This window comes from Cupressus sempervirens, chromosome 1 (assembly GCF_028749045.1).
Source record: "Cupressus sempervirens isolate cs-2001-9-10 chromosome 1, ASM2874904v1, whole genome shotgun sequence".
Lineage (NCBI taxonomy): Eukaryota > Viridiplantae > Streptophyta > Pinopsida > Cupressales > Cupressaceae > Cupressus > Cupressus sempervirens.
The window spans coordinates 569,281,277-569,353,365 of NC_143118.1; positions in this window are offsets into that span (position 1 = coordinate 569,281,277).

Here is a 72,089-nt window from a genome sequence, read left to right on the forward strand (position 1 = left end):
AGGAATCCATTACACAATTCCTCTCTTAAAAAGCTAATCTTTTGGGGATAACCTCCAAGGTTCAATATTTGTCTTGCGATGTACCAAATTCCACTCAGTTGAAGATAAATGTGATTGTTCATGAGGAGGCCTTTGCTGGTTCTATTATGATCTCAGAATGAAGTAAATTTTTTTGTTGTCTCAAAATAATACACAAAAGAACAATGTTTTTTGTATTTTTTGGTTTTTCAATGAATGCAATCTAACAATGCAACTAAAATGAGTTCCTATTCAAGCAAGGGGTTAGCAAAGAAAATAACAAAACTAAAAGAAAATAATGTGAAACTTAAATAACAAGGAAATTGAAATCCTAATGGACATAAGCTACAAAAAACAACAAGATACGAGTTAAACTTTCAAAGAAATTGGTAGGAAACTAATGAAAACAAGAGCAGTGCTTCCAAAAATCCAGTGATGTAATTGTCGGTGAGAAACTTTAATAGTCATATGATATTTCACCTTTCATCAAATTGCAAGGCCACATAAAGTGTGCTCATGCAAGACAAAAAGCTATGCAGGCACAATTTGAAGATCTCTTCTCAAGCTCATTACATAAGTGGAATTTGTAAATTTGTAGAAAACACCATAACTAAAAGATTGCACAACCAGAAACAACGCAATAAACCTTTGGCTCAATCATGATTTCATGAACAAAATTCACAAAACAATGACACATTTAGGCAAGAATCACTACACTCCAAATGGGAGCACCAAAAGCATAATTTTATTGCATAATAATGACAGACCTTGTTACATTTTACAATGGGTTATTTATAAGAAATCATCTCCTCAATTTGTGTTTAGAGTGAGATATATTCTTTATGCAATAAAATGCTTTTAACTAATAAAACAAACTAAATATATATAGACTAACAATTAATCTGGTGCTTAGAGGGATTCCATCCATATTTTATTCGTTAATTGGATGCATGAGCCCTTTACATGTCAAAAACATAGAAAAAATGAGAGAGAAAGTAGGGGGAAACCTTTAGTTGAAGTAGGAGCATCTAGAGGTGCCAAAAATAGAAGTTGGTCCTTTACTAAGTGTGTGTTGAAGTTAAACTGCCATTAGAATGCATTCTGAATGCATGGAAAGCACTATTTTTGGAACAAACAGTTAACTATTGGCGCTCCTCTGAATTATAGAGCTACGGACCTATGTACCTATGTACTTGTAGACCTATGAAGCTATGGACCTTGATTGGGTCAAAATCTCAAAATTTTACTAAGTGTCAAAATTGAAATTCTGGCATCTGGGTTTTGTTCTTCTTCATGCCAAAGCTATGTTTGGATGTTTGCCCTTGAATTTCTCTATCATCTCAACAATCCTAGCTACATATGGATGATCTAAAGCCTAATACTTATCTTTTACCTTTTGTTTGTAATTTCCTACCTCAATCTAGGTGTCAGCAAAATTGCTGAGTTTAGTATCCAATTCTAACAAGGCTTCTTCTATCCTAAAGGCTTGTCGAATGTCCTTATCATCAAAAAACTCCATAAAAATATTCTTGAAATTTTCCACTACTGTCTCTATAGCTAACAACTTTTCTTGTTGCTCATCTTCAAAAATATCCAAGCATGCATCACTGTAGTATCTCTCTGCTTCCAAAATTCACTCTTAGATTTGGTCCTTGAGCCGATGAATCTCCCCATGTAATGTCTCCATTACCTTATTACTATTTTCTATGTTTTCTATCCAATCATTGATCATATCTAATTCTTCTTTGATATATACATCAATCAAAACCCTATATCTTTGGCCCTTTATGGCTTATAGAGTCTACAAATCCTTACTCTAGGCACATACCTCATCCATGATACCAAAGTCCTGCTTCAAAATTGCTATGGTCTTATTCACATTCTCCTACATAGCATGTAGTAACTTCAAATTCCCTACGATAATTGTAACACCCTTCTCCTCAAAAATTTCTCACCACTCTAGATAAGCCTTCAAAAATGGGTCAAGTTGCACACCTCCCCCTTCTCTAAGTATGGTATTTAGAGATTGCTCGAGGTGCTCAAGATCAAGAGGACCAACAACCTTGGCTAGACATCCTTTTAGGATATCAACTTGCCTTCAAAGTGCTTGGAGTTCAATCTCATCTTGCTCCATGTGCTTAAGAACCTCTTTGATTCTCATAGTCATCATTTGTCAGGCTAAATCCTATGTAGGCCTTCCCAACATAACATCCTTTAATTCATAATCCTTAAGGCTAAGGCCTTTTGCATCTGTGCCTTTAGGAGGGAGAGCCACTTGTGCAAATAAATCCCGGTTCCTTATGCTGGTAACAAATCCCAATGGCATTGCCTTGTGTGATGGAGACTTAGGTTTATTAAAAATATCTACAATATCATAAATGTCTTCCTTTGAAACACAAAATTGAGGCTTATTAATCCTCATTATTTCCTTTTGGATCCATCTTGGGATGCATCCTACTGAGGACCGAGCTCTTGATGATGAAGGAGTATGTTCTGCAACTTCCTAACCTTTGTTGCTCCTACTAGGAGTTGTATCCTATTATAAGGGCTCCCCTTCTATATCCTCACTCTCAGTAGATCTTGTAGCTTGAATCTTAGTGTCTTGGGAAGGTGGTTAAGAATATTCCACCATTTGTACCTCCTTTGATACTTCATTGGACACCCTTTGTTCTAGGCTCTCCTCTAATGATGGTTCCTTCTAAACCTTGAGGTGGAGAAGTCACCGAGCCCTATTCTACCACTATAACTTGTGGTGGAGATTGAGGAGTAAGATCAAGACCTTGTGTATCTAGCAACATTTGTGTCCAATCTTCCTATTGAGGTTCACCTATAGTGCTTTCCCTGATCTTATCCCTAATCAATTATGTACCTACGAGCATGAAATAAAAATCTAACATTGAGAAGACATCATCACTCTCTTCACTCTACTCATCCACCCAATGTTGTACTTGATTGGATGGTGGGGTACCTGTGGCACTCTTTCTCCTTTGCAACTCTATGGCTCTAGCTAGTCGAGTTCTTCCCTATAGGGGCACTTGCTCCTCTTCATCTTCTAATTCTTCTTCTTCCTCCTTTTCATCTCCTTTTGGAATTCTTTCAGGAATAGATGGATTAGGCATTAATATTCTATTGATCCTTTTCCTTTTCTTCATCTGAATCTTAATTCTTTTCCTCTATTTCTTGGAAGTAGAAGGAGAAGTTGGCTCATCTTTCATAGGAGGAATGGAGACTTGTGGAATCTCTCCCTCTTCTGATTGACTAGACACAACAAGAGGCAATTGTAGTTCATCTTGGACTTGGGTAGCTCCAGTATCATCAAACCCTTGTGCACTTTGTTCTTGCTATTGGGGAGGTGTTTGTTTTGTCTGAATCCTCTGAGGAGACATTCTCTTTCTTCTATTCTTTCCTTTCCTTTCAAGAGGGTGATAATATCCAAATGGGTGATCAAGCTAGTACACTATTTCTAGCCTAATAGGAGACTGAGCTACAGAGGTAAGAATTGTTACTTTCTTTCCTCTACCTATTTCTAGGCGAGCATGTGCATAGAAGATCAGTATGTAAGGAATTGGATCAAGTGGAAAAGGTTTCTTGATCCAATCCTTGGTCATTCTGATGACATGTCTTGCTCGATGATTAATATCATCAACCTCCTCCCATTTAACCTCAACATTCATAATGGTTCTTTCACTAGTTTTGTCTATGTTGAATAGGGGGTTTAGTAACTCCTTAGAATCCTATTGCTTTACCTCCTCTGGGATGTTCAACTAGAGAGCCTTTTCTGCTAGATACAAAGTCATCCTACAATAGTCCCTAATGTGGAAATTGTAGTCATTTGTGGCATTCATCTAGTCATCTTCAATAGCATCCTCATGATGGAAGTCCTTTCCTGCTAGACTCTCCACTCTCCCAACATTATCAAAATTGGGCTTGGGATGGTTATATTCTTCAAAGGGATAATTCTCCCACTCCCACTCAAATGATGGAATATCTTGCTTTCATTTCACCTGGTATGGTCCAATGACCAATGGCCATGCCTAGCAAGGTCTTCCTTGTCTCTTTATCTTCTCATAGGTTGACTCAATTTGCCTAAAAATCTCTAATAGCACCAATTTGTCACTTGGATATCTTGGGAGCTTCTTAGGATTGATGGAGGCACTAGCTACCTATAGATAGGTGAATGTTTTGAATTGGATGAAGTAAGCTCCAAGAGTTGTGACTTGTGCTTTGGCTTCATCAGAGAACCTCTTCCCATAGTCTCCCTCAATGAATTGAATGATTGAAAAAATAAATGCATCATTCACAATTATGTACTTGTTTCTCTACCCTAAGAGCTTCTTCTTCACCACCTGAGGGTAGACTATATATGGCTAGGCATTAGGGTCCTGCATACTACCTCTTCTGAACAAATTGGGATAGTTTGTCACCCTTGCTACAAGCAAGTATACCATGTAAGAAGTTATGTAAAACTTCTTCTTGTCCTTTACTGTCCACAGTTGCTCACACAAGTTTTCACTTAGTGTGATGGCCTAGTCTAGTGGTATCTTTGCTTGTGTAATGGTCTCAATGAAATTGACCATGAAGGTGCTGAGGTGACCCACTATGGGTAAGCCCATGACTCTGGTCAAGAGAATGATAGAGTATCAAATGTCTTGATTCATATATCCCTGAGTCATATCCACTTTTCCTGTTATCCTTCTCTAAGGAGGCTTCTCAATGAGGTATGAAGATTGTATGATATAAATTGCCTCCTACTGGTGTTCCCTGTACCATCTCTCAGCTCCTTCATGTGAGAGCCTAATGAATTTTTGCACTCTCAAAAGATGGAAGACCCTTTCAATGTTGTTGGGTCGTAGATCCAAAACTACCTCTCCGATGACACTCTTGACAATTCTCTCTTCACAAAAAAAATGTTGTGATAGGGCCATGATTAGTTTAGTTGATTGTACTGACATGGGGTGAGATGCTGCATTTACCAATCTAGAATGGATCAACATGGATACGAAAGCTGATCTCTTTATTGGCTTGTTGCAAATTCTCAAGAATTCTCTTAGATCCATGTGTTTGAGGTCGGTATCTCTGAGTTTACCGTAATCATCGTGGAATCTCAACTTTGAAGGCACATCTTAGAATTTGAAGACTACGGGTTTGGGTGCTACTCCGAAAGTGGACGCCATTTGATCACCTACACATTGTGAGAAAAAATTTTATTAGCACAAAAATAAAACATAAAAACTAACTATGAATTAAAATGAGCATAAAGGAAAAAAATGCCCAATTTGGGTATTTTGTAATTTTTATCTTTTATTTATTTATTTTCTCACTTCTTTTTTTCATTATTATTATTTTAAAAAAATTAATTATTTTTTAAAACCATTTTTTATTTGTTTTTTGAAATTTTATCATTTTTATTTATTTTTTGAAATTTAAATCAATTAAAAAAAAAAGGTGTGGGGGCATTGAAGAGTGTGCCACGACCCAAAGGCTGTGGGGGCGGAAAGTGTCATCGTGAGCACAGTTTCATTTTAGCATCACAAGTGCAATTTCATTTTAATGTCACGGGCACGGTGAAGTGGTGATATGGGCAGATCTTACTGGTGGTGCTGTAGGCACCGCACACAATACATCGTGGGCATTAAGTTAATACCTTGTGTGAAATTTTGAAGAGCACCAAACTTGATGCAAACATGAAAATAATGAAGTGTGAAATGCTTGGGGAGCTTTTATAACCCCTCCACGCCAGGCTAGGTGTGCGGTGCACCTCGACACATGCACCGATACACAACGCGCACTCTGCCCACGCATGCGCTTATGCATGATGATTTTTTTTATTTTATTTATTTTTTTAACTTTTCAAATTTTCTTAATGTTTGTGTTTTTCATTTTTTTTGATTTTTTTGTGTTTTTCTAATTTAGATGACTCTAGAACTTTAAATACTTTCTCCCGACTCTCAAACTATGAGTGCGGGAGTTTGAAAAAAAGTAAGGGGTCCCCATTCCTAGTGAGGAATGGGGCATGTGTTGTGGACACCACAACAAATAACCCCGAAAATAGGAAGAAATGACCAAGGCATTTCTTCATTACCAAACATTCCTCCAATGTGTGTCAAACACCAACCAAACTTTGAACATCTCGAGCATCTTTCAAATGACTTTACAATCAAAATCTTAGAATTCAAAACCTTCAAACTTAGTGTGTGCATTGTGTATTCATTCTCTTTGATGCCTCAGGATGCAAACTATCAAAGCTTTTTGGCAACTCAAAAACAATCTTCCACTCCTCCCAACTCATTCATTTGGAATCTCCATGAAGGCTTTTCATCAATCAATAGCTTGACCAAATGAGAGAATTAGTTTGAATGTTCTTGGAAGGATGCCACATTTTTTTAATTTTCTAGCCATTTGAATAATTGCTCCATGTTGTTCAAAATGTTACTTTTGATGAAGAAATAGTTTGAATATAAGATACTCTATTTTGAGAACGTATCTTTTTCCATTTTAGATCTTTAGAATCCTTCAATCTTAACATTGTATTTTCTCTTTTTCCTTTTTTAATTATTTTTTTATATCCTGACTATGCTTAGACTATGTAGTCAGGACATTGGTGTCGTTTCTTGGATTCGATCTCTTGTGAACACCCCTTGCATTCCTCTTTTAGAACTTTTAGAAACTCTCATGCCAAATAATGATCTTAGCAACCTTTCAAGGGGACCCCTCCTATTTGAACTAGTCAAAGCTTAGATCGTCCCTCGTCACCTTTGACTTCAATTCAACAACACCTAAAACAATTAAATTTTAAAATTTGCAAAGTGTTGAGAACTTGTTTGTCTAGGCTTCTAATTTCTAGACTGAAAATCCACTATTTCCACAAGAAATATCGGTTGCTTGGTTGGTAAAAGACACACAATCATCCAAATGTTTTGACAAAGAAATACCTCTTCTTGAAATTGAAACCAAAGAATGGTTAGTAGAATTTTGAGAGAAAATCTCAAGTACACCTTACCCCCTAGGACTGACACAACTTTGAAAGGAAACACATGACTAAAAGCAAACATGCAACATAAAAGCAAATACACTTGCATAAATAAACACACTTGCAGGAATACAAATCTACGCTAAATGCATAAATAAAATCTAACTAATTTTTTTTGTTTTCTCCTTTAGGCTTCAAAATAATGCTTCAAAAAATACCCATTTATGGGCAAGGGAAGAAATTCCCCCTATAAGGTATTGAGCCTAAAAGTGTTTTCTCCAAGAATTTTTGCGATCTGATAAGGGCCTATCGACAAGCATTGAAACTTAGTATGGCTACCCGGCTTTTCTTTCACCTTATCCTAGAGTAGAACAAGGTTAGAAATTTTGAATGACTTTATCATGGCTCTCTTGTCAAACCATCTTTTGAAAACAACTTGATGTTTAGCCATGTGCTCTAATGTAGGTATTCATTTATCATCCATCTCTAAAAGATTCATTAATTTGATTTTTACTTTGTTAGCATCTTCAACATACCCACTCATGAACTTCAAAATAGGGATTTTGAGGTTGAGAAAAAATACTAGCTCTTGTTGATAAACAAGCAAGTAGGGAGAGGTTCCCAAAGTGTTTTTGACTCTCACTCGATCTATCCATAAGGCATATTTGAGTTGTGTATGCCAATCCCTAGGATTCTCCTTTAACAATTGTCTTATCACTATGATCAAGTTCTTTTTTGTAGATTTTGCTACCCTATTTCCTTGTGGGTAGTAATTTGAAGAAAAATTGATAATGACTTTATTTTCAAATGCCCATTGGGTCAGGAATGCAGATGTGAAGGCAGACCCATTATCACACACAAGGGCAAATAACATTCTGAACCTAGTAACAATGTGTTCTTCCAAGAAGTTTGTTACCACCTTAGTAGTGCAATTTCTAAATGTTTCTGCCTCTGTCCATCGTGTACAATAATTCGTAGCTATGAGAATAAATGCATGTCCAGTTAAAGATGATGGGTTGACCAAATCAATGAAATCTAGCCCCCACTTTGTGAAGGGGCATATCTCATACACAGGCTGCAAGGGCATTGCCAAATTCCTTTCTTTGTTAGCACTAGTTTGACAGATATGGCAAGAACACACATGTTCAAAAGTATCCTTGAATATTGAGGGCAAAAAATAACCCGATCTTAAAATCATGTGAGCTATTGCTTTTGCTGAACCATATCTTGTAACATACTTATCATGAAAGTGTTCCAAGACTTCTTTTGCTTCCTCATAGCCTAAACACTTCAGATAAATCCCTTCATAGTTTCTCTTGTACAACTTGTTGCCATGTAACATGTAGGACTCACATTTCATTTTAAGTTCACTACATTGTGAACTATTCATCCATTTAGAGCATTGGTCTTATAGGAGATAATAAATAATGTCTTGATACCAAATGTCTGTCACCACTCCCTAATTAATGTCAACTTGTGACACAACCATCTTCTTCTGATCATCTTCATTTGTTTCATCATCAAATTTGAATTCCCTTTTGTTTCCATCTTGGTTATTAGCTACCATCCTTGACAATCATTGACCTATGACTAATCTCATACATTGAATTTCAAGATCGAATTCTTAAAATATAGCCATCCACTTTCCTCTTCTTTCACCAAGTTCATTCTGCATCAAAAGCGTCTTTACTATTGGATCAAGTACAATTGCATACACCTTACTTCTTAGGATGTTGTGACGAAACTTCTTTACTGCCTTGATTAACTCAAAGGATTGTTTTATGAAGGTTTGAATAATTCAACTCTGCATTCTTTAAAGGACAACTCATAAAAGAAATGGGTCTTTCATCTTCCTTTTCCCTTTTTGTGTTAGGATCCCTACATAAGAATGTTTGGAAGCAAAGGAATAGATCTTAAAAGGCAACTCATAATCAGGGCTCACCAAAACTAGGGCCGTAGAGATGGCAACCTTGATATCTTCAAATGAATTCTTTATCTTAGGCACCCATTCTATCTTAGGCCCCTTTTTGAGTAAATCATTAAGGGGATGAACTATCTCTGCAAATCCACTTATGAATTTTCATACAAAATTTATCTTCTTGAAGAAAGACTTCAATTCTTTTTGACTGTGTGGAGGTGCCAACTTTAGAATGGCTTCAACTTTGTTAGGATCAATGGAGATTCTGGCTTCAAAAATGACATGTCTTAGGAGCTTCTCTTTAGTAACACCAAATGTGCATTTCTTGGGATTGAAAGATATGCCATATTTATGACACCTATTGAATACTTGTCTCAAATCAGCAATGTGGGTACTTTGATCTTTTGAAAAGACAGTCAAGTCATCCATGCAAGTGACTATACAACTATTAATCAATCCTTTGAAAGCTTCATCCATCATCTGTTGAAATGTAGCTATTGCATTGAGTAGTCCAAAGGGCATTCTTCTATAGGCAAAAGTTTCCCACTTCGTTGTGAAAGCCATCTTTAGTCTATCTTCTTCATCAACCATCACCTAATTATATCTTGAATATCCATCCAAGAATGACATATTTTTGAACCATTTACAATTTTTTGAACCTTATCAAGTGAGGGTAGAGGATAATCGTCTTTCTGAGATACTAGATTTAAATTACAAAAGTCAACACAAAGATGAATCTCTCTAGTCTTCTTTCACATAGGAACCAAATTTGCCACCCATGTGGAATGACGGATAGGAAATATGATCTTTGCATCTAGCAACTTCTTTACTTCTCTCATGATTAGTGGTTTAATGATAGGATTTACTGGTCTTTGTCTTTGTCAGAATGGTTTGGCATTTGGTTTCAGCAGGATGTCATGTGTGATAATCTTAGGATCATAAGTCTTAGCTCTTCATAGCTCCAAGCAATGGCATTCTTATACTCGGTGAGTAATTTGAGCATGTCTTCCCTTTCTTGTGAGTTGCACGCTTTTCCTATCTGTACCATTTTTGGTTCTTCATCAGTAACCAAATTGTATGAGTCACATTCTTCGATTCCCTTTTCTTGAGTTTCTCTTCTATTGAGTGCTGATTCATCAGGATCAAAGATACGTTCAAGTTCAACCATTCCATTTGGAATAGTGTTGGTCTTTAGATTAAGAATCCCATCTTCATCTTCAAGCCCATCATCTTTAGGTTTTTCATTTGGTGTATCATCAATTTCTTGTCCTTCAAAATGGTGACTGCACATGATAAACTCAAGTATATGTTGATCATCCTAAAAGACAAGAAAGTTGGATATATTATCAGGAATGGATGGAACAACAACCAATTCTACTGAGAATCTTTTCAACTTGGTTCTTTCAATTGGTTACAAAGTACTTGTTGAAATGGAGAGAGCATCTACTACCATGTTCTTTCTTCTTGGAATGGATTTGATGTTTAAAGCTTCAAAGTCATCCAATATATCCCATACCCTTTTTCTATAAGCAAGTATCCTCTTGTCATTGCAAGAGTATGTCAATTTTACTTGTCATATAACCAATTGAGAATCCACTTTGATTATGAGAGTTGTGACTCCTTTGACCAGTGCAAAGAGAAGTCCTTGAATTAAGGCCTCATATTTTGTAGCATTGTTAGTACATCTAAACTATAATCAATATGCAACATAGAAAGACCTACCTTTTGGGTTGACCAATTTGATACCTACATTGGCTCCCATCTTGCACCTAGAACCATCAAAGTAGAGTGTCCAAATTGCATTTTCCTTGGGTGTTCTGACTTTATGCTTATTCATCCTTAGCTTTTCTTTCACTTGAGCCTTGAATGGCTATTTCTTAGGGATCCATTGCAACTTTCCTTGTGTAGGACTTGATGATTCCCCTTAATAATTTATAGATAGAGGAAGTGTATAGTTTGCTTATTTGTCTTGAATTTCCCCTATTAGTTATTTGATTTCTTCAACTTTTGGTTCAAGATGAATGACTACCGAAGTCCATCCTTACCTTTCACATATCATCTTCTCCTTTGAATTTTAATCATCCCAGGAGGTGGAGAAGACAAACCTCCACCATCTAACAAGGTATCACTGTATGATACATTTAAATCTTCACTTTCTTCTTCGATCTTTTCAACAAGGTTGGATGAGTTCACCAAATTTTGGCTTTCTATGAATTCAACTGTTGAGGTCTTTTTATCCTTGTTTTCCATTATGTGTGTCAGTACCTTCACTACTACTTCTTGGCATGATGAACATTCAAATTTAGAGTGACTAAGTTTGTGTAACTGATAAAATCCTAGAAGGAGGAGGATGCCGGGATCAACTTCCTCTCCTAAACATTGTAAATTAGTCACTATACTATCTATGAATTGTGTCACGATTTCACTTTTGGATATTGGCACCTTAGGTTCTTCATTTTGATCTTGAGGTGTATTGGTTAGAACCATATCCAATACCATCACTTTGTATGGAACCAAATCTGATTGTAAGAATGCTATCTCATTCGAGGCATTGTAATTTGTAATCATTGTTTTCAATTTCAGCTTAGCATCTATCTTGATTTGATTGTTCAATCCTTTCTAGGGCAACCAAAATTAAGTGAAGTCTATAGAAAACCATCCTCTCAGACATTTCATCCATTCTCTACTTAAAAGAAACCCATATGTTTCTAGGATATCAACCACATGTATATCAATAACATCCTGAATCTAAGGGTCAACTTTTAACTGTATCCACACATCTTTCAATACACCAATGACCTTTACCTCTATTTTATCCAACTGTATCACCACTTGATTAGAGGGTTGAGGACTAACTCCTAGCCTTTGAGCTATTGATAATGGAATTATGTTACATTAAGCTCCTAAATCAATGAGGCAATTGTGAAGATTCTTCCCATATATCCTGATGCTAAGTAGAAACAGGGTTACCTCAACTTTGTCTTTGAACATAGTGGGCATTACTTCTACATCATTCACTTGTTGAGATACTATCTTTTGAGGAACAATATTCATATTGTGAGAAACCTTTGTATGATCCAATGTCTTCATGAGAGCTTCTCATTGTTGTGGACAATTCTATAACATGTCAAACATGGACATATTGGCCTTAGTCCTTTTCAAATCCTCTACCACATTGTACTTTTCAGTAGACCAAGTAGGATTCTTCAGTATAGTTAGTATATTTTTAGGTTCTGATTCTATTGTCCTCCATACACTGGTCTTACTGGTGGTAGATTGTTACTTGCTCTTGGATCAAGTGGAGTTGGTTGTAAACCTAGAGGAATCCCATTTGTCAAAGGTTCCTTTCTATTTCTTAGATTATACGTATTTTGATTATGATTACGAAAGACAAACATCTCATCATGCTAAATAAATGATTCCTGACTAAATGGGAATGATAATTCCTCACTTGTTGGTTGTTCCACTTGTTTATTCTATGCAGAATCATAGAATTTCAATAGCATAGCATTGAATTGCATAGGAGGAGGATTTTCATTTACCTATGAATTTTGATTCATCTCCTAATTTCCATTATAGTACGAACCATCATTATTAAGCACATTTTGGTTATCATCATATTGATTAATATCATCATATTGAAGGTGGTTGTTGTTGTTATCAATAGGAATGCTTCCATTATTCGGATGAGTGTTCCACTGTTGGTTCTACCTTTGGAAGCCATTGTTGCAATTAGGAGGATTGAAGTTGTTTCCTACATTGTTGTTGTTATTGTTCCCACCAAAGTTCCTATTGTAATTCTGACCAAAAATGTTGTTGTAGGGGCCAACGATGTTTCTTTGGAAGTTGTTATTTTGTCCTTGTGATAATCTAAGATTTTTTAATTCATTGTTCATTTGTGACATAGTCTTCTTCATTTGACCAAATTTTGAAATAAGGTTATTGTCTATTTCCACAGGAATTGTGGCCTTCTGTTCAAAGAAAGCTATTTTTGGAGGCTCATACCTTAGATATGTTATCTAATGATTTTATGTAGTGGGTGCCTATTGTAATGGAACTGGATTCATAGGTATGAACTAGCTAGGTATCGTGGGTGGTCCCACTGGGTATGTTGGTATTTTAGTGACTTCTTGCATTGGAAGCATCATTCCTCCTCCATTAGGATTTGCTTGCTTCATAAATGTGATTGCCTCTGTGAAGACCTTATCCAATGTGTCAATATTTTCTGCAGAAAGTCATCTCAAAAAAATTACAGTAAGATGATACATAGCATTTAGATAAATCTGAATAGTAGCTTCAATTGGTATAGTGTATGGCATTGCCAACGTGTGGTAGGCCATATGAAAATGATGGTTGAAGTGGGAAACTGTCTCACCTGTGTCTCTTTTGATTGATATGAATTGTTGATGTATCATAGCTAGGTTGATGAATGTTTTGAATTGTTCCAAAATAATTTTTTGAATGCGTCCCAATCTCCAATGCATCTAGGTGGTAGATTGATGTACCAATTGAAGGAAATTTCCCCCAAAGAGTAGGAGAATAAATGGAGAACCACATCCTCATTAGAAATTTTATTACAGATGTGAATTTCCTTGAATACCTTGACATGATCTTTGGCAATTTGTGTTTCACCATAGATGAATCTTGGGCAAAACTTCTTAGGGCTCTTAGGGAGGTCATGGAGTGCACCTCTCAAGTTTATTGGCGAGTCTACAATGTTTTCCAAAAAGGCCATTAGAGGGTTTGGTGGATTTAACGGTGGTTGTTGAGGAATAGCTATTGGAATATGTGGTGGTCCACCAGGTGGTTGGAGTGGAGATGGAGTTGAAGAAGATGATGAAAGTTTGAATGAAAGTGGTTGAATTCATGATGTTCCCTTATCACTACAAGGTTTGCGAAAGTGGGTAAGCTTGAGAAACTCATGTGCACTTGGTGTAGACCTTAATGCTCGCTAAAATGGGGATTTTGGATCAATATCCCCTAGCTTGCATCAATCTTAGGAAAAAGTGTACCTCTGCAAAAGTACACTTTCTCAACTCTCTAAATTTTGCACAAAATAGAGTTTTGCACACTTGCGCACTTACAAAGCTACAAATCTACTGACCTATGTAGCTGTGGACCTATGGATCTGCATACCTACGAAGTTGCAGACCTAAATTTTCTCAAAAAGTCAAAAAAAAATTTGAACTCGTGTGAAGCACAGATTTTTGTAGAAGTTAATTTTTTTGAAACTTTGACAAATTTTCTCCCTTTCCAAGAGTCAAAAGGGCCCTCCTTCTAGTGCCACTTCTTTTGGGCGTTCATTATGCATGAGGTCAATGACAAGAATCCATTGCACAATTCCTCTCTTAAAAAGATAATCTTTTGGGGATCAACTCCAAGGTTCAGTATTTGTCTTGCAACATACCAAAATTTGCTCAGTTGAAGATAAATGTGATTTTTCACAAGGAGGCCTTTGCTGGTTCTATTATGATCTTGGAATGAAGTAAATCTGTTTGCTGTCTCAAAATAATACACAAAAGAACAATGTTTTTTTTTGTATTTTTTGGTTTTTCAATGAATGCAATCTAACAATGCAACTAAAATGAATTCCTATTCTAGCAAGGGGTTAGTAAAGCAAATAACAAAATTGAAAGAAAATAGCATGAAATTGAAATGATGAGGAAATTTAAATCCTAACGGACATAAGCTACAAAAAACAACACACTGTGAGTTAAAATTTCAAAGAAATCGGTAGGAAACCAATGAAAATAGGAGCAGGGCTTCCCAAAATCCACTGATGCAATCATCGGTGAGAAACTTTAACATTGTCAGTGAGAAACTTTAACAATCATATAATATTTCACCTTTCATCAAATCAGAAGGCCACTAAAAGTGTGGTCATGCAAGACAAAAATATATGCAGGCACAATTTGATGATCTCTTCTCAAGCTCATTATGTCAATGAAATTTTTAAATCTATAGCAAACACCAAAACTAAAAGATCTCACAACTAGATACAACACAATAAACCTTTGGCTCAATCACAATTTCATGAACAAAATTCACAAAACAATGACACATTCAGACAAGAATCACTACACTCCAAATGCGAGCACCAAAAACATAATTTTATTACATAATAATGGTGGCTCTTGTTACATTTTACAATGGGGTATTTATAAGAAATCATCTCCTCAATTTTTGTTGAGAGTAAGATATATTCTTCATCCAATAAAATGTTTTTAACTAATAAAACAAACTAAACTTATATAGACTAACAATTAATCTGGTGCTTAGAGGGACTTCATCCATATTTTATTCATTAATTGGATGCATGAGCCCTTTACATGTCAAAAACAAAGAAAATATTAGAAAGTAGGAGGAAGCCTTTAGTCAAAGTAGGAGCATCTAGAGGTGCCAAAAATAGAAGCTGGTCCTTTCCTAAGCATGTGTTGAAGTTAAACTGCCATTAGAATGTGTTCCCTATGCATGGAAAGTGCTATTTTTGGAACAAGCAATTAACTATCAGTGCACCTCTGAATTGAGGAGTTGTGGAGCTATGTACTTGTGTACCTACAGAGCTGTAAACCTCGACTGGGTCAAAATCTCAAAATTTTATCGAGTGTCAAAATTGAAATTCTGGCATTTGGGTTTTGTTCTTCTTCATCCCAAATCTATGTTTGGATGTTTGCCCTTGAATTTCTCTATCATCTCCATTATCTTAGCCACATTTGAAAGCTCTAAAGCCTCATATTTATCCTTGAACTTCTATCTATAGTTTTCTACCTCAATCTAGGTGTGAGAAAAATCCCTGAGTTTGGTATCCAATTCTAACAAGGCTTCTTCTATCCTAAAGGCTTGTTAGATGTCCTCATCATCAAGAACCTCCAAAAAAATCTTCCTAAAATTTTCCACTATTATCTCTATAGGCAAAAACTTTTCTCATTCCTCATCTTCAAAAATATCCAAGCATGCATCACTATAGTGTCTCTATGCTTCCAAAATTTTCTCTAAGGCTTGGTCCTTGAGCTGATGAATCTTCTCGTGTAATGTCTCTATTACCTTATTGCTATCCACTATCTTTTCTATCCAATCATCGATCATATCTAGTTCTTCTCTGCTATATACATCAATCAAAACCTAGTATCTTTTGCCCTTTATGGCTTGTAGAGTCTACAAATCCTTACTCTAGGCACATACCTCATCCATGATACTGAACTCCTACTTCAAAATTAATATGATCTTATTCACATTCTCCTGCGTAGGATGTAGTAACTTCAAATTCCCTATGATAATTGTAACACCTTTCTCCTCAAAAATTTCCCACCACTCCTAACAAGCCTTCAAAAATGGGTCAAGTTGCACACCTCCCCCTTCTCTAAGTATGGTATTCAGATTTTTCTCAGGGTGCTCAGGATTAAGAGGACCAACAACTTTGGCTAGATATCCTTTTAGGATCTCAACTTGCCTTCAAAGTGCTTGGAGTTCAATCTCATCTTGCTCCATGTGCTTAAGAATGTCTTTGACTCCCATAGTCATCATTTGTTAGGCTAAATCCCATGTAGGCCTTCTTAACATAACATCCTTTAATTCATAATCCTCAAGGCTAAGGCCTTCTACATCTATGCCTTTAGGAGGGAAAGCCACTTATGCAAATAGATCCTGGTTCCTTATACTGGTAACAAATGCCAATGGCATTGCCTTATGTGATGGAGACTTAGTTTTATTCAAAATCTTTGCAATATCACAAAATGTCTTCCTCTAAAGCATGGAATTAGGGCTTAGTACTCCTCATTATTTCCTTTCAGATCCATCTTTGGATGTGTCTTGCTAAGGACTTGGCTCTTGATGATGAAGGAGTATGTTCTGGAACTTCCCTTTGTCACTCCTACTAGGAGCTATATCTTGTTGTGAGGGCTCCCCTTCCATACCCTCAGTCTTAGTAGACCCTGTATCCTGAACCTCAATGTCTTGGGAAGGTGGTTGAGAATATTCCACCATTTTCCCCTTCTTTGATACTTCATCAAACACCCTTTTTTCTAGTCTCTCCTCTGGTGATGGTCCCTTCTGAATCTACTCTTCTTTTGAAACCTAAGGTGGAGGAGTCATTGAGCCTTTTTCTACCACTGTAACTTGTGGTGGAGATGGAGAAGTAAGATTAGGACCCTTTGTATCTAGTGGCATTTGTAGCTATTCTTCCTATTGAGGTTCACCTATAGGTGTGTCCCTGATCTTCTTCCCAATCAATTATGTACCTACATGCATGAAATCAAAATCTAACATTGAGAATACATTATCACTTTCTTCACTCTACACATCCACCCACTATTGTACTTCATCTTTCAAAGAAGAGAGTTCTAGGGGTTCTACTTGAGTGAATGGTGGGGTACTCATGGCACTCTTTCTCCTTTGCAACTCTATGGCTCTAGCTAGGCAAGTTCTTCCCTATAGGGGTACTTGTTCCTCTTCCTCTTCTGATTCTTCTTCTTCCTCCTCTTTTTCTCCTTCCAGAATGCTTTTAGGAATAGATGGATTAGGCACCAATCTTCTATTGATCCTTTTCCTTTTCTTCATCTAAATCTTAATTATTTTATTCTTTTTCTTTGGAGTAGAAGGATAAGCTAGCTCATCTTGCATAGGAGGAATGGAGACTTGTGGAATCTCTCCCTCTTCTGGTTGACTAGACACAATGTGAGGCAACTGTGGTTCATCTTGAACTTGGGTAGCTCCAGTATCATCAAACTCTTATGCACTTTGTTCTTGCTGTCGGGGAGGTGTTTGTTCTATCTAAATCCTCTTAGGAGAGGCCCTCTTTCTTTTGTTCTTTCCTTTCCTTTTAGGAGGGTGATAATATCCAACTGAGTGATCAAGCTAGTACACTATTTCTCGCTTGATAGGAGACTAAGCTATGAAGGTAGGAATTGTTACTTTCTTTCCTCTACCTCTTTCTAGGCAAGCATGTGCGTGGAAGATCACTATTAAGGAATTGGATCAAGTGGAAAAGGTTTCTTGATCCAATCCTTCATCATTATGATGACATACCTAACTCGATGATTAATATCATCATCTTCCTCCCTATTAACCTTAGCATTCATAATGGGCCTTTCACCAATTTTGTCTGTGTTGAATAGGGGGTCTAGTAACTCCTCAGAATCCTATTGCTTTATCTCCTCTAGGATGTTCTATTGGTGTTTTAAAAGCTACCAAGGAAAAAAATGCTTAATACCAAGATGACAGTACTCATACAATCTAAAGACTAGCCAATTCTTATTAACAATTGCATGTGCAAAGCATTTGGGCCCAACTTCAAAAAAACCAAGGGTGGTTTTCTACTCTTTTGGCTCTACAAAACAAGGGTGGGTATACCTAGGGATGATTCAAGACTACGAAAACTATATGAGAATTATTTTTAGTTTCATTTTGATTCTCATCTCAAATCCTCAAATACATACACAATTCTTTATAACTTGATAAACACATCCCATATAATAGATATGACCAAAAATTCTTCTATAGATCTATAGGTGTTCTCATCAATAGTGGCTAACTGAAGCTAAACTATTCCATGCAGACAAGTACTGGCCAACTTTGAAAATCTTCAAGAAATGAAAGTAAAAATTGATTTGATGTTGCATTTAGACAACCATTTGTGATACTTTTCTCTTTCAGCTGGATCAAATTTCATTAGTACCTAATCCATTGGGGTTCAGAGTCTATAGAAAATTCTTAGATCTAATTTGTTGCCTGACAACAAATTTTATCAGCAATTCTTATCAAAATTTATCATTCAAAACCCTTTCCACTACTACAACAACCTTATAACATTCACCAAAGCTTTTACTTAATCCATTGAATTAACAATAGTGATAAACATATATACAACCTAACTAGATTGCATTCAATTGCACAAGCCTTTACTTATACAATATCAAGATAACCAAGTAATTAAAAGGAGACAAGATTCAGAAAGAACTGATATGGGGACAGTTCATAATTTGTATTAATTTTCCTTGAAAATTGTATACAATTTATAGTAGACTCAGAATGACCTTTAGAAGAAACACAGATCGTTCTATATTCATGTATTCTCAAAATCTGATAGAGAAAATACACTACAAATTTGTTCAAAACAATGGACCAAAAATAGACTAAGTATATCACTTAGAAAAATAGAATTCAAACCCTTTTTCTAGCCCTAGGATCTCACTTATATAGTGTGAGATGCAACAAGCTTCAAGTGAAGAGAAAATGATAGGTGTCCTTTACAAGAGGAAGACACAGACATCTATCAAAAAGAAAATGACTAATGGGAAGTTATGCCAATCACACATTCTTTTGCGACCTTTTGTCTATCACCTCCTTTCATTGATTTTTCTCCAATGGTGATTCTATCATATATGTAACTGCTAAGCTTGTCCTTGACAAAATCTATTATGGTGATTGCACTCTATCCTCAACCCGTGGGTTTTGTCAAGATAACTGCTTTGTGAAATTCATCTTTACTTCCCACTCTTTACTGATCATGCTAGGCTTCAAAAATAATGGAAAAATTACTTAGTGTGAAATTGTTGAGCAGGGAGACAATGTGGCTGTCAAATATAACAAAATGGGTAACTTCTAATTCCTAGCCATGTTTGCCTTCTTAACCATCTTTTGACAAAAATTTACCATCCACTGATACAAAAAAGGTGCATGCTAACAAAAAGCGAGAAAGACCCTACCTGTGAGTATGAAATCTTCTTCACCTTCCTCAAAAACTATGCATAGGACCCCACACATTTCTGTTACTCTGGCATCAGGCTATGATATCTTGAAAATTTGTTTAAAGGATGATGTTACCACTAAGAGGGTTGTTATCTTACCAGGTTCATTCATTATCCTTCTCAAAACCTTGGTTACTTGACTAGGACATCTTACCTTGGTTACTTCTACACAGGACAAAACACTTCTTTTTTGTAAACCAGTTCAAACTAGTATTCAGGATATTACAATCCCAGGCCCAAGTATTTTTACCTAGTAATCCCTCTACTAACCACAACCCAGGATCTAGTGAACTCTTTAGAACCATCCTTTGATTAAACCATACAAGACTGAATTTTTTTCGAAAACTATGGCATGAGAACTTACTTGAAGTTTTTTTCTCTTCGTAACTCTACAATTTATCTTTGAATCATTCGCTTCACACTCGTGCTAGATTTATCTCGTTCCTTGTAGTAGTTATCTTCATTTAGAAAAGATTTCAAAATCTTTATTCGTGCAAGGTGAAACTAGGAAAATCTTGCCTGTTATACTCTATTATTAACTTCACATGTGAAAATTTTCACATCTTATTAATGTGCAGAGTGCCACCACCTTTAGTATTTAAAGCTTTGCTATCAATTTAAAAATCTTATGATCATGGGGTATAGAGAAAGACAACTAGGTGTTGCACTCAAAAATTTGGCCCTCTAATCCAATGAAAATTTCACACGTAAACAGCTCTTTTATTGATGACGCTTCTATCTGGACCCACTGGAAACTGAGGACATGTGTCAGCAAGTTGCTACTTCGCTATACATAAAGAATGAGCACCTTGCTATAGCAAAGTAGTGACAACCATTGATCTGATCTTGATCTTGTAGATGATATATTGCTTGTATTGCTTAGAAGATGGTGGTGGGCCCTCATTTTCTATCTCGCTATACATATTGTTCGAGCAACTTTTTATGGTGAGACAGAAATGGCCAGTGATCTGAGGTTACATCAAAGGTGGAGAAACTGCACCAAGTACCCTGAGGAATAGTGGGTCCTACACTTGCTATGTCGCCAAGACTAAACATCATGCAACTCTTTATAGAGAGATGGTGAGGATTGTAGATTAAAACTTGATCGAGTGATTGGGGTCTCTTAAATGCTTTATAAGTGAGGTGTGGGTCCCAAGCATTGATGACGTAGGAAGTTCTGCACTGCTAGTGATGAACAAATCCTTTACTTTAGTCTTAGTCTCCATCTATTTCACTTGAGGTCCCATTGGATGTTCATTTCATGGAGCCTCGCTACTTTGCTAATAGGGATATGGAAAATTTTTTTGATAGCGAGATAGCGAGAAATCAAAAAAATCATCATTCTGATGCTTTTGATTGTCTCCAACTGGGTCCCTTTTTCTGTTCTGACAACATTTTCCAGGTGTCCGTGATTGAATGATCAGTTAGAAGACAATTTTTTGACTACCATGTCTTCATCTTGTGGTCCCATCTTGTAACTTCTTGACTCTCGCTACCTTGCTATACATAAAGAGTCACCATGTTTTCATAGCAAGGCAATGAAAATGGTGGATCTACTTAGATTGGACGGCTGGGAAATTTTGGGAGGAAAAGTAGCTTAGGGCACGGAAGATATAAATGGAAAAAGAATATTTGCCTAATTCAACCATTTTGCACCTAAACAATTATGAATGGAAAGAGACATAGGGTTCTCATAAAACTTTCAAAGGCTTGCAAATAGACAACTTATCTAGAAACCCTATTATATATTAATGGGAACAATTTGAAAATTTCTATTCCTGACAGAGGACTTCCATCATGTGAAAATTCATACCAACATGTTCAACTAGAGAGCCTTTTCTGCTAGATACAAAGTCATCCTACAATAGTCCCTAATGCAGACATCATACTCATTTGTGGCATTCATCTAGTGATCTTCAACAACATCCTCATGATGGAAGTCCTTTCCGACTAGACTACCCACTCTCTCGACATTATCAAAATTGGGATAGGGATGGTTATATTCTTCAAGGGGATAATTCTCCCACTCCCACTCGAATGATGGAATATCCTACTTCTACTTCACCTGGTATGGTCCAATGACCATTGGCCATGCCCAACAAGGACTTCATTGTCTCTTTATCTTCTCATAGGCTAACTCAATTTACCTAGAAATCTCTAATAGCACTAGTTTGTCACTTGGATATATTGGGAGCTTCTTAGGATTGATGGAGGCACTAGCTATCCATAGATAGGTGAATGTTTTGAATTGGATGAAGTAGGCTCTGAGAGTTGCAACTTGTGCTTTGGCTTCATTAGATAACCTCTTTCCATAGTCTCCCTCAATGAATTGAATGATTACAAAAATGAATGCATCATTCATGATTATGTACTCTTTGCTCTGCCCTAAGAGCTTCTTCTTCACCAACTGAGGGTAGACTATATATGGCTAGGCATTGGGATCCTACATAGTGCCTCTTCTATACAAACTAAGATAGTTTTTCACCCTTTCTACAAGCAAGTATACCATGTAAGAAGTCATGTAAAACTTCTTCTTGTCCTTTATTGTCCTAAGTTGCTCAGACAAGTTTTTACTTAGTGTGGTGGCCCAGTCTAGTGGTATCTTTTCTTGTGTGATGGTCTTAATGAAATTGACCATGAAGGTGCCAAGGTGACCCACTACGGGTAAGCCCATGACTCTACTCAAGAGAATGATAGAGTATCCAATGTCTTCCTTCATATATCCTCGAGTCATATCCACTTTTCTTGTTATCCTTCCCCGAGGAGGCTTCTCAATGAGGTATGAAGATTGTATGATATCAATTGTCTCCTGCTAGTGTTCCCTGTACTATCTCTTAGCTGGTTCATATGAGAGCCTAATGAATTGGTCTGCTCTCAAAAGATGGAATACCCTTTCAATGTTGTCAGGTTGTAGATCCAAAACCACCTCTCTGGTGACACTCTTGACAATTCTCTCTTCAGGAGCAAAATGTTGTGATAGGGCCATGATTAGTTTAGCTGATTGTACTGACATGGGGTGACACGCTGCATTTACCAATCTAGATCAGATCAACATAGATACCAAGGCTGATCTCTCTATTGGCTTGTTGCAAATTCTAAAGAATTTTCCTAGATCCGTGTGTCTGAGGTCAGTATCTTTGATTTTTTGTAATCATCATGGAATCTCGGCTTTGAAGGTACACCTTGGAATTTGAAGACTACAGGTTTGGGTGCTACTCCAAATGTGGACACCATTTGATCACCTACACATTGCGAGAAAAATGTTTATTAGCCCAAAAATAAAACATAAAAACTAACTATGAATTAAAATGAGCATAAATGAAAAAATGCCCAATTTGGGTATTTTGTAATTTTTATTTTTTATTTTAAAATTTTCTCCCTTTTTTTTTAGTATTATTATTTTTAAAAAAATTTAATTATTTTTTTTTGAAATTTTATCATTTTAATTTATTTTTTGAAGTTTAAATCAATTAAAAAAAAACATATGTGTGGGGGTATTGAAGAGTGCACCACGACCCAAGGGTCACATGGGTGGAATGCATCGCCACAAGCACAGTTTCATTTTAGCATCGTAGGCACGGTTTCATTTTAATGTTGTAAGTGCGGTGAAGTGGTGATATGGGCAGAGCTTACTAGTGGTGCTGCGGGTGCCAAGGGCACTATGCACAATACACTGTGGGTGTTAGGTTTTGTGGCGTTGTGGGTAGCAAGGCCACTGCATGTAATATGCTGTGGGCATTAGGTTTTGTTGCGCTGCAAGTGCAAAGGGCACCGCGCACAATACACCACAAGCTTTAAGTTAATACGTTGTGTGAAAGTTTGAAGAGCACCAAACTTGATGCCAACATGAAAATAATGAAGTGTGAAATGCTCAGGGGGGTTTTATAACCCCTCCACGCTAGGCTAGGTGCGCGGTGCGTACTCTACCCACGTATGCACATGCATGATGATTTTTTTTTCATTTCTTAATTTATTTATTTATTTTTATTTTTACTTTTTTATAATTTTTCAATTTTTCTTAATGTTTTTGTGTTTTTTCAATTTTTCTAATTTCTTTTTTTGTGTTTTTCTAATTTAGACAACTCTAGGACTTTAACTCTAAATACTTTCTCCCAACTCTTGAACTATGAGTCCGAGAGTTTGTAAAAAAAGTAGAGGGTCCCCATTCTTAGTGAGGAATGGGGTGTGTGTTGTGGACACAACAACAGTACCCCGATGCACAAAAGAGAACACCCTTCCATGTGAGGGGATGTAATGATGGGTCCACAAAAACTCTACCAACAAGGTAGAAGCTTTTGTGAGCATCTTCCTAGCTGTACACAAGGAAATACCATCTCACACAAGCTTTCACCATGCTCTACATGACATAATGCATTTCTATCATTAGAAAATGTACTCTCACATGAGGAATATCCTCTTTGACATGAGGTTTGACAACAACACATTGAAAAGAACAAGCAATGCAAAACTAAGATAATTCTGCCACACTATAGAGTACTAGATCTACAAATGTCAAGGATCAACACTTGAGTGAATTTAAAATAACTAAGCATGCTAGAAGGGGTGAATAAACCATCTAATCATGTAATCCATAGCATCTAGTATTCATGTGGAAAATAAACATCATAGTAAGCATATATGAGCATAAGTCAACTATTTCTATGAACTAAAATAGCATAAATCACATGGAAACATACTCCAAAAGAAATGAAGAACCTTGCAAGCATCTTTCTCCAGAATGTAACATGGAGAAATGTCAACTCTATACATCAATCCCCATTAGTGGTAAATGTAGCTATTCATCCCAACCATGTGGAACCTGTATGGCCACTCCTTCCATGCTTATGGGCATAGCGATCCAACCTCAAAAACACATAAGAAAATCATCTATGGCTAACACTCACACTAAATAGTATAGAGGACAGAAACAAGGATTATGAGATAATGCAATATAACAGGTCTATATAAATCTATTATGTAGGGACTCTAGTGGAGAATAGGTTGCTTGGGACTCCCAATCTCAACATCTTATGGAACCTAGTGGGACTCAAAATTGCCTTCTTGATTTGAGTACAATTCCAAGCTTTTAAGCCCCTTAAAGAACATTTAATGCATGTGTACTTGACTATCATTTTGAGGCCTAAGAGGTGTTTAATGTTTCAAACACCTTGAATTCAACATATCTAGTTGTCCCATGAATAAAATTTCCATTTTGAGTCATTCTATGAAGTTCTATTTTGAGCAATGTCCAAATCTGCATTTTTGCCTATGTCAAACAACAACATGAAGCCTAGTTTGCATTTGAATATCTTGTAGTCAGTTATGTTTCATGACTTGAGACTTTGGAAATTTCTAGTACATGTATCAAAGAACCTATGTTTCATATTTCAAGCCATTTAAAAATGTTTTGACTAGGTTTTGAATCCCTTAAAGTTGGTCATTTATTGCTGTCTTGCTGATGCAAATTGTTTAAAATTCTAGGAGGTACTGTTTGACTTGTTATAACTTTGACCCAATTGACCAAAATGAGATAATTGCTTTCTCAATTCATTCTTGAGGTCAAAGAATTTTTATGTTTCAATTTTGAGCTTATGAAGAATCCATTTGATTAATTTTTGAATGCAATTACAAATGCAATTTGTAAAGTTTTATTGGTGTTGAGAAATGTAGATTGATCAGTACCACTAGTCAGGATGTCATAACTCTAAATCCATGATTTCCTAAACCAAATGGATTATACCACATAGCTCTACTCTAAAAATTCTTTAAGTATGCCAGTTTGCAAGTCTTGATGAATCCATTTACACACTTTCCTAGGTCCATTCTATTTGCAAAAAAATGCCTTTTTACGAGTGTTTCTAGTTTCACAAATCTGAGTAGCCCACTTTGTTTGCTCACCAAATACACCGAGTTATTCATCATGAGCCTAAATCCTAAATTTATAATCTCCTCATGATACTGAACTAATGTCCCATTTTCTAGTGCCCAAAAGTGTCAGTTTGACTTGTTTCCAAAGCCAAAATCAAATGCGATTTATGGTTTCCTGGCATGTTGGCTTGCAAGTAGTTTTAAATGAGCAACTTTGATGATCAATATCTTTTGATTTCAAAGTCTTCATGGGATGAGATCAAAATAGGATAAGAGATTTTTGAAAAAATAATCAATATATCTATTTTTAGAGCTCAATCGGGTGTTTTGGTTAGTTTTTTAGAGCCAGATGAAGGCCCCCTTGACAGGAAATTGACAGTTTGTAGAAAGTGTTAAAAATAATGTTTAAAGGATGAATTAGTAATGCAAATTGATTTCAATCAGTACCCAATGTTCATCAAATTATTTTGGGAGATTAGGTGTTTTGAAATGAATTTTTTTTAGCCAAACCCACTTTTAGGCTTGATTGATTCCATCAGATCAATGTAATACTATGGATAGAAAGATTTCCTTAAAGGTTCTAGTGATTGTGGTCATTTGAGAAAATAGTATGCCTATATATTCATTAGAAATCAAATAATAATATAGATATTATATTAGAGGGCAACCAAAGCTGAATTGAGAATACTAAAGGGAATTGTTTGCCAGTACTACTCCTTTTTAAGGTAGATATCATCACCTCTTCACAAGTTATATTTTGCAATGGTGGAGGTGTTCTTTTTGTTTTGAACACACAATGTGCCCACGTGGAATCCCATTCCAAGGAAGAGGCTCTCATTAATGTCATGTTGACTCTAGTCAAAGTAAAATAAAAACATTTATTGTTTCCCTTGCCAATCAACACATTAAATTGTGATCTTTGTGGATGCTAGTGATTCAAAGAATTGGCATTTTAGACTGATTTTCTAAAAAGGCATCCAAAGTCAAATAGGAGAGCACACATTGATTTTTAATAGTGTAAGGGTTTCCAAAGATGTTTAAAAGGGGGTCTTGCTAGGATTTTGGTAAAAAAGCGATAGTGATAGGCGATCTTGGTAACAAGTTTGTCACCGTAAATAAGTACTAGTGTGGCAATAAGAAGATTATTCTAGCATGGTTATCAAAAGTGATTGAAAGCAGTTTTACCTATAGAAAACATTCTTGTAGGTTTCCTCTATAATATGAATCACTCCATCAAGCATTTCCTTTGGGTACCTCAGACTTGACGATGATAAGAGTTGATGGAATATTGTCATTGATTTTCCCTTCTTAAGTATCAAACATTATATATTGTGTTCCCTGAATTATATCATAAGCCCAACAATGATGTATTTTGATGCTAGTTGGAGTCATGGGTATTTACTCTAGAGCCTCTCCATTTCTCTTAATCTCCTCTCCATCTGACAATATTGTGACTGAATGTTTATTAAATCCCAACCATTTGTTTCATATGTTTCTTTTTATTGATCCTGCTTCCTCATTTATGTCATGATTGTGAGGGAGTGTACATGCAAATTTACTAGCAACACAAGGAATAAGTGTTGTAGGTTTGGGATAGATTTGGTTGTGTTTTAATAAGGAGAATGCAAATAGTATTAACAATAGTGACAACTTTAACTCCAACTCAACATCACTCTAGCAAGGGCATAAGAAAATGGTATTAAAAAAAATGTATTCACCATAAAAGTCATTGTTAAGGTTGGTTTGAGATTTGGCAAAGATGAGGACCCATAATTTTATACTAGTGAAGCTTTTATTTTGCAAGAGAAGACAAATGGGTTATTTCCACCAAAATTTCACTTTTTGTAGAAACCAATATGTGCTTCATGGTGGGCTAAGACGATGATTAAAGGTGGGTGAGTTTGAAGTGCAAAGTAGAGATTGCGATGTATGAAGAGAAAACAATCACCATCACCAATAATGATCTGACTATTTTCTTAGAGAGAAGGCATCTCCAGTTGATATTGTAGTCAGTCTTTGGCAGCAACAACAATAAAAGGTCAGTGATTGTAGGCCCTTCTGGATACCATTAGTAATGTTGCTGGAACAAAGCACATCAGTCCACACAAATGGTAAGTTGTGATCAAGGAGTACAGAAGTGTGTAAATTCCTATTGCAAGGTTTCCAAGTGTGCCATAGGGAAGATAGGGGTGTATGGCAGTTATTTTGAGTTATAGACAAAAAACTTTAGTCCCTTATGCATGCTATAGGGATATTTTTGGTCTTTAAATACAAATCCATTCACCATTTAAATGTCTATAAGATGTGAGGCTTTTGTAAGCCACAAAGTAATGCACTATAAGACTTGGCTAGTTCAACATAGGAGGAAATTTTGACTAGAACATGCTAGACAAGATGATGATGTTGCATCCAAGGACCAACTAAAATGCACCACATGGCACTACGGTGGACAACTTACAGTTTGACATGTGGTGGACATTTCCAAACTTTGTGCATATTCTAATGTGATGTAATGGAAAATTGTGACACATGGCGCAAGGTCACTATGTCACCAATGATGTGGTAGTTGCTGACAAGGATGATAACATACTGAAAATCCACCACATAGTAGGACTAGTGAGGTGGGCAGGGTGACATATCGCTTTGACGAGGCAATGACATGGATGGGGGTGGCACGTGTCATGACATCATTACATCACAATGATGTGGCACCATGTTGACTAGGATAGCTACATGGCAACCCATTTAGAGATCGCCATGTGGTAGAAGACCCAAAAATATGTGATAGAATGAGGACTAGTAGGCAGTGTGACACATGGCACTTGGGTGGTGGAAGTAGATGACTGTGTAGAGATGGACCAATCCAGTGGTGACACGTGTCTAGTTGATCAAACCTAGTTTGACCCATATTAAAAATGCAAGGAAAATTTTAAAATGTAGAATATAAATATTTTATTATTTTCTTTAGAAAGGCACATACATGACATTTTTTAAGAATCAAAAGGATTATATCTTAAAGTTTTTACTTTAGGAGATTTTAAATTTTTGAAAAAGTGAAGTACAAACCTGAGACCCTTGCCAAGGACTTGCACTTCAAAATGATATTCTGGGCATTTTTGGTAAGCAAATATGACACTATTATATATTGTCAAAATTGGGAGAGAATGAATTTTTCATTTTTGGAGTTTGTTTTCATAGTGTAAGCTAGTAGTTCAAGTTACTCAAGGTTTTGTCTTAGGTATCTATTTTTCAATTTCATTTAGTTGGGGCAGTTCAGATTTGATTTCTAGTGAAATGGTGAACTAGATGAATGCTAGAGGTAGTAAAAATATAGTTAGGAATAATTTTTGCTCACCTCCAGGTTAGTCAAATGAAGATTTTATCATCATTTCAGATGCTTATCTAATATTTTGGTAAAACAAGGGTTTTCATCATTAAGGAAGAGATATGTTTCAGTTTGTTATAGAATAAGGATGAAATTCATATCAAATTTTAGCTATAGAAAGATGAGAGATGCTTTACAATAGTAGAGAATGAAGATTTAAGTGGACACATGTCACTTCTTTATCAGATCCAAGATTTCATTCTTTTCCTATATCTCTTTCTTTCAGATCCATGGTAGAGGTTCCAATCTTGAGTCTTCTTAGTATTATGAGACTAGGGTTCTAGTTTTTGATATTTTTTCATGACTAATACCATTCTTTAGAATATTTCTCTTATATGAATAGAAGTACTTAACCTAATATAGATAGTGCTGATCTATTTAGTGTTTTCACGAGTTGTTTGCATGCAACTTGAATGTATAGTTTCAAAGAAATAAATATAATGAGTAGGAAACTTATTAGTTTCATTCTAATTCTCATCTCCTATCCCTATAATTTGCAATGTTTTGAGGTTTAGGGACAAAGAACTTAGGCCCTTTTTCATCCCTTTAAGGTTATATGTCTTATATGTTTTTCTATTGGAATAAAGGGCCAAGTAAATGCTGGATGTATTTGATAGGGTTGCTGGTATTTTAGAAGGATATTTCATTAGAATGAGGTCTTTATGAACATTGATGTTTGATTCAAAAAGTGATAAGATAGATTAGATATCTTGATGTATGGATATGTCAATGATCTCATAGATGTATGTGTGTAATTTGTGGAATTGCCCAATAGATAAGGCATTGATCAGCTATAGGATCAACTTGTTCTTACTGCTACATATTTTTGGGATTTGATGAAATCAACATTTTAATCATCCATTTCCCTTTTCATTTGAGAGCTGAAAGGATGCCCTCACTTAGCTTATCAATTTCTTAAGTCACGTCACTAAGTATTTCATGCCTATGATCTTTGCATAAGTACAAAAGATATAAGGTTTTAATCTACTTTGTGTAGATTCAGTCTATGCTTCAAATAATGGTATCATATGAAGAATCTAATAGGTGCACCCACCTAGGTTTAGTAGAGCCTAAAGTAGAAGAAGGGTATATCCTTATAGTTGGCTTGGTATCTGAAAGGATATGTTACAGATGGGAAGTAGCTACTCCTAGATATATTCTATTCTCATAAGGGTAATTTGAAATGGTAATGTTTCTAAACACCAAAAGACCCTTCCCCTTGGGACTCCCTTGGGAGGCCAATGTTTTGTCTACCTAGATAATCCATGTGGATAGTTTGAATCTTAGATAAACCAATGAGCATATACCTTCAAAGGAGCCATACAGGTACGTAGTATTTTCTTATCTTAGTTAATTATCGATGAATTTATTTAGTTATCACTTATTAGAAAATTCTTCATGTATACCTCACCAGGAACATGACTCGGGCTCACAAGAGAAGCCCCTCCACTAACCTACCCTACATACCCATACTCACCACACAATGAGTGCTCGTAGGCAATGGAGTTTCCCAACCAAAGCCTAATGAACATAACTCAATCGATAATCAACTGAGAGCTTAAGTGTCGCAAGAACCCAATAAGTGCATGCTAATGTGCTCATGTATGGGCACAACAACTACATGATGATCATAAATAACAAAAGTTGGATGAGAAATATATTAAACACAAGTATAATGATTCACTCAATCGATCTATATCTGAGAGTATAGATTCAACATGAATCCAATTGCAATAAAAAATACAATAAGGGTTGGAAAGATATCCCTATGGATAATTTGGATCCATGACCAATTTCAGTGCCAAGAAGACTTGAGAAAGTAGGGCATCACATAAATTTAGTAGAAAACCAAAAATACCCAAAAAAATTGAAATTAAAACCCATTAGGACCTTGGGTACAAAAGTCACAAATATAAAATAAAATTTGGGTTTGGAGTCCATATGCAAAAATGGCTAGCATAAAGACCCAAAACCTAAAACCCTCAAGTCCAAAAGGATACAAACACTCATACCTACCCAACTAAGAAGAGCTAGCATGCAAAAATAATTAAATCAAATATAAAATTCCCAAAAACTATAAAATAACAATATTCCTTAATAAATTTCATGACAATGCAAACCTCTAAATGCATAGACACACTCACTGGTCTAATCACATAATGCAAATGAGTCCTAATTTATTAAATCACTAGAGGATTCAATTAATCAATTAATTAGGATACATCAACCATACAAGAATGACATTGGCTGGGTAAGAATAGTCAAATCACTAACTCCATGTACAACTATCAAGGATATAAATCCTACACACCGAACAACACGATCAAGTGCAATTACATATAATAATATAGCCAAAGTGATGAATGCATTAAATCATATTAATAACCATTTATTTAATCACATTAAAATACTCTATTTAAATCACTCACTACATCATAAAACATCTCCAAGAAAGAATGAAGTAATGTTGCCCCACTTTTCATCTTATACAATTATGCAAAGTGGAAAATAGTTTTGTGTCGGAATTAGGTTTACGTATGTTTGAGTCTATTTCATTTCCTAAGTGCAAATTCTCTCCATCAGGTACTCATCTTCCTTCTTCTCTCGCATTACATAACTGGGTGGGTTCCCTTTGTTGCTGTGAGTCTAATGGGTAGTACAGGAACCCTCCAATGGAGATTCTTGGGTTATATTCTTGTCTTCACAAATTATTTCCAAGGATGAAACTCCTTGCAACTAATTATAGTTTTCACATAAAGAGAATGAAGTCTATGGAAAACATAGCATTGGCTTCTCCATGCCAAAATTTTGAACTACAAGGGTGATTTTCTGCAGAGGTGAACAAAAGAGGTATACAAGCAAGAACAAGGAGGAAATGAGTTGTTTTATGGATGGATTGTTCCTATGTTGCACTATTATACCTTGGGAATGCCTTAGAAATCATCATAATGATCAGAATAACATCTGGTAGAAAGTTCTAAAGTAGCTTCTCCACTGCGGGTTTTCAACCCGAGAAGTCTATTTTTCGACAAAGGTGTTTGTAAGGAAGAAAATCAAGTGGTTTCCTTTTTCATTTTCATATCTCTTTTGAGACTCTTCAAAGTCTAGAGACACATTAACTTAAAAGACTAGATGAAAATAAGAACAAGGGTGGAAAAACAGAAGTTGCCTTCTCCACAGCGAGTTTTCAACCCTTTGAAATGATTTTTTGCATCTATTGAAAAATCATTTCTGCAATCATGTTTGGCTCATAGATCAATCATAGGATGCTTAAAAAGGATAATGGAAGCTAGTGGATTACATTTGGGAAGGAATCTTGAGCAAAATCTAGCTAGGCAAATTTTTCCTCATGGAGTACTCCATTCTTAATTCTCTGCAACTTGGTGAAAAATGGGAAAGTAAGTCTATAATAAAGGAAAGTAACCATTGGGCCAATGGGAATAGTGAAATGACATGTAAAAAGTCTATTAGAGACACTAGTATTTAATAATCTAATGGATTTATCCTTTAATTCACTTGTGTGGCACGAATTTGGAAGATTAACGCATGGATTGGAATTTCTATATAAGAGATGAAAATAACTAATTTTTAAACTAATGCTTTCTTATTTGAATTGTTATGTTGTTGAATTGGAAAGTGATTTTAGAATTCTCACAGTTACAAGGCCCTACTCTGTGTACAATTTTTTAGTTTTAAGATTTGTAGTCCGTCTCTATCTCAATTAAGATGGCAACAAGATTTGCTAGTTTTGATGGACTGGGTGGGATTAAGTCAACATTGCTAAATGTTACAGATACTTCACTCCACTTCTTCAACATGAAAGATTTCCAAAGGAGGCTGAAGACAGAGCCAATCCACCCAATAATAAAGAAACTCTAAGGAAATGAACTAGTGGAAGCAGCCAGGTTTCCAGTAGCAATTCAAGACCTTGAGCTGATTGTTGAATGCATTAATCATTACAATCTGGATACTAAACAAATTCCTTTTCCAGATCATATAGTTTTAATCTCAATTGATAGGTAAATTGTAGTCAATTGCCTCTAAATTCTAGAATGGGAAGAATTTTCTGAATTAACCATGGGAGGAGGCATGTCTGAGTTCTCCTTGAAGAAGATGGTGTGGTGGAAGGAGATCATGAAGTCTTGGTTCCAAAAACCACAAGGATCCAAGAGTAAGGTTCCTAAGACTCTTTTTGGCACTGATCTTAAGCCTGAAATCATGGACATCCTAGTTCTTTTACATTGGTTGAAAGGTGAGGTAGAAGCACTCAATTTTGAAGAACAATATTTTTTTTTAGTGCAAATCATCTGTTTAGATACACATTATGTTGTTTGGGTGTATGAGGTCAATGAACATTTGTCTAGAGCTTTGAGAGTTGCAAAATTCTACAATACGTTCTACATGTCTTCTTTCCTAATTTATATGTTGGCTTCTTTACAATTGTGGTCGGGCCTTCCCAGAATAGAGGATTTTCCTAAGGATGTGAAAAGTTATGAATTTTATCCATGTTTGCAGTTACACAATAGTTATGTAGAGTATGTCAAGGTTAATGACTCTTTTACAATGAGGATTTGTAGGGAGCTACAAGGATGTCTGGAGAGGAGGTTCAACCTAGAAGTTCATCCAGTTTGGTAGCTTTTTCATTCAATTCTCATCCTTTTCATATTTGTGTCTTGTAGCTTTCAACGGCTCTGAAGTTGCCCAGATACACTAGCGACATGATCATGCTCGTAGAGATTGTTAGATAAGCTATTCAAGTGAATGTGCTAAGCACCAGTCTAAGGAAAAAGGGATATGAGTTCCCCACGAAGCTCAGGGCTTATAGTTTTGATTCTCAGTCTAATGCTAAAAACATGGTTGAGGCATTCAAAAGTAAGTACAAATTGGAGGAATATGAAACTGTGAGGCCCATGTCCAACCTGAATGGGTATGCAAGGAATGTGCTTCAAATTTAGAGTGTGATCAAACATGTTACTACTTTGGAAGACTATTGGGCAGATTGTAGAGATGAATTGGAAAGTTATGATTGCACATTTTCTAGACTCAGATGGAACAAATAAAGACATATGTCATTGACCTCAATGTAGAAGGATTAGAAGATGATGGTTGAAATATGTACAACAATACATATCTAACTAAATTAAGGGGAGATCCTATCAGCTCCAAGCCATATGTGGATGTGGAGGGAACTCTCGATATTATGATGGCAAGGATAATCAAGAGGACCAGAAAATGGGTCGAGTGGATAGCTAAAAAGAGCTGGAGTATGACTGCAGCCACTCAAGCCTCTCCAGCAACTACAACACCTACTCCATCTTAGAGTGCTATAGTGGTTGTGACCATAGCATCCACCCAAGGACCAAATCAACCTGAAGGCAGAGGTGATCAACCCCCAGAGAAGAATGTTCCTATAGCCCCAACATGTCATGATGGTTCCCTGCCAACTATAGGAACCCAGACTGGCACAAAAGAGAAGAAAGAAGAAGAGCCAATAGAAAATATTCCTACTCTCATATCTTCTGCACATGCTACTCCTGTTCTATCTCCACACACAACCTCTATTCCTTCTTTGCATATCACTCCAATCCCATTCCTTCATCATAGCCCCATGCCATCAACAAGTGCTTCCATTTTGAGACCAGGTGGTTCTCCTATATAGATAGTAGATTTAGGGGATGGAAAGAGTAGCACCAATGAGTCAACTTAATTAGATGAAGAGATGAGGAAGACTTCAGAGATGGAGAAGGTCTAGGTTTCTTCTAGACTTATCTCTAAGGATTCAAAGCATCATTTGTCTTCAACTACTATGGCCATGACTCTAGTGAAGAAAAAGATGTTCAACATTGAATCACTTGGAATAGCTTCCAAGGTGATAGGAACTGACTCTTGTCTAGAAGATACTTTGGAGAGGAAAAGAAAGAGAAAAGATGAGGGTGTTTCTGCAAAAGACATTATGTCCCTCATGGTTCTTTCCAGAACTGCATTGGCAAAGGTTAAGAAGCAAAAAAATTTATCCATACTTGGACAAGATCCAAAAATAGGGCACCTAACAATGGAGATAGAAAAGCTAAACAAAGGAGGGAGAATTGAGGATATGACTCTTGAATATTTTACTCTGCATTCAACAAACCTCAAGGAAGCTAGACATGACACAAAGTTTGGCTTATGGAGATCAAGAAATGAAGTGATAGAAGGACAATTAGAGAGTCTCAAATTGTCCAAGATCAAGATGAAGGTAGAAATAGAAGAGCTGAATATGTTTATTAGGAAGCTAGTCACTCCACTAGCAACTATTTTTGGAATGTCTTTGACTCAGACTCCTAGTGTATCCAAAGTCCAAGCTCTCATTTCCTAGCTCCAGGAAGATAGGCACTATAGCTAGATAGGTAGAGAGTGGATTGAGAGACTCAAATTAGATTGAGTTTCTCTCATTGATCAAATTGGAAATGTTATCCTCAGATTGGAAACAAAAAAGGATAACATATTATCTAACAGTAGCACTCTTGTCGGAGAAAGAGTCAGGTGTGATGAATGCCTCTTCCTCTTAAATATGATCATGCAGATGAAATCCAAAGAAGTAGTCAAGGCCAAGATTCTAAAAAAGGGTAACGAACCTTTGTTTGAATGGTTCTGAAGTATGTAGTTCAAGCTTGAAATGATCCAATAAGCTAAGAAAGGGCTTAGGGAGACAGAGGGTAAGATAAAGAAGACCCAAGATAGAGGATTTGAATTGATGAGAGGGCTACATACTGACTCTAAAACTAGTGGTCAAGGAAAAGACCTCATTAGAGTGGAAGTGATGAAAAGAAACTTCTCAACCTACTTTGATAATTTGTCCACAGTGGCATCTAGTAGCTAGAATAGAACTAAAGAACTCTAGGTGCTCAGTGGATGGATACATGTTGATGTGATGGAGTTGCCAGATTAGTTGAATAGCATAAAAGATTTTGCATGGGAAAATCAAAATGGCTTTTTTAATTCACCAATATACATGTGCCCAATCATGAGGAACTGATCCTAGTAATGTTTGCCACCAAATCACATAGAGCAAAAATAGGAAAGGTGAAGAAGCCTTAATGATTCATATGATGCCATCTTTTTGTTTTCTTTGTAATTTTGTAATATGACAAACTAGCACCTTGCCGTTTGTTACCCTCAGCAGATGAACCGATTAAACTTCCATTCTAACAGTCATCTCAAAAAACTCTATATGTATGAATCAAAAAGATTAATAAAAGGTTGGCAAATTTTTAGTGTGAAGTACTTTTTGTTTCAAAGACAATTAAATGGTATTTTATGTCAATCATTTTCTATTCCAGTAGGTATTGTATTTAGTTCATGTTTCCTTTTCATTTTACTGAGAACTAAGGAAGAATAGAGCTTCACTTCCCCCATTTCAAGGTCATGAATGAATGTGATAAGTATTGTTATAGTTCATTCAACGAAAAGGTTCTGTTACTATTCCTGATTTATTAGTTATAGTTTAGATTTGAATTTGGCTTAGTTTAACATCAATTGATTATGCAGATGGATTTATGGATTCATAAGATGTGTGGGTACATGAATTTATTTTAGTATTGAGAAGTTTTTATCTGCCTGAGTTGGATTTTATTTATGTTTGATTCAGTTATTCCTCTACTATTCTCGAGTTAAGAACATACCCCAAAGTAGTTTAGGAAGAAAAAAAAATTCATTACAAATTTATTTCAGGGAGTTGTACCTACCAATTCAGAGGAAAGCTAAATTATCCACAAATAGCTTTCCAACTGTTTGTGATTAGACATTGTTCTTAATTGGGAATTAAAGAGTAATAATCTAAAAGAACAAATCTATTTACCAACAAATTTTTGGCAACTCCGCTAGGGAAAATAATAGTTGCTTGATCAAAAAGCCTATGTCATGAGGGAAAATGTTACTAACTCATGAAAACATAATCCCGATACTCCAACCTAACCTTGGTTTTCAAGATGACCAAGAGGATATAATTTCATCCCTTAACACTTTCATTTGGAGACAAAGAAGGAATACTGAATATTACAGGAGAGCTAGTTGGGTATTAGAGGAAGAAGAAAGAAGAGATGAAGCCTTGTGGAGAGCTATTCAAAGGAGAGATATCTGAAGAGCAGAAAGGCAATTGAGACAAGAAGCTCAGAGGTAAACTAGACCTAGCATCCTGGAACAGTTTAGATTCCTCAAAAGTACCAAGGAACAAGGAAGGCAAGATCCTATCTTTGATAAACTCATAGAGCTTGGTTTTACTTTTTTAGACATCCCAAAGAGGAAAGGTGAAGGTAAAAGCTGAAGTAGACCCCCTTCTCCTGTTAGTAATCAAGACACTAGCACTTCATATTCCACTTGTCAGGTGTTAGCACTTCACGGAGTTACTACCCCTCCAGTTGTTAATTTCTCACCATATACTACCAGGAAAATCATGGCAACTCCATGGGCTATGGGGATAGGATCCTTAGCATTAAATGCTTATCATCCACTTCCAGTCAGTTAGAGGAAGAATTTCCCTAGATTCTCAAGTGATGGGAAAGTCACTATAGATGAACACATTAAAGCTTTTTTTTGTAGTCACTCATATCTTAGGGATGGGACATGAAGATGTGGCTATAAGGTTGTTCGTGGAGACCCTCATAGATGATGCAGTGGATTGGTTTTACCATCTAGTTGACGACTCAATAACTGATTGGGATACATTGAGGATAGCCTTTGAGACAAGATTTAAGACTGCGAAAGATGAACATGCCCTACTAACACAATTAACTTCAATTAAGAAGCAAACAACTATGAACATGAGGGATTTCATTGCTAAATTCAATAAGATCATTAGCAGAATTCCAATGGCTAACAGACCAACACCTGGTAATTTAAAAACTTTCTTTATTAGTGCAATGCCTCCGGATGTCAATTATGACTTAAGAAGGGCACATCCCATAGATCTAGCTGATGCACAAAAGAAGGCGATTGAATGTGAGGATGATTTGATTTCTGTGGGAAAATGGAAATGAGAACTTCAAACTGAAGGAAGTTCTAGTAATACCACATCATCAAAGTAGATGATTCATAAGTTTTCTAATGAGCTAGTAGCAATGAAGAAATAGTTACCTAGATTCAATAGGGACTATCAGCAAAATTATCAAAACTCACCAGGAAGAAGTGACAAAAATAGATTTTTGCAGCTTACAAGTTCACAACCCAGGTTTCAAATCGAGGTAGCACCAAAAAAAGGAAATATGTGTGTCTTTCATTTGACCATAGATCATGATAGTGAGATTTTTCCTAAAATAGCTTGCATGTTACAGTTATTATCCTCAAATGAATTAAACACTGTGCCTCCTTGTTCAGAGCTAGATTCCTATCCAAATGGTGACTCTAGAAATGTATTCGTAGAATACGAATTGGATTCTGAATCAAAAGGTGAGTGCTATGCAACCATTGATGGAACTTCATACATGGTGCTTACCCATGGACAAAGGTTGAAGAATCAATCCTCTAGTCATACTCACAAAAATGATTCCAATCCTTTGATAAGTAATACGCATGCTGATCGAGGAACAACTACTACACAAACCGGTAAGGATAAGACATCCTTTGATTTCATTCAATTTTGTGAAGAGTTGAAAATTCAAATTTCCACTATTGATTATTTAAGGTCACACCCTTTTGAGTTAAAAATACTGGTAGATTGGTGTAGAGGAAGTACATTAGAAGCAAATTGTAATGTAATGGTTGAGAAAGAGGATGAAACCTTGACATCTAGTTTGTTTAACCAAGAAGATTCTACAGTTCTAGCAACATCCCCAGGGAAAAGCCTGAGCCTTTTTATATTTCATTGTATATTAATGGATATAAACTCAGTAATTGTATAATAGATTCAGGTGCATCAGATAATGTTATGCCTTATTTTTTAGCCAAAGCTTTGGGTCTCAATCTCACTAAAGTACATGGGAGGTGCTACTCATGGGTGCTAAACAAGTTCCCCTACTCGGGTAGATTAAAGATGCTCAGGTAGCTTTAGCTTCTCACCTAGAAAAGAAGCTCCTATTGACTATTCTGGTAGCTGATATTCTAGCCAATTATGGACTGCTTTTAAATAGAATTTTTTGCTGAGACTTGGGAGGAGAAATAAAGCTAGATTGGTCTCAGGCGATGATACCTATTGGGAATAAAATGGTCAAATTAGAACATGAGGAGAAGGCAAAGTTCATAGTTTTGAAATTAGATGACCCTAAAGCTCAAATTATCTATTAAGAGCTAGAATTTGGCAACTATAAATTGTTTACTGAAGAGGGCCTAGGTGAATAGGTAGATGAGAGTCAAAGCAAGGAAGTTTTAAAAGAAAATAAAGATGCATTAGGTATATGGACACTTGAATTCAATGGAAGTTGTGCCACCTCTAGATTTGGAGTAGGTGTAGTATTGACATCTCCAAAAGGAGAAACTAAACCTATGGCTTTCAAATTAGAATTCAGGAACATGAATAACACTAATGAATATGAAGCTTTATTACTGGGAATAATAACAGAAAAAGAAAGAGGGATAAAGGTTTTAAAAGTCCAGGGTGATGTAGAACTTATTATAAAATAGGTAAAAGGATAGTATTCTATTAAAAATCACAAGCTAAAGAATTATAGAAATAGAGTCTAGGATGAGATTGAAGGTTTAGATGCCTTCTCTATTGAAGTGGTCCCAAGAGAGATGAATACCAAAGCTGATTCTTTGGTAGTCTCTGCCTCCCTATTACTTTCTCACCGAGATTTCAAAGATAAAAAGTACCAGATCAAAATTGTGTATCAATCTACAATTCTAGATAACACAAAATCATGGTAGGTATTTAATGATGATAAGAGTCTGTAGATGTTCCTTGAGAATGACAAGTCTAGTTTCGAGCATGAATCTAGTAGAAGTAATCATGGAAGTTGTAGTGTGAATGGGAAACATAATCAAAATGGAGAAGTTCATCTGAAAGGTAACATTATTCCCCCATATTTCATGGCTTTAGAAAAATTGTTTAATAGACATGATGCTTACATAAAGAAGAAGAGAGCAGAAAAGGGGCCAACAATTGGTGAATATGAAGGAGTTAACATTGGAGACATCTATAATCCCAAATTGATTAACATCAGGAAGTGTTGTTTACCTGAAGAGAAAGAGGCTGCATCTATTTATTGAATATAGAGATGTTTTCTCTTGGAGCTATGAAGATTTGAAAAGTTATAGAGATGGGAAGGTACAAAATCCCACTGAAGCCTGATGTAGTCCCTTTCCGATAGAAACAAAGGAACTATAATCCTAAAGTTGCTGATGCCATCTTTTGAGAAGTAGATAAGATGTTAAAAGAAAGAATTATTTATCCCATTCATCATTCTACCTGGATAGCCAATATAGTACCCATCAGAAAGAAGAATGGAGAAACAAGAATTTGCATCAATTTCCATAACCTAAGTCAAGTATCCCTAAAAGATAATTTTTTTCTCCCTAATATGGATTATTTGTTACAAATAGTGGTAGGGTCTGAAATGATGTCTATGCTTGATGGCTTGTCAAGTTATAATCAGGTTGAAGTGGAAGAGAAAGACCAGCATAAGATGGAATTCACCACTCCTTGGGGTACATTTGCATATCACAAAATGCCTTATGGACTTATCAATGTTGGTGCTACATTCCAAAGATGCATGAGTAAGACATTTACTGATTTGAAAGATTGAATCATATTATATATGTAGATGATCTTACCGTGTTCTCAAGAAAAAGGAAAGATCATATTAAAGATTTGAGGAAGGTTTTCAAAAAATGCAGAGAGCATGGGATTTCTCTTAATCCCAAAAAGTTAGTTTTTCGTGTAACAAAGGGGAAACTCCTAGTTCATATAGTGTCCCAGGAAGGCATTAGGATCAACTCTAAATAGGTAGAAGCTATTCAAATATTGAGCTTACCTTCGAATAAAATAGGATTTAAATCTTTCTTTGGGAAAGTGAATTTCCTTAGAAGGTTTGTGCCCAATTTCATTAAAACAACTAAACATATAGTGGATATGATGAAAGGAAGTTCAAGTTTCAAATGGAATGAGGTGGGAAAGTGAGCCTTTCAATATATAAAGACTGCTATTGCTAATGCCCTGTTGCTATGTCATCCGAATTATGAATGAGATTTCATCATTTATTGGTATGCTTCTGAGCACACCCTATTAGCCATACTTATGCAAGAAAATGATGAGGAGGTACAAGCCCCAATAAATTTCATGAGCATACCTTTAAAATATCATGAATTGAAATATTCACAGGTTGAGAAACATGCCTTCGCAGTGGTTAAAGCCCTTCAAAAAATTTGATTTTATATCCTACATTCACATTCTATGGTCTTTGTCTCGGATGTAGTAGTGAAGAGTGTATTGACACAACAAGATGTGGGCTGTAATGTTATAGGAGCATGGGTGGCAAAGGTACAAGAGTATTTTGAACCATTTTAGGTACACGAGTATTTATTTTTTGTATTTTATTAATTGTTCTCTCATGAACACATTGAATAAGGATTTTGATGCTCTCTCTAAACCTGTAGTGCTTGAGGGTTTGATGATTCTCATTTCTAAATACTATGAAAAACATGAAGCAGGAAAGAAACCAAGTCTCAAAGTTCCAAATATTGATACGAGAATCAACCAAATTTAGAAGAAAAGAAAACTAGACCAAAATTCTTTGGCATAAACTAAGGAGGAAGAGAGTGATTTAGATGAGGATGAGGGATATGATTCTTTGTATGAGTCCTCTTCTAACTCTTTAGCTAAGAATAAGAACATGAAAAAAAGAGGTGAAGGAGTGTTGAAGGCTCTGATACTAAAAAAAGAAGAGAAATGACTTTGAAGAAAGCCCTAACTTAGAGGAAGTTCAAGACAACAAGGAAGTCAAAGCAGTGGAAGAAGTTGAAGAGGAGGAGTATGATAACATTAAATTAGAGGTTTCCAAGATGGTGGCTTCCAGTCTACAAAAATTCTAGTGAAACAAGATAGATGAGGGAATTGAGGGAAATAAGGTGACTTAGAATGAGGGTAGGGATTTGACCCACTAAAAGATTGGAGGGGAGGAATTTAGTCCTTCATAGGAGAGGGGAAAATCTATTCATACCCATTCTAGGGATAATGTGGGTAACCCATCTTTTCCCCTTGCTAAAGATGCTGATGATGGAAGGAAGGAAATATTAGTTAATATGGATTTTGAGGATTTTAATGATAATAGGTACAACACTATGAATATTCTTTAAATATTGTAAGCCAAGTACACATATTCTTTTAGGATTGACAAACGGATGGTGGAGGAGATTAACAAAATTAATACTAGTCTATAAGAGATTTGAAATAAGATGAAATATTGAAATGATCAAAGGCGTACCATTTGTAAGGTGAGTATTATAAATTATTATGGTGATATTGAGAAAAAAATTAACATTGCTATTGAGAAGCCCTTGCCAATAATGAATGATCAAATTGAGAGGAACAAAGAAATTTTGAGAAGTATTCTCTTACATGTCCAAGATGGTCTTAAATCCTCCACCATTAACCTCAAAGGCAACTTGCATTCCTTAATGGAAAACCAAAAGGAAAGAATAATCATCAGCATTGACAAGAATACTGGGACTTTGACTAGTTTGAGTGTTGAATCAATGAATCACACTAGATTCATCTTTAGGAAGAAAAATGAGATGAAGAAAAATTAGAACCCCAAGAGAATATTGAATAGACTATGTCTTTCCAAAGACTTGAGGACCTAGACAAGGAAACACAAATTCTTTTGGTGCAACTAATCCAAGTAGCTAGATAGCTCTTCCCTATTTTGGGCTAGTGTTTTGTATATTTGTGGGAGTTATTTGTTTATTGTTGGTCCTTGTAGTTTTTGATGTCCTACCTATTCTTAGGTAATTGTTGTATCTAATGTAATGTTTGAATATCCAACTTTCTAAAGATTGTAAAGGGTTCTGGGGTTCCATCAACATCCATTCTTACCATAATAAATTTCATAACAATTATATCACATGTTACCTTAATATATATTATTTTCAACTGAACATGGAAAATCTCCTTAAAACCTTAATTTTCTTTTGTACAATTGTCCAAGTATCAAGAAAGGAAGTTCTGGGTTTGTATCAGTACTCTTAAAATTTTATATTACCCTCCTTTTATAAGGTTTTTTAATGATATGTTTTAATTCAATACCTATGCTTGGAACATCCATATGTTTAATGAGAGATATAGAAATGTTTAGTTTTATGTGGTTCTACAAGTGGTGACACAATGGTAGCATATTCTTATTTTTTATAGGATACCATATATGTGAGCTTAGAAGGCATATTGATAGAATATTGTTGTAATATAGCATATTGAGAATATGGAATGAAGGGGAATAAATATTTAAAATAAAAATAAGAGGTAGCTTTATTGGGTACATGTCATCCTCATTACCACTAAGTCCAGAAAATCAAGTCATGAAAATAAGGACCAAACTAATTTTAATATTGTAATTAAAATTATAGAAATCATAAAGTTATGTAAATCAAGTATAATCCAATCCTATCAATTCATAATATGTCATAATAGATTTTTAAAAAATATTAAAAATTGCATTAAATTTCAAAGCATCCATAAGACCAAATAACTATTTAGTAGGGCTCATAATATCTAAATATAAGTATAGGGAACATATAACTTATTTATACAAAATAAATGGTTTGATATAGTAATTTTTTTTCTATACAAAGTATTGATCCCTTGATTTAAAACTCACACTAATCATTAAGGGACAATTTTGGAACTATTATAGTAGTGGTAAAGGGGCACATTGTAACACAACATATAAGATTTTAAATTTTGAGTCTTCATGGTTTTTATTTGGATAAAAGGGAGGAAAAACTACCTTAAATCAAATGAAATAAGCTAAAGGGAGGAAAAATCCCAAATCAAATATTTTTTGGATGAACCCAATTTTTTAAATAATGTACTTGGAGCTCATTATTTCTTTGGTAGAATTTCATTTTGTCATCCACTCTTTACATTCCATGCTCTATTTATTATTGGCAGGAGAATAACAAGCCAAAGTCTTGAGCATAGACATCACACATTAATATTTGACTATTAAAGGCATCTTCAAGGGTTTGAATTAAGGAATATTTCCCCTAAATAAACTACAGTTGTTAAAAAGGGTCACAATATAAGACCCTATATAGAAATATGCATAGATCACTCTCACAAGGGTTGAAATAGAGGACCTCACTTACCAAAAACCATATTTGTGGAGGCCATACTACTAAAAAAAAAAACTTATTGAGACACACCTAGAGGAGTTCAATACATGACATATTGACTAATAAAAAGGAAAAGGAACCATATATAAAATTCTTATGATTTATTAAGAATAAATGTGTCAAGGTGACATATAACATGTTACTTTTTCCCCTGTTGGACTACAAAACATAGGGTCTTTCTCTCATAAAATAATAAATCTAAAAATAATACAATGTATTTCCTCACTTATTTAGCCTAAGTCAAATATTCCCAACCTCTTTTTAAAATAAAAATTGATATGGTTATATACAATAACCATCAATCAAAGTGATCATATATTTATTATAGTTTTATATAATAAATTACTGTAGAAAATTACTATGCCAATGTATCTATCATGGATTAATCAATTCCCTCAGCTATGGTAAAATTCTCAAATTTCATCGATCTATTACAATGTGATTGTCAACTAGATCTAACAGAAAAGAACATAGTGTCCTAATTAGAGTCACCATAACTTTATAGATTGATCCAAACATTTAAAAGTGAACAAAAATCTATTTGGAGAAGATCCTCAAAGAATACATTAGGGGGCCCTATTAAAGTAATGTTCTCCAGAGGGATACATGGAAGTCAGTCAAAACTTAGGAGATTACAATCTCCATAGAGCTTGGGTATAAAATATGATCTCTTTATGTGTGTCAATTGATCTATTTCATTATCTTCCTAGCAATGATGATTTTTTGAAAAAATTATGTGCAAAGGGATTGAAGATGTGATTGATGTTGCATGAAGCAAAATTATATTTCCATCAGTAACCAACCTAATGATTTACCTAGAGAAAAGAGAAGAGGTTATATTTGTGATGGATTTCTCATGAATTTACTCTATTAGACTCTAGATATTCATCCCTATTATGCGTTGAATGGATTTTATTTCTTAAATATATATCTTAATCCTAAGGTGCAAATGTCATAGGCTTGTGATGCTAGAATTCTATCAAAGCTGTAATATTTGGGAAAGCACGAGATGCACCTATTGTTTCAAGAGGAGGAGGCTCTTCTTACTCAAAATAAATTTGGATAGAAGAAAAAAATAACCTAGCAGAGAAAAACCCTTCCTATAGGGATGCTTGAAATGTGCATTGAATAAATGTTGTATTTCTAAGAGAATATGTTATGATATGTGTAAATGATACAAATATTTTTTTTAGGTTGTTGCAAAATTTTGAAATGCATATAGAGCTATTGAAAAATATCAAATATAGATTTTTTTCTATTTATTAGTGTCCATATAAAATTATTCCTATCATTTTAAAGTTTGAAAGGGCCAATTCATTAAAATTGAAAATTTATTTTCCTTCTTGAAATATAAAGAATTAATATATCATAGCAAGGGACTTCATTATCACACACATAATGATAATGACATATAGGTTATCTTTCTAAGAAAGTATGTAAAAGAAAAGATAAGCTTTGTTGTATTGTTGTGGGTATGTGCAATGCATAAGAAAAAACATATTATTTCTTATTCTTTTAAACAAAATTTGATGAGAAACATTGATAACCATGAAAGGCTAATTGCAATTAATAAAGAACTAATGGATATACATGGGACACTAGAAATATGTTCTTGCACAATAGAACTTATTGAAACAAAATGTTTTTTTATTATAATAGCAACTGCAAACTAACTTTTAATAGGAAACCATCTAATGGAATTGGGAAGTATCTAGCATTGTGGCCTATTTTTTGTTCTTTTTAACAAAATGGCTCCAATAAATTGTAAAAAAAGAAAGGAAATGTATGTATTTCCATTCATAGGTGTGATGTGTCATAGGAGACAAAATCATGAATCAACATGAGTATTTCGCTTTCTATCACATGAGACATCATTTTAGGATCTTTGATATGACCCTTTTCATTCTCTAAGGTGTTCATGACCTCAAGTAAAAAGTGAGTGGTTCTAAAATCAGCTAATTGGTCATCTACAAACCATCATCAAATGAGTTTCCACATGAGATGGATCAATTTGTTTTTGTGGCATGACAAATGGTGATAATACTTCCTAGGATGTAGGGGATGACTCTGCCTAAATAGTCAAAGTATTTTGATCAAATGAAGAATAAAAATATTCTAGCTCATCCCATAGAAACGTTATATCATCTCCCTCTTCTACTTTCTTGCTTAAAGGATTGAGAAATAGTTCCTATTGTGAAAATTCTTTAAGAGGTTTCTCTAGATATCCTAAATATTTTGGAGTGGAAACATTGTCATTTTCAATGACATAGGGGAGCTTAGAAAAGGGAAAAATTAGACTATTAATATGTATATGTAAAGGGTTGAGGCTGCCTCAACTTTCTTGCATTAGGGGTGAGGCTATCTATGAATGGTAAAATTGTATCTTTCATAAGGGACTCAAAAGAAAATTCTAAACAATTATTCCTAAAGGGTTCATCTCCCATCAGATTGGAACCCTCTAGACTATTTTCTTTTGGTTTTTCTTTTTTGACATGATCTTCTATTGAATATGGTTCCTTCAACAAGTCTTATATCATAGATAATGATAGATAAAGGACACTCTATTTCCTTTTGAGCTCAATAATACTTAGCTCATGTTGAAAGTCGAGAAACATCTCTCAAGAATTGAAATTGGCTTTGTATGAATATGTTGAGGAGAAACCCAATTGACATAACTGTTGTAATTTAGGTCCATGAATATATCTGTAATTCAATCACAATTGTTTTGTGTACACTTCCCTTCTAAATTCAAGCTGAAAACCTTCAAGTTTTTATTGACTTTGGTGAATGTGTTTAATTTATTTTGATTAGATGTTCTTGGAAAAAATATTGATCCCCTTATTTGTGACTAAAATTGATCATTAAGAGGGGTATTTGAAAGTGTTATAGTGGTGGGATAGAGGCACAATTCACCAAAAACCTCTACGATTTTAGAATCTAACCCTTCATGGTTGGTGTTTGGAGAAAAGGAAGGGAAAGCTATCATTAATCAAACAACCCAGTTAAGGGGAGGTTAAACCTCTAAAATTGAGAATTTATTGGATGATCTCACAAATTTTCAACTAGTATCTAATTAGAGCTCAACATTCTTTGGACAAAATTATACACTCTCACTCAATCTTAATATGGTTCAACATATTCCATTCATTTTTTATGGGATGATAAGAAGCCAATGTCCTAGACATAGAGTTTGATTTTTCATATCCCACCTTGGGAGGCATCTACAAGTTTTCAAATTAAGATACATTTCTCCTAAATAAAGTGTGGTTCTCCTAAAAAGGGACACAATATAAGATGCTACCTAGAAATGAACATACTAGCTATCGTAAGGGTCAAAAGTGAAGACCTCAGTTCCAAAAAAAAATTATTCCTCAAGTTCATACTACAAAACACATGCATAGACTAGGATACACCTATAGTAGTTCAACACATAACACAATAGCTAATAAAAAGAAAAAGGAATTGAATACATAGTTGCTATGATTTATTAATAAAAAAACATGCCAAGTTAAGAAAGAATGTCCTAGAAAGGAATTTGAAGAGTCTTTTCCTTGAACAAGTAGAACTCTGTGAATATATTTCCTCACCTATTAAACCCACGTCCAATATTTCCAACTTCTTTTCTAAATACCAATCAACATGGTTTTACATAATTAATCTTGATAAAAATGATCACAAGGTGATGATAGTTTATTATAGTCAATCACTATGCTAAAGAATTCAGCATGGGTCAATTGCTTTGCCAAAGAATTATTGAGCTTCATTGGTCTATCACAACAAGACCAAGATCTTGATCTAACTACAAAGAGTGTGATGATCTAATTAGAGTTGACATAAAAATATAGTATTTTGAGATAATCCAGGGGCATTGTGATGAGGATACAACCCAAGACAAAATGAACACAACAAGAAAATGGAAATAATATTATCAGAAGTGATCTACTATTACATTTAGTACAATGAAAATAGATCAAAGATGTGCCCTATGGGCTTACAATGTTGTCTAATCCTAGAGAAAAACTTTCCTTTAGTACCTTCTCCCGAAGTCCACCAAAAACTACCTTTACAATGCTAGAAATATCCTTACGTAACCCAAATTAGGTTTAGGGTAAGGAGTACATTATATAATATTCCATTTGGCATCCACTAAAAAAATAGAAGTTTCTAAAAAACACATCAAAAGTCAGTGTAGAATTAGAAGAATCAAGAAATGGTAGTCCAACTTTTGAGAGGTATAACTTTTGATGCGAGACTCTAATTGACAAAATATTTACATTTCTAAAAAGCTCTCAAAGTTCCCTATAGCCCTATAGGAAAAATTTTCTTGTCCCCTTTTTTTTGGGCCTATAATAGGCCATTTAGTGCCTCAAATCTGACTCTAAAGTGCTCTTAGGGGGTCTCTAGGAAACTTAAAACTACAATAACTTTCATACTGCAAAGCCTTTTGACTTGATTCTTTTTCTAGAGTGCTTTAAATTACAAGTATAATCATCCCTCCAACTTACACCATCTAACTCATTATAAGTATGGATCAATTAAAAAATAACATATTTTCTACATTGGCACATATCCCAAGGTGCTCAAAAACTCTAACCTAGAAGACCAATCATGGAACTAAGAGATTTGGAATCTTAATTTGACCCAAATGGGTATCTAGAAATGAAAACACATTAAACAAAAACTAACACTACGCATATTTTTGGGTGATATAGGAGTGCCCTTACACCATTGGATGCTCCTACATTAGACACCAAGAGTAGATTGAAAAGTGATCTTGTCACTTTATGGCTAGTAGAGGAAAACCAAAATGGGTAACCTCCACTATGGATATCCAAGTTGAGTCTTCTATTGGTCGTCCTTTCCACTTCACTAGGTATTCTTCATACTACCTGTTTCTGGTACTCCGGCCCACACGACTATCCAAAATTTCTTCAATTTCTTCCTTCATAGAAGTAGGAATTGGACATGGCTCCAACATAAACTCCTCATCTACACCATCAAAATGATATTCTGTTAAGTCTACAATATTGAAAATAGGAGAAATGTGAAACCCATCTAGCAATTGCAGCTCATATGCATTCCCTGAATAATGTTACTTCAAAATTTTATGGGGACCAAATTTCTTCATCTTTAGCTTGTTGTAGGTACTTATTGGAAATCATTCCTTCCTCAAATATAACATAACCTGATCTCCAACTTGGAGCTCCTTGTGTCTCCTCTTTTGATCTGCCCTAGCCATATACTATTTTGGCCTGGTTTTTCACCCCTTTGTCATTTGTTAAACCTTGTAGTGAAAAACCCTAGTTCAAAATTCCTAAAGGTCTTTTAAACCCTCATTGTTTGCCCTAGCTTTATAGAAAGGTAATTAAATATAATTTCCATTTTTAAAATTATGTGGGATGCAATTATTCAAAGTTTTTCTTTTTCACAAGGATTACTTTATTATTTCCCATGAATTAAACCTTGTTAATTTTAAAGCTTTCCCTAACTATGGAACTATATCTCTTAAAAATTTTATGAAGCATCTAAAATTTGATGGTTTATTTTGGTTGATCGTTGATCTCTCCAAGATTGATAGTGAGTGCATGCTCCCAATAAGAAGTTGCATGACTTTTAATCAAAGTAGGTAAGCGCCTTGATGACATGTAGCCCTTGTTGACAGTGGGTTTTACATGCACCACAAAGAATTATATCTTTTTAGTACCTCATCAAACCTTTTGTAGAATTGTTAGTACTTGTTAGTGCATGTTTCATTTTCTTGCAATATCATTGGTTAAGCCAAGTGTTGAGGTTGCTTCTTACTGACATTTCATTGGGCCGTTGATCTTTGGAAGATCAAAAACAATGCTTTACTACAAGATGGAAGTGAATGGTATTTAAACAATGCGAGAAAGTGCCTTGTTGACATCTCACACATGATGATATTAGCGATGTAGTCTCTCAAAAGTATTACAATTACTAATAGTTGTCAGACATGAATGTCACAAGTGTAATGCATTCATTAGATGGTATGATTGACTCAACACTAAACTATGTAAATTTGTTCCATAGTTGATCTTAATGAGATCAATATATGGCACTTTCATACAATACCAAGAAGCAAGGATTTTAACCAAAGTGGGCAAGTGCCTAGGTGATAGCTATCCCTAGTGACATCATAATAGATAATTTACAAAAATCAAAAAATTCAAGTTGTATATTGTTGATCTTTTCAAGATCAACGGCTAGCATTTTACTACTATAAGAAAATTCTCAACAATTATACAAAGTGGAAAAACCCCAATAGGACACGTGACATAGGATGATGTTACAGATCCACTTCTTTCAAAATGCAATAATGAAGTCTATACTGTGGCTATTGTTGGACATGTTGGCATATTAAGGAAGCATTTTATTAACTGTCCTTGCTAACTGGATCTCAAAAGGATAAAATTTCATAACATCATTGATTTAGATAGATCAATGGATAGTGCTTACCCATTTCTCCAAAATGCTCAATATTTATACAAAGTGAGGAAGCACCTATGCACCATGTGGCATAGTGGGACTAGTTTTTAAAGGAGTTTCTAAATCACACTAGGCTAGAAAGATTTGATGAATTGGAGTGTAGTAATTAGTGAAATATAACATGTGTGTACCAAATGGGACATGCATGTACCAATGGGGCTGCATTTTATAAACCTTTGTGTGTAAAATATAGTAAATTTTCATGATCCTCGATCTTTGGAAGATCAACGATCAGCACTTCACTACATCACAAAGATGTGAGAAATTTAACTAAAGTGGGGAATCACCTACTTGACACGTGGCAAGGACTTTAAAACTATAAAGTATAATTTTTATATTTTAAAACAAGGACGTTCAATGCTATGTGATCGATGGATGAAATTCAAATTTGAGGCATGACACAAAAATGACTATTAAAGGCATTAATGTTATTTAGGGCTACTTTCTGTGATCTTAAAGTTGTGATATAACATGAAAATTCACCATTACTGAGCCACACAATTTCAATTTTTTTAGAGCACAAGGGTTTCTAGAGCTAGGGCATGAGATCCTATAAAGTTTTTAGCAATTTCCAAATCAAATTCATAGAGAAAAAGAAGCATAAATCAATGGGTAAGTGGTCTATAACTCTTGAAAAGTTAAAAAGTTGTAATTGTGCTAAGAATAATTTAAGATGCCTCCTCAAAAGGAATTTTCTATCCAAATGGATTACTTTAAAAGATCCATTCACAATGATTTCCTTGAACAATTACCTCTGTCTATGAGAAAATTAACAAAAGGGGGAGAACTCATCCCTGAAAACCCTAGGTTGATTGTAGGTGAGGGTTCCTATGATAGAGCCAATTGGATAAGAGATGCAAAAGTTTTAGTAGGGGGTTTAGAATTGTTCAAAAAATGGTTTTCAAAACACAACTTGGACACCCCAGTGAGTAATGTTTGTGAGTTTGACATTGGCAAATTGGTTATTCCTGGGGTTTTTTTTTATAGTGACCTATTGTCTAACATGGCCAAGAAGTATGGCTCCATCACTAGAATTATGAAGAAACATGGTGGGGATGATCTCTTTAGAGTTTTGCCTACTTTCATTACAGATGTATTCAATCTTAACCCCAACCAATCAATCCTTGAGAAAATTGATATGGACTAATTGTAGGTAGGATATGATGCACAAAGGGTATACTAGAGGATAGGGCCACTACAATAATATGTTGTAAAAATTGGGTCATTGAATCTAGTTACACCTAATAACTCAAAACCTTTGATGAAGAAATACTTAAATCCTAGGACACATGCCCTATAGTTTACTCTCTAAAAAATATTTGGGATTGATGAAGAGGAATATATTCAAGGTTCTCTTGTTCTCATTATGGTTTAGACTTTTCAATTTGGGATGAGCACAATTCTTGATTTTGCTACTTTCCTAGCTAAGGAAATTCACAATGCTTTAGTGGGAATAGCTCAAGGTAAGGTGAATAAGTATTTTTTCTGGTATTCTTTGTTGATGTACATATGTATTTACAAAGGAGTTACCTTTTTCTCCAAGGAAATGAAGTTCAAACTAGAAAGAGATGGAGAGAAGCTCCCAATTGAGTTACGGAGCACTGACATGACTTGGGAAGTCACATATACTAGCTATGCTAGATTTGATAGGCACTTTGTTTCAAGGTTTAGATTACTTTTTAAAGGGGATAGTCCAAGAATTCCACAACCTTTATTAGAGCTAATTAGACCCAAGGAACATGCCAAGGGGCTATTGGTCAGTCATAATTGGGGGGAAATAATCCGATACCCTATTTCTATTGTAATCAGGGTTTATGGTTTTTTGGGAAGACCTCATGCATTACCTTTCCATGTCCCTTTGAAGATAGGAATTGTAGAGTTACTATTGAAGATTAGGTTATTGAGGAAATGGATATATTGGGAAAAGGTAAGGGTACATTCTTTCCTATCGTGACTGTAATAATTTGCCTTAGGGCATAATTCACCCAAGAGCAAGGAACTGAAACACAAGTACAACAGTAGACCAAAGAGATAGTATGATCAGAATGATGATATATTCATTCAATATGCCATGTGAAAGTACACTAGGAGTGCCTGTATATAAAGGCCTCTAGAGAGCTTCAAGAATGCATAGAAGTTAACAACATGATAAGTCATACAACTAGGCACATGTCCACTAGATATGGGTTATCCCCCATTAAGCACATAAGTAAGTGCAATGATGAGATGATAAGCCTACAATGGTGTAGCATAGAAATTTATGTTGTAGAAAACTTGTGCTAAAAAGGGAGTGTGAAAAATTGTGTTGTCTACATGACAACTTAGTGAATGATGCAAACTCTAGTGTTGTAGACACCATGTGTTGAATTAGAGTTGCACACTTCTCTATTGTCAACATGACAACTCATGAGAGTACACCAAATCCTAAGTGTCTCACCTATATAAATAATAAAATAATGAAAAATAATAAAATAATGAATTAACATAAGTAAACTTAAGTAAAGTGTAAATAGTAAATACTTATTTACACAAACACCCCACCTTAAGTGCAACTTAGGGGAATGCCCTTAAGCGTACGAAATCTAGGATGAAATACATGATGGGTCTCGACTACTAGGCCATGTTAGGTATCCATGTACATAATGAAATGGATTCTCTCATAAAGTGGAGAAAGAAGGAAAACCTCATGGGAAAAACCCTCCCCCCAAAAAATACATGAAAAACATAGATGATGTATGGATGGGTGGAGTAATCAAGACCCCCTCGTTATGACATACATCCAATATATACAAAAGAGAAAAATGAGAAGAGGAAGAGAGACATGATAGGCTCCCCCCCCCAAGAAGAATGCCAACTAGTGACTATTCTGAAGAAGAAATTGATTGAAGATTGCAGAATGGTGTTCCTCCTCTTAGAAAGAAACAAGGCCAAGTGTAAAAATGAGACACTTCCACTATGTGTGGAAAGAATCCCATAGGTAAGTGATATCTTTGAAACCTGCTCAACTAGCTGAAGAACCTATCTCAAAGAACTATCTATCTTCTTAGCTAATGAAGAACCCCTATCCAATTGCTAATTATAAGTATCTACAATAACTTCAACCTATAATGATTGATCATGTAGAAAATGAAAAAGAGGGTTGGATGGAGCCCTTGTAACAATTGAAGGTGTTGTTGCATCAAGAAGAGGAGGCAGTTCATCAATACTGTCCCCCAAATCTGTCACTAACGTTGGACCTAGAAGACTGGATGTACCCTACTATGCTAGACCTATCACTATGGTGATATATGCATGTGGATTGGACTGATGTTGTGACCTCTCACTGCAACTATAGATAGAACCCCACATGTCTGAATTAGTTGAAGCACTATCGTTGGTGTCACTATCAGTTTCCAATTGGCATGATGTGAGGAGAGGATTAGAGGACAAGCTAGGTGAATTCTCCTCAAAGTGTACATCCTTTTCCACAAAAATTTGATAGGTCTTTGGATCCAATAGTCTATATGCCTTCATACTATCTTCATAACTAATTAAAGTACAAGGATGAGGTGACTATACCTTGCATCCCCTAGAAGATATCTTTTCCCATGTAGGACAACCAAAGACTTTGAAGTTTGTCACAATAGGTTTTCTACCACACCATGCCTCAAAAGGAGTCTTTCCATCTAAGGTTGGATGAGGAGACCTGCTAAGCATGTGAGTGGCACTACTAATTGCTTCGACTTCAAGTGATGGATCTAGAGACTTGGCTTGTATCATGCAACTTGCCATAGACTTAAGAGTTTAGATCCTCAATACCATGGCATATATCTTATGTGAAATGAATGCTGGTGGATTCTAAAGATCAATTCCCTCAAGTTTGCAAAAGTCTTTAAGTCTTGTGTTCACATATCTGCCTTCATTGTCCATCCTTAGAACTTTGATGGCTTTCCTCGATTTCTATTCAAAATGAGTCTTGAAGGCTAGAAACTTGTCCAACACTTCATTCTTATGATGAAGAAAGTAGACCCAAGTGTACCTTGAAAATTCATCAATGAAGTAACGTATGTAGCAACCCTGGCTAATTGTTAACATACTACAAAAGGTCCTACTAATACTATGTGAACCATCTAATGAACAACTGGTGATCTTGAAGACTTCACTTTATATAACTTCTCCTCTAGATGCATATCCACTAAACCTATTGAAGATTCACCTATGGAAAAGTTGATTTTTGGTATACCTTTGACCATTTTATTTAAGAAAAGTTGCTGAAGATAGCAGAAGGAAAGATGACCAAACCACTCATGCCATAATTGCATTTGAGAATTAGATTGTGTTAACAAGGCCTGTGAAGGATACTTGGGCAAAAAGTGAGAGAAAGAGTACAACCTTTTTTCATGATTCACTTTCCCTATTGCAAAAAATGAGTTATCTTTCAAACTATGCACATGTACTGAGTCAGGAAGGAACTCAACTTTATGACCATCTCCAAGGTGAGTGATTTGGTAAATTGAGAGGAGATTAGAACTTAGGTTTGGAACATAGAGAAGATATTTGAACTCTCCATATTCCATTTCCACATTCCCTTTTCCTTCAACTTCCATTTTAGTATTATCTCCCACAAAGATGTGTAGTACCTTTGATTGCTTCATTGAAGAAAATCCCCTTTTGAAGAACACATGTGATAAGAAACACCCAAGTCAAGTATCCATTCCTTTGAAGAGTTTGAATTATCCATGAGTGCTTGACCTTTTCCCTTTGAATCTAAAGAAGACCCTTTCTCTTTATAAGCATTAGACAATGGAACATTATGTTTCTTCATGATGTTGGTCAACTCATTAATCTTTTTATGATAACACTCATGTTCTTCATGACCCAATTTCTTTCAACAAGCACACTTTTTATTCTCCTTATTGTTGTCCCCCTTCTTGTTGGAATTCAAGGAAGACTTGCCTTATTGATTAGATGATGGTGCTATCTTTTCTACATCCTTTGATTTGTTCTTCTTCCACTTCTAATTCTTACCCTTTCCTTTATTTGAAGACTATCTAGCTGCATTTTGAGAACCCTCATTAATTTGCCACCAATGCTATAGACTTAGGTGAATTGAGAATCCTCATTGATATCAACTTCTTTTCTTTTATATCCAACATATCAGCATATTCATCAAAGGAGACTTTCTTATAGGCATACTCTAATGTAGTCTTTGAGGTGTTATAAGAAGAAAAAAATGTGGAATACTTTGATGGTAGCTTATTATGAATAAGATAGATCAAACTATCATCTTTAATAGGATTCCCGCAATTAGTAAGATTTATCCTTAGTTTGTTCACCTTAATGATGAAATATTGTATAGAATCAAATGACTGATGATCTAAGGAGACAAGCTCATCTTCAATTTTGAAAACATCCTCTTCAGATACTTTACTATATAGGTTTTGGAGGGTATCCCAAGCTTCCTTGGATGTAGAAGACTTCCTAATTTGATACATGATCTTCTCATCAATCCCCAAACATATATCACCTAGGGCTTTCCTATCCATTGCCACCCAAGCTGAAATATCACTTGCTGATATATTATCACCTACTAGTTTAGGAAAGGTACCATCTACATTTTGAGAAACTCCATTATGCATTAAATGATACCACATTTTGATGGACCATGTAGCATAGTTATGTGGAGTTAATTTTGGAAACTTAGAATTTCCCATAATGTAGAAAATGAAAGAAAATTGTAGAAAAGAAGGAACACAACACCAAAAACACCCCCACTTTTCACTAAATCAAGAAACCCCCCTAAAATAGATACTTTTGGCACTTTATAAGAAGTGCTATTAAAATGGCCACTTGCCAATTTTGGCCTTTGTGGACTTCTAATTTTGCTTGTTACAACATCTTGAAAGATTAGAAATCCGGAACTTTACAATGTACAACAATTTGAAGTAACAGAAAGTAAAGAAAGACCCTATTTTTGAAAGTGACACTTTTGTCCACACAACCCTACAATCTGATTGTAGATCTGGAAAGTAGACAAAAAATGACACACTCTCCAAAAAATGGAACCTATTTTCATGTTCAGATAAGCCCGTATGGAGCATTTGAAGTTGCAAAATGTAGGATTTGATAGGTATAGTCAACAAAAGGTGCAATTTCTAACAAATCCATGCACCAAAACTAGAAAAGAGCTGCACCGCTAAATTTTTTAGGAAATTCTACACAATTTCAAAAAAAATTGCTCCTGATTTGGAATTTGAATGACTGAGATATGGCCTCCCAAAGTTAGATGATAAAATCAAAAATTAATCTGGAGAGAGGTTGCATCAGAAAAAGATAGGGTTAAATTTGATGGTCATATGGCCATCGTAGTAGTTCAAATTTTCCCTAGAATGACAGTTAGATGGCCATCAAATTTGAGCTCATGAAATTGATGATGTCAACAAAAATTCCACCTATGATGATGTTAGTGTGATGTGTTGATGACATCAACAAATTATGTGGTGGTACAAGTCGTATAGAATTGTATGGCTTGGCTGAGGTGTCAAGATATGGCTAGCTCACATAGGTGATTATGTGGTGCTTATGTGGCTACCAATATGGCATTTGAATTGATGTTGACTAGGTGGTGATTGTAAATATTTGACATGACAATGCTGGACATGTGTCATAGAATATGGTTAGCCACATGGCAAAAAATGAGAACTATTGCTATACAAAATTTAGTGGTTGGAAAATGCATTAACATAGGCCGATTTTCTTTCTTTGATCATTGGAAACCTTTTTAACAATGAGTATTGGAAGTTATACGGCCAGTGTCAATTTTGTTTGCACCATTGCTGGTTGTCTTTATCAATGGTTGGAAGACTGCATACGGGCATCATTTTTCAAATCATTTATCCTAGATTGGTGGGGATTGAACCTTTACCAATGTATAAAAGTTTTCTGCCACAATACTAATACAAACAATGAGTGACCTCTTGCTTTAAAATGTCCATGCTAAATAGTGTGCTCCTCAGTCACAAAAATATGCTAGGGTGATGTCAATGAGTGATTATGGTATGAACCGCTAATTTAGATGCTCTATCCACTGATTGATTAAGAATATTATAAAGGAATATATTCTGTAGGGCTGGGGTGTGATTGCTTGGTTTTGCAAAAAAAATTCTTTGCTAGCCCAATTGGTCAATTTTTTTTGAAAATATCCAATTTGAAAAATAAATCGTAGAGATCAAATTAATTCAGATCTGAACAATATATTAATTGATCAATTAGATCATATTTGAATTGCAAATTAGTAGCTTTAGGTGCCAGTTTGTAGAAAAATTTGCCTCACAATTGACCGTAGCTTAGCATAGGCCAATTTAGAGCCAATTTTTACCAAATCAATGTTCTAGACATAGTGACGAGGTCAGATCTGGGTTCAGATGTTCCCAATTTCTATAGGTTCTCTAGATTTGGGTTGAGGTGATGAAGAAACTATGGTCTCGAATGGCTAGTGACAAGAATCTCCCTGAGCTCTGATACCATGTAAGAATTTTCCTTAGGGAAGAATTCACCTAAGACCAAGGAACTCAAACACAAGCACAATAGTAAACCAAAGAGAGAGTATGATCAGAATGACAATATATTCATTCAATATGCCATATGAAAGTACACTAGGAGTGCCTGTATATAAAGGCCTCTGGAGAGCTTCTAGAATGTATAGAAGTTAGCAACATGATAAGTCATACAACCAAGAACATGTCCACCAGATATGGGTTATCCTCCATTAAGTAGAGAAGTAAGTGCGATGATGAGAGGATAAGCCTACAATGGTGTAGCACACAAATTTGTGTTGTAGACAACATGTGCTAAAAAGGGAGTGCAAATAACTGTGTTTTCTACATGAAAACTTAGTGAATGATGCAAACTCTAGTGTTGTAGACACCATGTGCTAAATTAGATTTGCATACTTCTGTGTTGTCAACATAATAATTCATGAGAGTACACAAACTCCTAAGTGTCACACCTAAATAAATAATAAAATAATGCAAAATAATAAAATAATGAATTAACCTAAGTAAACTTAAGTAAAGTGTAAATAATAAATACTTATTTACAGCAACAATGACTATCATACATGACTTTGTTTTTTTTAAGAAAGGGTGAAGAAATCTAAGTTTATTTTTGGATGGATATCATATTGCCTAATCTCATGCTAGGTGCATTGATCCAGAAGGATTTTATGACCTGCTAAGGGAGAGAACCAAAGCTATAGTTATTGAATAGGCTATATATTTCCTAGAGGATATTAGAAATATTTTTTCATTATAGGAACAAGAAGTCAGAAAAGAAAAGTGAGTAGTTTATAGTAAAGTTTTAGAATTTGTCAATGCTTTTGAGCCCAATTATAACCCCTTGGCAAATAAAAAGTATTGGGGGGCCAAAATGAACACATTGATGAATAATTTTGCTATGAGAATGCAAACTTTGAATGAGAAGAAGTGCATTATTGTTAAAGCATATCTAGATAAGTATGCAGAGGTGGAGAGGAGGATAAATAGCAAAATGATGGTCACTCCAGGCCAGTATACTCTATAGAGGAGGGCTAGATATATTGTGGCCCAAAATATATAGCACATTTCCCCCTAAAAAAGGCCAAGATCAGAGAGTCCACCTGACACCAGTGCACTTAAGAGACAAATGTTAAAACATGGATCCTCTCCTCATGCAGAAGAGTAATCACCAGCCCAAACCCCAGTCAGAACAGATGATGAAAAATCTCTGAGAGAACAATTGAGACAAATTAGAGGGGAGGGAAATATCATCATCACCACTTCTGACATAGAAAGAGGAGTGCTAGATGGACAAACAACTTGGAAAAAGGAAAGCGAGAGAGTCTAGCAGGCCAAGAACTGCATATCCTCCCCCCCCACTTGAGTCATTCAAATCTACACCTATTGTTGAATTACCTGATACACCACAAAGAGTTGAGTTCTATGCTACAGAAGAATTTGAAGAAGAAAAGAACAAACTATGGGAAATGCATGTTGAACTAAACAATCAATATGAAGAAAAGCTCAGGAAAACAATTTTGTACTTAGTTGAGAAGATTGATTGGCTATCATTTTATGATCAACTAGTAGGAATCCTAGAGATATGGGATGAAATAAAGAGACATGAAGACACATTAAATCCCATTGTGCAAAAATGGAAGGAAAGGGATAATGATGTTACTTCCATTTGTATCTCTATCATTGAATTATCACGTGATCAGATAGGTAAGATTTTTGATATAGTTAATAATATGATACAATTTGATGAAAAATGGGTTTACGTTCAAAAGGGGATAACAATTTGTTTTTCTAAGTATATAGCAGAGAAGTTTGATCTCTTTCCTAGCACACATGAAAAGATTGATAAAATAAAAGAAAAGGAAGAATGGAGAAAGGAATTAGATGAGTTGTTATGTCATAGAATGAACAGTGTTGTAAATGAAAAGGGGTATGTACTATGGAAAATGACTAATGAAGAATTTGTCAAAGTACAATTGTTCTATAATACTATTAGAAAAGATTTTGTTGAAATTGAAAAGATTGGGAATTTTGTAATAAAAAAGAAACCTAAAATCCTAAATTTTGATTGGCCTGTTGATACTATTTTCAACAAATGGAAGGAAGAAATTTTTTCTTCAAAATAGGTGGCAATAGAAGAAGATGATATAGTAGCTGAGGATTTAGAAGCAACTGTTACCCTAACAATTCATGATGAGGCCTGTAGAGATCCCCGAGCTGAGCTAAACTTGAAAACATCAGAACCAAACACATAATTTTCAAGTTTGATAGCTACATATTCTGAGGAATTAGAATAGCACAAGAGCCAACCATGGAACTCAAATCAGTTGAAGATGTAATAGAAAATGGGCCCACCGATAATAACACTTTGATATAAAGTTTTCTGTTACATAAATTTTGGCTTTTTGTGATAGTAACAAATGTAAATATCTTTTGTCAAGAGGAAAACTATCAGTTCTCTGCCTAAAGCTTGTTGCATCTCACATTATATAAGTGAGATTCCAAGGCTAGAGAAAGGTTCTAAATTATTGCATATTCTAATCTTTACAAAGACTTGTTCGGTATAGTTTTTTCTTTATGTACACTTTGTGACATGTTTTCTCTGCACTTTTATGAGAATACATTAATTTGGCAAGATTTAGAAGTTTTATCTTGAGTCATTCTAAGTCTTGTTTAATTGTATACAATTTTAAAATGAAATTAATGCAAAATTGAACTATCCCTATATCTATTCTGGTTGAATTTGGTCTCCATTTTATTGCTTGGTTTTGTTGATATTGTATAAGCAAGGCTTATTCAATTAAAGATAATTAAATCTAATTGAATATCAATCCACCATTGCTTTTAATTCAATGAATCAAGTAAATGCTTTGGTGAGATTGATAGGATCTCCATGGTAATGGGAAGGATGTTTGTAAGAATGAGTTTCAATGAGAATTGTTAATAATATTGATTGTAATGCAATCAATTAGATTTAAGAATTGAATGGAATCCAAGTCCCAATGGATGAGCTAAGTCCCAATGGATGAGACATTGATCTAATTGATTTAGTTTGTAGATGGAAAGATCATAAATAAGCATCAAGATTAAATTCAAAATCAATTTCACTTTACAGTGTGAAGAATATCAGTGTTGGTCAGCACTTGTTTTCATTTGATCTCTGAGTCATAGCTAGCTATTATTGCCAGAAGTACTTGTAAACCTTAAGAAGAATTGTGACCAAATTTTTTGTAAGGGGTGTGTGTTTGTAGTAAAATGTCTTGAAATTAACTAAATATGTATTTAGTATCAAGTTGAAATATCTTCCATCCCTAAGGTATACCCACCTTGGTTTTGTAGAGCCTAAAGAGTAGAAATTCTATCTTGATTTTGTTGAAGTTGGGTCCTGACATAAAACACAAATAATTTTTTAAAGGAAGTAGCTGATCCTTAGATTATTTGTGAAATTATTATCTTGGTATTGAGTATTTTTTTTTTCAATAGTTGAAAAAAACCAACAAAATGGCGACTCTACTGGGGAGTTGCTTAACACACATCTGTGTGTAAGAAGTACTACAGTTTCTTTGGTCAAGATGTATACATGTTTGTTAGAGCTATACAATTCTACTTGTGGTTATAGTGGATTTTTTTAGTGACAAACCTTGAGAATTTAAAAAGAAAGAAGACAAAACCCTAGTTCCACAAGTGTACATTGATGTATACAAACCTTATAAAGTGTCTTATCTATCAAGCAAGAGTTGTAGTCATATGTTTTTGTGATTGGTTCTTCTATGTTTCAAGTTATTTCATTTTTCATGTGTTTTACCCTTGAATTCAAAGTCTATTTTTTTCTTATATTTTGCCTAAAATAGGGTGGTGACACAGTCAAGGTTTTGAAGCTAGTGCTTATTTAATAAGTAGTAAATAATGGTAGACAAGAGGAAAAATGCAAGAGCCTATACAAGAGCTAAACTTGATATACCATTGTGCATTGATCTACCCCAAGGTGGTAGAAAGAACTAGAACAAAAATAAAATAGATGTAAATCCTACTTGGAAACTAAGGGGTAGTGCTTCAGTAAACTCTCAATATCAACTAGGGGTAGGAAGAGAATTTTCTTCATTAAGCTCTGAGTCAGAAACCACAAGATTATTAGGAGGAGTATTCAGTACCCCATTGCATGATGAAAGGGCTTATTAGGATAAGAATATGTCTCCAACAGAAGATGCATTCCATAGAGCAAATGTGGTAGATGAAATGAATCATAGGTTAAGATATAATAGTGCAATGGAGAATCCTTTTAATTCTAGAGTAGTTCCCTATGAGGAAACAAACCTTATAGATCTAGATGATCCTACTGATTCAGAGGCCACTTCTGTAGTTCCAAAAGAAGTATACTTAAAAATAAATGTTTTAAAGAAATAGGTTGTAGAAGAAGAAGCTAAACATGCTCATTTAGAAAAGGAAAGAGAGCAAGCCATCCTAAATTCTATTGTTGAAATAGATAACCTACTTAGGAGGATGGCTGCTTTAAAGGAACAAAACAAAAAGTTAGAAGAAAGGACCCTGGTCCTTCATGTTGATGTATTTGGGGATATAGATAGTTTGAGATCTAAGGTTCTAGAACAAGAAACACTCATTAGCTAGAGGAAAGAATCGATTATTTCTCAAGTTCAAGCATACAAGGCTGTCCAAGTAGATCATGTAGAATTTGTTGTGAAACCCACATATAAAGGAAAAAGGAAAAGCTATACGAATCTAAATAAATGAGTCCCAAGTGATACCAAGTAGATTTTTAAATCCTCCCATGTCTAAACTAGACGTGGATCTAGAGAAGCATAGAAAAGAGAAAGAGGATTTGGCAAAAGAACTTGATAAGATTGAAAATGAGGCTCAAGTTGTAGAAACCAAAAGAAAGATTTAGTTCATCAAGTCCAATTCTGTGTTAGCTTTATGGCCTAATTTGTGCACCCAAACTACAAATTCTACACTTGGTTGTGGACCAATGATCTCTAGCTAGACTATGTCTTAATCTACCCCTGTATCATCATCCACTGCTGGTATTCAAATCCCTAACATTCAAATACAAAAATCCCAAAATGTTGCTCATAATTAGGCCAATATAGCAAGAAAATCCAATGCTGCTAGTTTTTAGAAGAAACCTATATATATGGAAACATATGGACAAATATCATTTGTAGGGATTCCTAGTTTTCCTCATCCCATATCTTTTGATCGAAGAGACAGAGTTATCAAGTTCTCAGGAAATAATGCTATTACTGGTGAGGAGCACTTGAGAGCTTTTATAGATATGTTTAATGATTTTGAAGTTGAACATGAGGATGTAGTGATAAAATTGTTTGTACATTCATTGATTAAGGATGCTAGGGATTGGTTTAGGAGGCTACTAGATGATTGTATTAGTTCCTGCAATGATTTGGAGAAGTTGTTCTAAGAAAAATATGGAGACAATACTAATGTTGGTTTTATGTTGAATGATTTCAATAATATCAAGAAGAATCCTAATGAATCTACATTTGATTTTAATGTAAGATTCCAGAAAGGAATGTACAAATTATTCTAGGTCATAAAATTGAATGAAGATGTATGCCTTACAACATATTTTAATGCTTTTGATAGCAAGATGGCTTATCAATTGAGGGATAAAGAGCCTTAAACTTTAAGAGACACTTTCAAATTTGTAGTACATATTGAAAATAATAGAAAAGCATCTAGTAAACTTGGGAGGAGAGATGATCCAAAGTTGTTTAATCCTAAGAACAATACAAAAAAAAATGATAAAGCTCTTGCAGGTAAGAAGCCTAAAGAACCCACAATAGGTCAAGTGATGGACTTGCTAAAAAAGATGAACCTAACAACTTTGAACACATAGAAACCTAATGTTGGTGAAAAGGCCCTAGTGAATAATAACCATTTTAATAGACAACCAAGAATGCATAATTACCCCTATACTACTCAGTGGAAAGATGGTAAGCCAATTCCTAACCAAACCCAAAGTATAAAAGATAAGGGTACACTAGATCCTCTACAAAGGAGTTCTATTAAAATGAATGATGATGTAGCTTGGTGCATTATATGTTAGTCACCCCACTATTTAGATTATTATTCATTTTCTTAGTCATTTGGTTCAAATAAAAATGCATAGGATGAGAAAGAAGAAGAAGAAAAAAGTAATGATGATGTAAGCTATAATATGGTTAGCATGAGGGATGATTGTGTAGATTCTGATTTGGAGGAACCTAAAATTGATATTACAAACTAGAGAATTGTCTATAAGTTACATCATCAAAAAGTGTTCTTAGATAAGGAAGGTTGTGATGAAGATTAGGTATGTGTTACATCTTCTAAAGTTAATCATGTGAATTTAAGAATGCCTTCAAAAGAGGAAATTGATAAAATCACTGTAGAGATGATTTCTCAAGTTCATAGTAATTATAATTTGAGAAACAAAATAGTTAACGATGATGCTAGTAAACCTTCTAGTATATTCATAAAAGACATTACACATAAAATGAAAGATGACAATAAGAAGGCTAATGTAGAGACAACTAATGTTAAAGACAAAAAAACCAAGAAATGGGAACCCAAAAAGAAAGTTTAATTCCAAGAAAATGAAATAGTAAAAGCAACTGTACAGGAGAAGAAATAGGGACTTGATATTGTCAAGCAAGTGGTAGTGCTTGCTGTTCAAAAAACTTCTATTCTAGGTATTATTGTAATGCCCACTATGTCTAAACCTATTGATATGATTTCTATGTTGTCATAGATAACTATCAAAGTGCCATTGTCTAAATTGTTTAGAATTGATGAGCACTAGAGAAAAGCTTTTTCATGGTTGGGTGGGATAGGAAATAGTAGCAATATTGTTGAGCAAAGTGTCATTCAGCAAACCCTAGTGGTGATAGAAGATAGTGGTATTATATCCCAAATTCCTTAAATATTTTTGGATGATTCATTAGTAGCTTATATAGAAGATATTGACCCATTCTTTCTCAGTTTGAGTATAAAAGGAAAAACCTTAAAAAATGCATGATAGGCTCAGGAGCCTCTAATACCATTATGCCCTTCAAAGTAATGGAAACCTTAGGATTGAAAGTAGATACTAAGTAGGGTAGATGTAGAGGTATGGATGCTAGGGAAGTACCAGTCATAGGTACTATTAAGGCATTACAATTTAAGCTAGCTACTTATCCTAAGGTAGAATTGACCATGTCAGTCCTTGTAGTTGATATTCCTCCACATTATGGAATGTTGCTCTCTAGAAAATGGAGTGTTGCTATGGGAGGTAGTCTACAATGTGATCTGTCTTATGCAATTTTTCATATAGAAGATAAAGTTGTTAAAGTAGATAGAGAGCCAAGGGTCAATCATATTTTTGGGAAAGAAATTGAAAAATATTCTACTTATTTCTTAGACACTAGTGTGAATGCATTTAGAGAAAAGCTGATTATTCAAGAAGTTGAGAAATTGCCTATTGTAATAGAGAACGAAGTTGAATGTTGTATGGATTCACCAGTCTTGTGCACCATGTACTTTAATGGGGCCACCTCTAAAGAAGGTTCAGGGGCATGAGTAGACTTTGTCTCTCCTTAAAAGAATACTTTTAGATATTCATTCAACTTTATTTTTCTTGTACCAATAATATAGTAGAATATGAAGCTCTTCTATTAGGATTGAAAGTTGCCACCCACCATGGAATTAAAAGGTTGTATGTCATAGGTGATTTTGAATTGGTTATTTCAATAATAAAGGAAAGTTATGCCTCAAAAAACAAAAGGTTGAAACAATATCAAAATGTAGTATGAGACCAGATTGAGTTCTTTAATGCATTTGGAATTTCATGGAGGGATAGAAATTAGAATAAAATGGCTAACCTATTGGCCAATGTGGTAATCAAACCTAAGGACATGTCATTTTTAGTAATTTCATATATTGAGGTTTAGAATAGGCCTTCAATACCTAAAAATATTGAACATTGGCAAGTCTTTGAAGATGATAAAGATATTTTGAATTTCATGCTAAGTGAAGACAAGTATCATGGTAAAGAGTTAGATTGTAGTGATCTAATTGAAACTAAAGATGGGAAGGAAACAATTTTTGGTCAAGAGATCATATAGTTGAAGACTAATAAAATACCTATAGGGTGTGTTGTTTTAGAGAACATGTTTGACAACCAAGATAGGGTGAAGCATAGAATTAGAGATCACAAGCCTCAAGAACTTGAAGAGATAAACCTAGGTATTGTTGAGGCTCCAAAGAAAGTTTATATTGGCCAAAAATTTCTAGCTAAAATTCAAAAAACTTTGATTCATTTGTTGAGAAAATATAGAAATGATTTTGCATGGTCATATGATGACCTTAGGGCTAATAGAGAATATTTGTTTCAAAATTTCATACCACTGAAAGATAATGTAAAACCATTTAGGCAGAAGCAGAGACAATTAAATCCCACCCTAGCCCCTAAAATGCAAGAAGAGTTGATGAAGCTAAGGGATGGAGGGATAATCAAACCAATTAGACATTCCACTTAGGCTTCAAATTTGGTACCTATCTGAAAGAAGAATGGAGATATAAGGTTATGTGTAGATTTCAAAAATATGAATATTGCATCTCTGAAAGACAATTATGGGTTACCAAACATCGAAGCTATGTTGCAACAAGTAACTAGTTATGAGTTGATGTCCATGATGGATGTATTTTTAGGACTAAATTAGGTCCTTGTGAAAGAAAATGAACAATTTAAGACAGCTTTTACAGCTCCATGGGGAACCTATGTATATGTAAGGATGTCATTTGAAATTATTAATGTGGGTGCAACTTTTCAAAGAGCTATGGATGTAGCTTTTCATGATTACATCAATAAATTTATAGTAGTATACCAAGATGACCTCATAGCTTATTCAAAGAAGGCTAAGGAGCATTGTAGACATTTGGAAAAAATCTTTATCAAGGCCTTGGAATATGGATTATCCTTGAATCCCAAGAAATTTACATTTGGAGTAACCGAAGGTAGATTACTAGGACATATAATCTCAAAGGATGGAGTAAAGATAGATCTTGAAAGAGTGGAAACTGTTGACAAGGTGCCTAAGCCAAAAGATGTAAAGGGAATACAATTGTTCTTTGGGCAAGTAAACTTTTTAAGGAGATTTGTTACAAATTTTGTTGAGTTTAGAAGACCTATTTCAAAAATGCTCAAGAAAGGAGCTACTATTAATTGGGATGGTGAACCTTCATAGGCCTTTTGAGATATTAAGACTACCATAAAAATGCCCCAGTTCTTAGAATCCCAGATTATACTAAGCCAATGCATATATTTTCTTTTGAATCCTTCCATACTATAGCTATAGTTTTATTACAGAAGAATGAGGAAGGATATGAACAACCCATTGCATTCTTTAGTAAATCATTATAGCCTACCGAACTAAAATATGAAATAAATGAGAAACAAGCATAGGCCTTGGTGAAAATTGTTAAGGATTTTAGGTGTTATCTAGTAGGTACCATTATTATTGCATTTATTCCTAGTGTAACTATCAAAGACATATTTTCTCAATAGGAGGTATCAGGTAGGAGATGCAGATGGATCAATTGGATCCAAAAATTTAACATTGAAATTCAAATAAAAAATTTGGTAAGAGGTCAAGGACTAGCTAAGCTTATGGCTCAGTCCAACTTAGATGCTAACCAGATAAATCTAGTAATAGATGACTTAAGGTAAGGTTTGTGTGACATGGACCATTGTGAATGGTACACTCATGTCATTCATTATTTACAACATATGAAAGCTCCTCCTCACCTAACAGAAAATGAGAAAATAAGCACAAAGTTACAAGCTATTAGATATATCATTGTTGAGAATAGCTTATGGTGGTAAAACTTTGAAGGAGTGTTACTAAAATGTGTTGATAAAAAGAAATCAATAGAAGTATTAAGTGAAATGCATTCTAGACTTTGTGGAGGACATTATATGGCTAAGACCACTATGAATAAAGTGATGAGAACTAGATTTTGGTGGCCTTCCCTCTTCAAAGATGCTCAAGTAATGGTTAGAAAATGTGACGCCTATCAGAGATTTGTAGATAAATTGAAATTTTCAGGAAACACTCCATTAAAGCTAGTGGAAGTTCAAGCACCATTCCAGTAGTGGGGAGTGGATTTTATGGGTGAAGTTTCTCCTAAGTCTAGTAATGGATATTCATGGATCTTGGTTGCTACTGATTACTTCACAAAGTGGGTGGAAGTGATTCTAACTAGAAATGCAACTAGTAAGGTTGTTAACAACTTTTTGCTAAATAATATCATTTCAAGATTTGGTTATCCTTAGAGGATTGTGATAGTTAATGCAATATGCTTTAGATCTGATGAGTTTATAAAATTTTGTGATAAGTATGGAATTACAAGATCAATATCTTCTCCCTACCATCCACAAGGAAATGGAAAAATTAAGTCCAAAAATAAGAGCTTGTTGAAATTGATTAAAAAAACACTAGATAATAACAAGAAAGCCTGGGATTCTAAATTCTAGTTAGCAATATGGGCTAATAGGTTGACTATAAAAAAAGGCTATAGGAGCAACACCTTATGGAATCTAGGAAAGAATGCCTCAAAATAATTTAGTTGGATTATATAATTACATTCAAATGTATGATGAAGACATCATTGATGACATGCAAGAGAGATTGAATGGGTTAGTAGGATTGATTGAAACCAGAAAAGAAAAATTGCTCAAAAATTAGAAGTTGCAATTATAGGTTAAAAAACTTTATGATAAAAGGACAGTGAGCAAGAAGTTAGAACTTGAAGATTTAGTCCTCAAGTGGAGTGCTAGAATTGAAGATAAGGGAAAAGATGGAAAATTTGATCCTATATGGTTAGGTCCCTATCTAATTGAAGATACATGGGGAGAGGACTCTTATATTCTAAAAGATCTATTAGGCAAAATTCTTGAACTAGTAGCTCACGTATAGTTCTTGAAGAGGTATTTTTGATAAAATAATTGTTTTTCCATGAACAATAGTTTTAGAGTTTTTGTACATTTTTATATTCATTGTGTAAATCCTTGTATATTATTTTCCTACTATTGTTGCTCTCTCTGAGTTGTCAAGTTAGAAGGATGGTCAGGTTTGTGTTCTACTTCTCTGAGGGATTCTGAGCCCTTGTATGAATTTTTGCTTATTCAATGTCCCCAGATAGAGCCACTATTGGCCTATTTTTTCACCCCTTTTCCATGTGTTGAACCTCATAGTGAAAAACCCTAGTTCAAAATTCCTAAAGGTCTTTTAAATCCTCATTTTGTGTCCTAGCTTTCAAAAAAATTAATTAAATATAATTTCCATTTTAAAAAATTACTCGAGACATGGTTATTGAAAGTTTTTCTTTTTTGCAAAGATTACTTTATTATTTCCCATAAATTAAATCTTTTTAATTTTAAATCTTTCTCTAACTATGGTTATATCTCTTAAACATTTTATGAAGCATCTAAGATTGGATGGTTTATTTTGGTTGACCATTGATCTCTCCAAGATTGATGTTGAGCGAATGGCTGCAACAGGAAGTTGCATGACTTTTAATCAAAATAGGCAAGTGCCTTGATGACATACAACCCTTGTTGATAGTGGGTTTTCAATGCACCGCAAATAATTAGAGCTTGTTAGTACCTCGTCAGACATTTTGAAAAATTGTTAGTACTTATTAGTGCACATTTCATTTTCTTGCAATATCATTGGTTAAGCCAAGTTTTGAGGTTGCTTCTTACTGATGTTTCATTGAGTTGTTGATCTTTGGAAGATCAACAAGGAGCACTTTACCACAAGATGGGTGGGCAAGTGCCTTGTTGACATCTGGCACATGATGATATTAGCAACATAGTCTCTCAAAGGTATTACTACTATTGATAGTTGTCAAACATGAATGTCACAAGTGTAATGCATTCATTGGCTAGTATGCTTGACTCAACACTAAATGATGTAAATTTGTTCCACTGTTGATCTTGATGAGATCAAAAAATGGCAGTTATCTATAATCCCAGGATGCAACAATTTTAACCAAAGCGGGCAAGTGCCTAGGTGACACTTTTCCTTGGTGACATCACAATGCATAATTTACATAGTTCAAAACATGCAAGTTGTATATCATTGATGTTTTCAAGATCAATGAGTAGTGCTTTACTGTTATTAGAAAATGCTCGACATTTATACAAAGTAGGAAAGCACCACAGGAAACGTGGCATAGGATGATGTCACAGACCCACTTCTTTCAATTTAGTGCAATAACAAAGTCTTTACTATGGTAGTTGTTGGACATGCTAGCATATTAAGGAAGCATTTTATTTGTTGACCTTGCTAACTAGATCTCAAAAGGATACAATTTCATAACACCATTGATCTTAGATAGATCAAGGGATAATGCTTACCCACTTTGCCAAAATGCTCAATATTTACACAAAGTGAGGAAGCATGTATGTGCCATGTGGCATAGTGGGACTATTTTTTAAAGCATTTTGTGAATCATGCCAGGCTGGAAAGGTTTGATGAATTGGATCATAGCAATTGGTGAAATATAACATGTGTGTGCCGAATGGGATATGCATGTACCAATGGGGCCACATTTTATAAAGCTTTGTGTGAAAAATATAGTAATTTTTCATGATCGTTGATCTTTAGAAGATCGACGATCAGTGTTTCACTGCATCATAGAGATGTGAGGGATTTAACTAAAGCGGGGAAGCACCTGCTTGACACATGGAAAGGACATGAAAACTATAAAGTAGCATTTTCATTTTTTAAAACAAGGTCGTTCGATGCTATGTGACCAATAGATGAAATTCAAATTTGAGGCATGCCACAAAAATGACTGTTAAAGGCATTGATGCTATTCAAGGATACTTTGTGTGATCTTAATGTTGTGATATAACATGAAAATTCACCTTACTGAGCCACACAATTGTAAATTTTTTAGAGCATAAGGGTTTCCAAAGCTAGGGCATGAGATCCTGTAAGGTTTTCAATAGTTTATAGAGAAAATTCATAAAGAAAAAGAAGTAGAAATTAGTGGGTAAGTGGTCTATAACTCCTGAAAAGCTTAAAAAATGTAATTGTGCTAAGAAGAATTTAACTTGCCTCCCCAATAGGAATTTTCTTTCCAAATAGATTACTTTAAAAGATCCATTCATGATGATTTAATTAAGCAATTAAATCTATCTGTGAATGAATTAACAAAAGGGAGAGAACTCATCCCTAAAAACTCTAGATTGATTGTAGGTGAGGGTTTCTATGATAGAGTCAATTGGGTAAGAGATGCACTGGTTTTAGTAGGGGGTTTAAAATTGTTCAAAAAATGGTTTTCAAAATGCAACTTGGACACCCCATTGAGTAATGTTTGGGAGTTTGACATTGGCAAATTGGTTGTTCCTGGGGTATTTTTTGATAGTGACCTATTTTTTGACATGGCCAAGAAGTACAAATCCATTACTAGAATTGTGAAGAACCATGTTGGGGATAATATCTTTAGAGTTTTGCCTGCTTTGATTATGGAGGTTTTCATGCTTAACCCCAACCAACCAATCCATGAGAAAATTGATATGGATGAATTTTAGGAAAGATATGATGCATAAAGGGTATACTTGAGGAAAGGGCCACTACAACATGTTGTAAAAATTAGGTCATTACCTCTAGTTACACCTAATACCCTAGAACCTCTGATGAAGAAATAATTTAATCCTAGGGCACATGCCCTATATGTTACTCTCTGCAAAATATTTGGGATGGATGAGCAGGAATATATCTAAGGTTCTATTGTTCTTATTATGGCTTAGACTTTGTAATTTAGAATGAGGACAATTCTTGAT